This window comes from Rhinoderma darwinii, chromosome 3 (genome assembly GCF_050947455.1).
Source record: "Rhinoderma darwinii isolate aRhiDar2 chromosome 3, aRhiDar2.hap1, whole genome shotgun sequence".
NCBI classification, from domain to species: domain Eukaryota; kingdom Metazoa; phylum Chordata; class Amphibia; order Anura; family Rhinodermatidae; genus Rhinoderma; species Rhinoderma darwinii.
The window spans coordinates 55,933,570-55,995,672 of record NC_134689.1 but is presented as its reverse complement, the minus strand read 5'-3'; the positions used below and the strand labels follow the sequence as shown (position 1 = coordinate 55,995,672).

General features: G+C 43.0%; 1 protein-coding gene across 1 annotated transcript; it reads left to right on the top strand.

Moving 5' to 3' along the window:
* Window positions 1–13,491: 13,491 nt before the first annotated feature.
* LOC142748941 (nucleophosmin-like) lies at window positions 13,492–35,856 on the top strand. Its single transcript, XM_075856364.1, has 11 exons — window positions 13,492–13,642; window positions 14,505–14,587; window positions 20,043–20,162; window positions 23,797–23,890; window positions 24,496–24,596; window positions 24,673–24,731; window positions 26,404–26,446; window positions 30,126–30,215; window positions 32,389–32,496; window positions 35,135–35,209; window positions 35,318–35,856. Exons 1-11 carry the CDS (start codon window positions 13,582–13,584, stop codon window positions 35,366–35,368), a joined length of 885 nt encoding a protein of 294 aa, XP_075712479.1. The 5' UTR covers window positions 13,492–13,581; the 3' UTR covers window positions 35,369–35,856.
* The last annotated feature ends 26,247 nt before the right edge of the window (window positions 35,857–62,103 follow it).

Genomic DNA, 62,103 nt, shown 5'->3' with positions numbered 1-62,103 from the left:
GACAATAATTACTGACACCGGGATTATATTCGTTTTGTCTTTACTGAACATGCAGAAAATATGACAACAGTGAAAACTTGAGCTCTAGGCAAAATATAACTGGTGCTCGGTAAACAATACAGTCTCTGCTTTTTATCCGGCACTTCAATATAACACAGTCTCTTATAATCCGTAATGATTAAAATATGTTCTCTTTATCTTGTGCCTTAGGATAATAAAGTCTCTTAGCTTCCAGGTTTAGTGTAATGTGATCTTTGAGGTCCGGCAATGTAATACAATGCACTCTCTGATGATCCGGCACTTAATGCTCTATGTTACCTTATGCTCAAAAATGGCGTCTTCAGCTTCTTGCTCTAAACACTCTCCTCTTAACTCAGCCGGATCTCCTTAACTTGGAACTCCAGTAAATGCGTGTCTGATACTTCACATTACTTATGCTCTGCTGCTGGCCAGAATGCTCTTTATCTTTTACAGTTATCTGAGTCACAATGTCTTCCTTACTTGCTACAGCTCTCTCAGTCCAGTCTCTGTCTCTTCCTGTCCAGCGCTTCTCCGACCTCTCCCCCGACACTTCCTTACTAGACCTCTCTTGTATATCACTCCACACACTAAACACTGTCGATGTACTAACCTCACAGCGCCCTCTAGTGGCCGGCCACAACCTCCCATTTCTCAATGCCATACAATCCTTTTGCTGGGTTACATCTTTTCCCCCAGGTTTATCAGTTGCCGTCCCGGCAACTTGCTGTGGCGTCACAAATCCTTCAAACCTAGAAGGAAGTCTTCCAAAATTGGATCGTTGAGAATGACGTACCTGCGACAACTCTTCTTCCACAGGAGTAACATTCTCTTCTTGTACTTCACTGGTACTTTCTTGTCTCTCTGGTACTTGAACCGGCGGACTCCACCAACCTTCATCTATGGGAACGGGTGTTGCAACAGGAGGATCTCTAGTGTTTGCTTCTGGTTCACGACTTATAAATGTGCAGGGTCTCAGCATATTTCTGTGTACGGTTTTCAAAGGGCCACTACTACCCTCCGGCTTGATCACAAATACAGGAATATATGGATTGGGCTGACGCACCACCTCATACGCCAAGGTTTCCCACTTCCATTGCAGCTTTCCTGCTCTTCTTGCACCCTGATTTCGCACGATTACTCTATCACCCACTTGCAAAGGTAGTTCCTTCAATTTCTGATTTACTGTAAGATCATGAGGCCCCAGTCTCCGCGCCACTAAATTATACATTTCTTGTACCTTGCGTCGATGACCCCACATCCAGGTCTGCGGAATCCACTCTTCTTGTTCTTCCGGGATAGGCATCATTAAATTTAGGGGACATCGTCCATTTCTTCCGAACATTAACAGAAAAGGAGAATATCCAGTAGTGGCATGTACAGTGTTATTATAGATCCAGATTAATTCTGCAATGTAGTCAGGCCATCTCTCTTTTTTTTGTTTTTCCAGTGTTCGCAACAACTGCAATATGGTCCGATTCATCCTTTCACAGGCCCCGTTCCCTTGAGGGTGATACGGGGTCGTGCGGGTCTTTTTAATCTGGTACAATCTGCATAATTCTTCTATTACTCGCCCCTCAAAACAAGCTCCTTGATCAGAGTGAAGCTGTGAAGGACATCCATAGGGTAAGATGAAATGAGTCCACAATCCCTGTGCCGCAGATTCAGCCGTTTGATCTCTGGTAGGTACGGCCACTGTGAATTTGGTGAAGTGGTCTATCACAACCAATAAATATCTGTACCCTTGTAAAGACTCATCTACTGTCAAATAGTCCATCATGACCAACTGTAATGGATAATGCGTCTGTATATGGCCCACCGGGGCTTGTTGTTCAGCCGCTCTGGCCAGGGTGCAATTTCTACAGTTCTGACACACTTTCTGTGCCACTGCAAACAGCAGAGGATGATAGTAGAATTGTTGCAACCAACGGAAAGTCTTTTCAGGACCATAATGCCCCTTTTTCTCATGCATCCACTTAACCGTACTTTCTAACTCTCGCTCCGGCAACACAGCTTGCCAGACGGGTCCTTCCATGGTCGGTAGGAATACTCGGCGGTACAATATCCCTTGTTTTACTGCCAATCTATCTCGTTGGCGATATATTCTCTGTCCCACTCCAGACAATCGCAATCGCTCTCGTTGATTGGGTCGGTATCCCTCTAGCACCCATCTTCTTACAGTCCGAATTTGAATATCTTGCAACTGCTGTTTCTTCCATTCTTCAGCAGTCCATTGATCGATGGTTTCTCTTATGGGCTCCACAGTATGCACCGGAGCACTTTGAATATTCTCACCTGGCATCTGATCATGTACTTCATTGGCAAGGAAATTAGGAGTCTCTGTTTCCTCTAACTCCTCTTCAGTCAGTCCTTCAGGCAAATCTACTGGATTACGGGACAGGGCATCTGCATTCCCATTAGCTCGTCCTGGGCGGTACTTTACAGTAAATTTAAATTTGCTAAGTCGCGCTCGCCAACGTTGCTCCATAGCACCCAATTTAGCCGAGTCTAAATGAACCAATGGATTATTGTCAGTCCATAACACACACTCTGCGCCCAGCAAGATATCTGCAAATCGCTCGGTAACCGCCCATACGACTGCCAAAAGTTCCAACCGGAATGAGCTATAGTTGTCCGGATTCTTTTCCCCATCTCTCAGCGTCCGACTGGCATAAGCAATGACACGTTCCCGTCCATTCTGCACTTGAGAAAGAACAGCTCCTAATCCTTTTAAACTTCCATCGGTACACAAAACAAATGGTAGAGAGTAATCTGCATACGCCAAGACAGGAGCACCAGTTAGTCGTCTTTTTAACTCTTGGAAGGCTTGTTCAGCCTCTATTCCCCAAGTGATACTTCTCTTATGATCGACTCCCGGTTTGGTTCCGTTCAGTAACACATATAGGGGAGCAGCCACCTTAGCAAAATTCTGTATGAACCGTCTGTAATATCCAATCAGTCCTAGGAAACTTCTAAGCTCTGTTACTGTCTTTGGTACCGGCCATTGTTGCACGGCTCGTACTTTGGCATCCATTGGTTGTACACCATCTCTAGTAACCACGTGTCCCAGGTACTCAATTCTTTCTTTAAACAAGTGACATTTGCCCGGTTTTAGTTTTAGACCATGTTCTTCGATACGCGTAAGTATCACTTTCAATCTTTCCAAATGTTCTGTGAAAGTGGCTGAGAAGATAATGATGTCATCTAGGTAGATGAGCAAACATTCAAAGTTTAAATCTCCCAAACAAACTTCCATCAAGCGCTGAAATGTAGCTGGTGCATTGGTTAGACCGAACGGCATTCTCAAAAATTCGTATAACCCCATAGGGGTGATAAATGCAGTCTTTTCTTGATCTTCTTCTGCAACTGGTACTTGCCAGTACCCACTGGCCAAATCCAGGGTAGAGAAGTATTTGGCCTTACCCAAAGCCAGCAAAGAGTCTTCTATTCGTGGTAAAGGGTATGCATCTCTGACGGTGCAGGCATTCAATCGCCGGTAATCTACACAGAACCGCAAGCTTCCATCTTTCTTCTTTACTAATACTATGGGAGAAGCCCATGGACTCTTACTGGGTCGGATAACATGACTGTCTAGCATGCGTTTTAGCAACACTTTGGCTTCTTGATAAAAAGCGGGCGGAATGGTACGGTATCGTTCTCGTACCGGGTGAGCATTTCCCGTATGTATTTCATGTTCTAAAGTTGTTGTCAACCCAAAGTCTGCTTCATTCTTGGAAAAAGCCTTGTAGTGCTCTCCTAACACTCCCGCCACTTCATCTATTTGCCTGGTAGTCAAATCCGTTCCTTCTAAAGGTATTTGCTCCAGTAATCGCCTCCCAATGGTGTCATTAGCTTGAGTGGTGGCTCGACACACTGTAACCACAGCTACACTTTCACAAGGATAACTCACTTGCCAATCTGAACGGCTTTCCACTTGTTCCTCCCTCACCGGAAACACTTCAGCTACTAGTTCCCGGGGAAATAAGGTTACATTTTGTTTCGTGATATTAACCACTCGTAATAATACTTGTCCAGCCTGTACCTTGCATATCGACCGGGCCACGGCTACTCCTTCTTTCTGCAGAGCTGATTCAATTAACACAGTGGTGCCCTTTAACACTTTATTAGTACCCACTGGCAAGGGTAACAACATTTCATGGCCTGCTGGTACTTGTATACTTCGAGAGGCTGGTATCTTAACCAGTCCTACCCTTCCAGGCCAATTTAACAGTTCTCCATTAATGCGACAATGTTTTAAAGTGCGCTGTAAAGCCATTTGAGAAGGTCGTTGAGTGGGTATTTGTTTCCAGTATTTTGGGCCCAGCTCTTGTGACATTACTCCATCTAAGTCCCGCAATATATTCATTCCTAGAATCACGGGAATGTCAGAGTCCATAGCTTTTTCTACTATGATAACCCCCTTTTTGTTCAAATCACGATTCCATATTGAAATGTCCATTTGTATAACTCCCAGGATAGGGATAGGTAAACTATTAGCTGCCTTGAGTCTTATCCAAGTGTCACTCTTCTCACATAACAAGGAAGGGAAATAAGTTTCAAACACAACTTTATCCATAGTGGTCACTTGAGATCCAGTATCGATTAAACATGACAACTCAACGCCATTGAATTTTGCTACAACGACGGGACATTCCCCCACTATATCTGTAGCATCTAACACAGGGCATGTATCCGTGGACTCTCCTGTAGTTTGCCCCTCAACTACAGGTCGTTCTAGTTTAAATTCCTGCGATTGCTCTGATAGTGAGAACGCATGCAATTTCTAGCAATGTGTCCTGCTCGGCCACAATTATAGCAGATGGTAGGGTCTGGAGCATTCCTACCTTGATTCCTTCTATCCGCAAACGACTGTCTCTCTTGTGAGTATCGAACTGGAGTTCCAGGGTCAGGCTTATTAGTAATAGCGGCTTTCAACTCTCTCATGGCACCTTCCAATGACTCCATCCTTGCCTCCATTTCGGGGTTCTTCTTGGTTACAATTTCTGCTTGCCTGACCACCGTATCAGTGCTGGCCGATTCCTCTTTTTCCAATGCGATAGCTTCCGTCAATAATTGATGAATCGTCATATCTGGTTCTTTCTTTAACTTTTCCTTCAGAGTTCTCCTTAACGGTGGATTCTTGAGACCTATTACAAACTGATCCCGCAATACTACGTGTACATTGGTAAAGGACCCGGCTGATTGTTCTTCTTTACGTTGCAACATTGCCATTATTTCCTGTAATCCATTTGCAAACTGCGCCAGTGTCTCTTCTTCTTTCTGCTGGCGGGCAAAGAATCGCTTCCTTATCATGCCCTCAGAGGACGTATCCCCATACACATCATCTAATAGCTGCCGAATTTGTTCGAAGGTTTGTCGATGTCGTGCTGGCTGTAACAAAACGGTTTTCCTAGCTTCTCCTTCTAAGGTACTTAGCGCCAATTCTACTTTTAAATGTGGAGCGACATTACAGAGCCGTGCCGCTCCTTCCAGCCGTTCACTCCAATCTTCCAACAATAGATCAGATCCATTAAACTTTGGCAAATGATTTAAGAGGGCTCCCACCGGTATCATTGGATGGGTCACACTGGATGATAATGTTGTCTCGTCCATTGTATCTGCATCCATCCTGCCGCACTACGCCAAGTTGTAATATGACTTTAAGGACAATAATTACTGACACCGGGATTATATTCGTTTTGTCTTTACTGAACATGCAGAAAATATGACAACAGTGAAAACTTGAGCTCTAGGCAAAATATAACTGGTGCTCGGTAAACAATACAGTCTCTGCTTTTTATCCGGCACTTCAATATAACACAGTCTCTTATAATCCGTAATGATTAAAATATGTTCTCTTTATCTTGTGCCTTAGGATAATAAAGTCTCTTAGCTTCCAGGTTTAGTGTAATGTGATCTTTGAGGTCCGGCAATGTAATACAATGCACTCTCTGATGATCCGGCACTTAATGCTCTATGTTACCTTATGCTCAAAAATGGCGTCTTCAGCTTCTTGCTCTAAACACTCTCCTCTTAACTCAGCCGGATCTCCTTAACTTGGAACTCCAGTAAATGCGTGTCTGATACTTCACATTACTTATGCTCTGCTGCTGGCCAGAATGCTCTTTATCTTTTACAGTTATCTGAGTCACAATGTCTTCCTTACTTGCTACAGCTCTCTCAGTCCAGTCTCTGTCTCTTCCTGTCCAGCGCTTCTCCGACCTCTCCCCCGACACTTCCTTACTAGACCTCTCTTGTATATCACTCCACACACTAAACACTGTCGATGTACTAACCTCACAGCGCCCTCTAGTGGCCGGCCACAACCTCCCATTTCTCAATGCCATACAATCCTTTTGCTGGGTTACAGATTTAATCTGAAATCAATGGGAGCCAGTCGTGGAAAAAAGAAAAAGCAGCACGTCCTTTCTTGCCGCGGTTCTGCCTCTGACCTCCCATTGATTTTTCCCTGCGTGTTTTGTCTGTTGTCCTCAATCGCCGCGGGCAAAAAACGCAGCAAAAAACGCGGCAAGATAGTGTGGGCAGGTCAAAATCTGCCTCAAAATTCTTTAAGGAATTTTGAGGCAGATTTTTTCGGCCTGCAAAATACTCTGTGTGAACAGGGCCATACTTAAACAGCACTTTGAGACACTTTACTCACCGTGTCAGAAGAGCTGCTCCCACTCCAGTCCTCTTCAGGCGATGTCTTCGGTCCAGACGTCGTCCTATACCTCCAGGCTCGAGAAAATGGCGGGGATCGTAGAACTGCCGCCGCGCAAGAACTAGACTCCTCCCCCTCTCCTTACACAGCTACGCTCTGGAGAAGGAGGAGGAGGCGGAGTCGGACGAGGAGGCGGATGAGGAGGAGGACGAGGAGGCGGAGGCGGAGTCGGACGAGGAGGCGGAGGAGGACAAGGAGGACGAGGAGGACAAGGAGGAGGACAAGGAGGAGGCGGAGTCGGAGGCGGGCCAGCAGGTAAGTAACCGTGCGCCGCTGTCCCTGTGTGGCTGTCCTTCCCCGTCGATGTACTTGTGTTGCTCCCTCTCGGCGGCGCGCTTGGTCGTTCGCGCGTGGGCGCGCGCTTGCGATCGTGCGCGCTTGCGATCGTGCGCGCTTGCGGTCGTGCACGGTCATACGCGCGCAAGCGGTGGTGTTTCGCGGCGCGACGGCGGTGATGAGAGGGGGGCCCGCAGCTCGGGGGCCCGCAGCAGCTCACGACATTGTTTTGGTGAAAAGAACAGGCCCCATTGCAGGGGCTTGTTTCTTTCTACCAAAAGCAAGTCGCGGCAGTTGCCGGGCCCCCCTTTCAATTAAGTTTGGCCGGGCCCCCTACAGTACTACCCCTAATACCCCCCTGATGGCGGCCCTGGCTATAGGGGCATTATACTGTGTAGGGGGCAGCTATGGGGGCATTATACTGTATAGGGGGCAGCTATGGGGGCATTATACTGTGAGGAGGCAGCTATGGGGCATTATATTGTGTGGGGGCAGCTACGTGGGGCATTATACTGTGTGGGGGGCAGCTATGGGGAGCATTATACTGTGGTGGTCAGCTATGGGGGAATTATACTGTATGGGACAGCTATGGGGGCATTATACTGTGTGGAGGCAGCTATGTGGCATTATACTGTGTGGAGGTAGCCATGTGGCATTATACTGTGTGGAGGCAGCTATGTGGCATTATACTTTGTGGAGGCAGCTATGTGGCATTATACTGTGTGGAGGCAGCTATGTGGCATTATACTGTGTGGAGGCAGCTATGTGGCATTATACTGTGTGGAGGCAGCTATGTGGCATTATACTGTGTGGAAACAGCTATGTGGCATTATACTGCGTGGAGGCAGCTATGTGGCATTATACTGTGTGGAGGCAGCTATGTGGCATTATACTGTACTTTGTGGAGGCATCTATCTGGCATTATACTGTGTGGGGTGCATTATACTGTGGTGGTCAGCTATGGGGGCATTATACTGTGTGGAGGCAGCTATGTGGCATTATACTGTGTGGAGGCAGCTATGTGGCATTATATTTTGTGGAAGCAGCTATGTGGCATTATACTGTGTGGAGGCAGCTATGTGGCATTATACTGTGTGGAGGCAGCTATGTGGCATTATACTTTGTGGAGGCAGCTATATGGCATTATACTGTGTGGGGGCAGCTATGGGGGCATTATACTGTGGTGGTCAGCTATGGGGGCATTATACTGTGTGGAGGCAGCTATGTGGCATTATACTTTGTGGAGGCAACTATGTGGCATTATACTTTGTGGAGGCAGCTATGTGGCATTATATTGTGTGGGGGGCATTATACTGTGGTGGTCAGCTACTGGGGCATTATACTGTGTAGGGGGGCAGCTATGGGGGCATTATACTGTATAGGGAGGCAGCTATGGGGGCATTATACTGTGAGGAGGCAGCTATGGGCATTATATTGTGTGGAGGCAGCTATGGGGGCATTATACTGTGTGGGGGCAGCTACGTGGGGCATTATACTGTGTGGGGGGCAGCTATGGGGAGCATTATACTGTGGTGGTCAGCTATGGGGGAATTATACTGTATGGGACAGCTAAGGGGGCATTATACTGTGTGGAGGCAGCTATGTGGCATTATACTTTGTGGAGGCAGCTATGTGGCATTATACTTTGTGGAGGCAGCTATGTGGCATTATACTGTGTGGAGGCAGCTATGTGGCATTATACTGTGTGGGGGGCATTATACTGTGGTGGTCAGCTACTGGGGCATTATACTGTGTGGGGGGCAGCTATGGGGAGCATTATACTGTGGTGGTCAGCTATGGGGAGCATTATACTGTGGTGGTCAGCTATGGGGAGCATTATACTTTGTAGGGGGCAGCTATGGGAAGCATTATACTGTGGTGGTCAGCTATGGGGGGTATTATACTGTGTGGGGGCAGCTATGGGGGGGTCATTATACTGTGGGGGCATTCATGGAGTCTGTTGGGCAAGGCAGCAGGGCATAGGCGTGCTGGTGGTGTTGGGTAGGGGGGCCTAAGCTGAATTCTTGCACCAGGGACCATGAGCGTTTAGCTACGCCACTCCCAGGCAGTGTGCTAGTAGTGCTCTGCCCGGGACTATGGATCTGGGGACAACACTGTCCATATATAGACAGTGACGTCAGGAGCTGTTTGCCACTACCTGGTAGGGGGGGGGGGGCTCTGTGGCACTATCTAAAGAGGGTACTAAATTTATTGGGGTACAAACTGGTGGCCTAACTTTTATATGGGGGCATAAACAGGGCCTAACATCTACATGGTGGCACAAAGTGACGGTTTTTGCGTTTTACTGCCGCCGTGAATTTCCCTGCAAAGGGGTCCACTAAGTCTGTGTCACCCAAGGGTCCACATGAACCTGGAGGCGGCCCTGCTCACATTGTTGGAGGCCCAATACATGATCACAGAGATTTAATAGCTTGGAAAATTTGCGGTGAAAAAAACAAATCAGCTGAACTAGAAATGGTAAAAATGAAATACAACAATGGGCCTTAACCGCTTCCCGACCGCCCACTGTATATTCACGTCGGCACTTGCTGGGCTCTGTGTAGTGCCGACGTGAATTCACGGTGGGTGTTAAAAGCGCGATCCGGGTGTCTCAGAGTAGCGCTGACACCCGGATCGCGCTGTTATCACCTGCCTCTGGTCCCGGAGATATGATCGGGACCTGATTAGTTCAGGTCCCGGTCATGTGATCGCAGGGAAAGTGTGTTGTAGCAACAAACTGGAAAGTTTGTTGCTATAACAAACTGGAAAGTTTGTTGCTACAACAAACTTTCCCGGGGACCGATTGCTGGTGCTGCAGTCGGTTATAAGGCAGAACCGGGGGCCATATAACAGCCCCCGGGTCTGCCATGCACAGCAGCCTATGAGAACCAGCCGGATGCTGGTTCTCATAGGCTTCCTGTCAGTGTGACTCTCAGCGTCACACTGACAGTTTATAATACGTTACACTACCTAGGTAGTGTAATGTATTATAGCAGCGATCGGTGCTGCCAGGCTTCAAGTAAAACAAGTAAAAAGTAAAAAATAAAGTAATAAAAAAGTTTTATAAAAGTGTAAAAACAAGTTATAAAAGTTACAAAAAAAATAATGCTTTTTTTCCTATAAGTCTTTTATTATAGGAAAAAAATGAAAATGTAAAAAACAGTACACATATTTGGTATCACCGCGTTCGTAACGACCCAAACTATAAAACTATAATATTATTTTTCCCGCACGGTGAACACCGCAAAAAAAATAATTAAAAAACAATGTCAGAATCACTTTTTTTTGGTCATCAACCCTCCCAAAATATAGAATAAAAAGTGATCAAAAAGTCGCATGTACCCCAAAATAGTACCAATAAAAACTACAACCCGTCCCGCAAAAAACAAGCCCTTACACCGCTTTTTTGACGGAAAAATATAAAATTATGACTCTCAGAATACGGTGACACAAAAAATAAATAATTTTATCAAAGTGATTTTATTGCGCAATCGCCACAAAACATAAAAAACCTATATACATATGGTATCGCCGTAATCGTACCGACCCGCAGAATAAAGTAAAATGTCATTTATACCGCACGGTGAAAAGTGTAAAAAAAAAATACAAAAAACATTGTCAGAATTTATGTTTCTTTGTCACTTTGCTTCCAAAAAAATTTAATAAAAAGTGATAAAAAAAATCACATGTACCATAAAATGGTAGCAATAAAAAGTACAGATTGTTCCGCAACAAATAAGCCCTCACACGGCTCCGTTGGAGAAAAAATAAAAAAGTTCTGGCTCTCAGAATATAGCGACGCAAAATGTGCAGCGCGTTCCAAAAGCAGATGAGATCGGGCGACCATTTATCAGTGCGACACCGGCCACATATCTGCGGATTATTATTTATGTACCCCATTATTATACCCTCTTATTATGTCCTGATGTTCTCCGCACAGGTTACATATACCCCCACATCATAAACTGAAATACCAGCAAAACCCCACACAGAACGGTTACCAAGCAAAATCTGCGCTTTAAAAGCCAAATGGCGTTCCCTCCCTTCTGAGCCCCACAGCGTGCCCAAACACCAGCTTACATCCACATATATGATATTTTATATCCGGGAGAACCCGCTCAACATTGTATGAGGTATTTGTCTTCAGTGGCACAAACTGGGCACAACGTATTGTGCATTAAAATGGCATATCAGTGGAAAATTTTAATTTCCAATTTGCACCATCCGCTGCGCATTAACGCCTTGGCGCACCACGACTTAATAGCATGTCGTGGTGCGAGGGGTTATATATGGAGCGGACTCACTCGCTGCGCCCGCTCCATATTCTGCAGGTGTCTGCTGTGTATTACAGCTGACACCCGGGACTAACGGACAGGAACAGAGATCGCGCTGTTACAGGAGCCTGTAAAATGACATTATACTGCAATACATTAGTACTGCAGTGTATTGTACCAGCGACCTAATGATCGCTCGTTCCAGTGGGAGGTTTCCACTGTTTTGGTACCTCAGGGGCTTTGCAAATGCGACATGACACCCGAAAACCATTCCAGCTAAATTTGAGCTCCAAAAGCCAAATATTGTTCCTTCCCTTCTGAGTCCTGCCGTGTGTCCAAACAGCAGTTTATTACCACATATGGCGTATTGCTGTAATCAGGACAAATTGCTTTACAAATTTTGGGGTGATTTTTCTACTTTATTCATTGTAAAAATTAAACATTTCTATGTTTTTTCAGAAAAAAATAGATTTTCATTTTCATGGCCTAATTCCACTAAATTCAGCAAAAAACCTGTGGGGTCAAAATGCTAACTATAACCCTAGAAAAATTCCTTGAGGGGTGGTAGTCTTCAAAATGGGGTCAGTTTTGGGGGGATTCCACTGTTTTGCTCCCTCCAGGGCGTTGCAAACGCGACATGGCACTGAAAACCAATCCAGCAAAATCTGCACTTCAAAATCCAAATGGCGCTCCTTCCCTTCTGAGCTCTGCTGTGGGTCCAAACAGCAGTTTAGTACCACATATGGGGTATTGGCGTAATCGGGAGAAGTAGCTTTACAAGTTTTGGGGTGCTTTTTAATCTTTATTCCTTGCAAATATTATTTTTTTTTATATTTTTTCAGAAAAAAAGTATATTTTCACTTTCACAGACTTACTCCAATAAATATAGCAAAAGACCTGTGGGGTCAAGATGCTAACTATACCCCTAGATAAATTCCTTGAGGTGTGTAGTTTCCAAAACCGTCTCACTTTTGGGGGATTTCCACTGTTTTGGCACCACAAGACCTCTTCAAACCTGACATGGTGCCTAAAATATATTCTAAAAAAAGGAGGCCCCAAAATCCACTAGGTGCTGCTTTGCTTCTGAGGCCGGTGTTTCAGTAAATTAGCGCACTAGGGCCACATGTGGGATATTTCTAAAAACTGCAGAATCTGGGCAATAAATATTGAGTTGCATTTCTCGGGTAAAACCTTCTGTGTTACAGAAAAAAATGTATTACAAATGAATTTCAGCAATAAAAAGAAAATTTGTAAATTTCACCTGTACTTTTGCTTGAATTCCTGTGAAGCGCCTAAAGGGTTAAGAAACTTTCTGAATGCTGTTTTGAATACTTTGAGGGGTGCAGTTTTTAATATGGGGTGATTTATGGGGTCTATCTGGTACATAAGGCCCTCAAAGCCGCTTTAGAACTGAACTGGCCCCTGTAAAAATAGCCTTTTGAAATTTTCTTGAAAATGTGAGAAATTGCTGGTAAAGTACTAAGCCTTCTAACGTCCTAGAAAAATATAATAATGTTAAAAAAACAATGCAAATATAAAGTAGACATATGGAATATGTAAAATAGTAACTATTTTGTGTGGTATTACTATCTGTTTTACAAGCAGATACATTTAAAATGAGAAAAATCATAATTTTTGCAAATTTTCTCTAAATTTTGGTGTTTTTCACAAATAAGCAATGAATTTATTGATCAAATTTTTCCACTAACATAAAGTACAACATGTCACGAGAAAACAATCTCAGAATCGCTTGGATAGGCAAAAGCATTCCAGAGTTATTAACACATAAATTGACACGTCAGATTTGAGAAAATGGGGCTGGTCATGAAGGTCAAAATGAGCTCGGTCTTGAAAGGGTTAAAATTGCCTTTTCACGAAAGAAAAGAAAAAGGGGGGATGTAACTTCCTCTGCAACCCCTCCCCACGGCTCATTTATTGTATCAGCGGGAAGGGGACATAGCACCATATCGCACATTCTGCCCGTGATACACACGGCGTGCGTGCACTGTATTACCACCATAACGACGCTGCTTTCATTTTTTACTTTGTTTTTGATTTTTTTGATTTGATTTGATTTTGTTTCCGATAATAAAAAAAAACCTGAAGAAGTGTTGAAAATACCCGGCCAATCAAAGTCCAGCTTACTGAGCAGTCCAGAAATCCCGCCCCGCTAGCTTGGTAGTTATCGCGAGTTCTCAGAAGTCTTTATAAAGCGCTGCCTCCCCCATACCTGCCCTCATTACGCCGTCCATTATCGTACATCAGCGCGCCGTGCTTCTGCAGCAGTGAGGAATGGAAGACAGCATGGATATGGACAACATGGCTCCTCTGCGCCCACAGAACTTCCTTTTCGGTATTTAGACACTAACCGGTTTGCCTTTTGTTCAGGTCTAGGAGTATCATGGCCGCCTATTGATGTCGTGTCTGCTGAGATTTGGGGGGGGGGGTGGTTTGCTGGGCCTTCCTTTAAGTCTATAGTGTTAAACGGCTAAATCTAGTACGCGGCGGGTGTAAGTGGTATACGCAAATTGGCTCCGTTGCGGTGTTCGTCACGTGATCCCGCGTTGGGGCGCCATGCGCCTGCCACGTGTTTGTAGCCATGCGCCGGTTCAGGCGTGCGGGACACTAGTTGGCGCTGTGGTCCGCCACCGAGTGATTTAGGTTGTTTACCGTCTGTTTTTTTTTCTCACGAGTTCACTTATAGGCGGACTATGTTGGGGCTGGTGTCTGTATTTGTACTCCCATCATTCACTCTGTATGTCGGGGAAACAAAACAAAAGCATTGCTTACCGAGCAGATGTTCCAGCATAGCTGCTCCAATCCATCTAGGAAAGTTAGTTGCAAAGTTCATTTTGCTCTTTAGATGCAATGGACCAATACAAAAAAATCCAGCATAGGACACCTGTTATTTCCTTGTCACACGGTGGACAGGAAAGATGGAAGGCTCTTGCTACAGCCGGACACTGGGTTAGGGAAGTTGGAAATGGCTGATCTGTAAGTGAGCAGATTGGTTGCAAAGTAATATGATATAGGTGGTACGAGACCCATATCCTCCCCTATAAACTGATATTGCTCTTTGGTAACAGTTTGGGTAGGGAGATTGAAAATCGCCACAGACGAGACAAATTTACTATCCTTGGTATTTTACAGCTATGTTTTCAAGTTGGTTTACTTGTTGGAAGAAATGCCATTTCACTAAGGTGTTTTGTTTGTAGGGTGTGAACTCAAGACCGACAAAAAGGAGTATACGTTTAAAGTGGATGATGATGAAAGTGAGCATCAGTTGTCACTGAGAACGGTACGTACTGGACATTTGCCTTCAAACTTTTTTTTTGTCTACATTTATGTTTAAATTTCACATGTTTTACCGAATAAGTCACATGCTCATGTATCCATCAGACATGCAGCTGTATAATGTTGCTGCTTTTTTCTTTTCCCAGGTTTTATATAAATCACTGTTTGGCAATATTCACACAGGATGGATAAGTTGCATAGATGTATAGTTACATAGTTACATAGTTTGTACGGTTGAAAAGACACATGTCCATCAAGTTCAACCAACGGATGGGAAAGGGAAAGTAAAACATTTCTACACATAGGAGCGAATATTTTTTTGTTCTAGGAAAATTATCTAAGCCTTTTTTAAAGCCATCTACTGTCCCTGCTGTGACCAGCTCCTGCGGTAGGCTATTCCATAAATTCCGTCATAGAAACCCAACTGTGGTACAGTTTTTCGGGCGGAAGTTTTGTTGTGGAAAACTGGTTGGAAAAAAAAGTTAATACTTACCCTGATCTCTAATGTGATAGCAACACTTTGTTCTGTTATCGTCCAGGCCGGCCTCCTGGAGTGATGCTGCATCCTGTGATTGGCTGCAGCAGTCATAAGGGATAGTCATCCAAGGAGGCCAGTCTGGACCCAACAGCAAAAAGCGTCGCCATGACAACGAGAAGTGGTTAGTTAACTTTTCAGTTTTCTTCTGAGAAATTTAAACATTGCTATTTATTACAGGTAGTGTCTGGAAAAGGTTTGTTCAAATCTCATCCACTCTGCTGCTACTGTAATACACTGCAGATTTTCTGCAACAAATTCCTCTGCGGGAATACCAGTGTTTACGCTGTGTTAACATACCCTTAATGAAGTTATACAACCAAATACACTGTTCCATTTTTCTGATCATTTGCAATGAGAGTTCTTTAACTTCATAGGCTAAAGCTGCTCACCTGACAAATGGATGCAATTCTATCATGTCTAGGCAATGCTCTGTGCTAAGAAAAATCAGCAGCTTAACAAATCTCTGGTAGTTTGCTACAATTTTTTAACCTCGAATCCAGGCTTTCCCTCAGGGTCTTGTCTAGACTGGATGCAACTGTATCCCTTCAAAGCAGGACTAGGTATCATCCATTTTTCAGCCTTACATAGTTACAGTATACCTAAAAAACTGTTACATAGTATAGTTTAAAAAGTGGTATGTCCATCAAGTTTAGAGGCTCTGTCACCAGATTATAATTGCCCTATCTCCTACATAATTTGATCGGCGCTGTAATGTAGATAACAGTATTTTTTATTTAGAAAAACGATCAATTTTGACCAAGTAATGACCTATTTTAGATTTATGCTAATGACTTTATTAATAGACAACTGGGAGTGTTTTTACCTTTTGACCAAGTGGGCGTTGTGGAGAGAAGTGTATGACGCTGACCAATCGGTGTCATACACTTCTCTCCATTCATGTACTCAGCACATCGTGATCTTGCGAGATCAAAATGTGCTGTCACTTACCCACACATTGACTTTATTGAAGTGTCTTGAGCGTGAATAGACATCCCCTCCAGCCGCGACACGATGTCTATTCACAATCCCGACACTTCAGAAACGTTTGTGTATGACTTACTCGCACATCGAGATCACGATAACTTGTTCAAAATTTTCTAAATAAAAAAACTCTTCTCTACATTGCAGCGCCAATCACATTATGTAGGAGATGGGGCACTTATAAGTGTCAGAGCCTCTTTAACCAAGAGATGGGATACAGGGATATGGGTAAACGAAAGAATTTTGTTTTACCCATGTTGAGCTCGAAGAATGTTTAAAACAAAAACAAGGCATTCCAGAGGCTGTCACCACATTATAAGTGCCCTATATTGTACATGTGATCGTCGCTGTAATGTAGATTACAGCAGTGTTTTTTATGTACAATCATTTTTGACGAGGTTATGACCTATATTAGCTTTATCCTAATGAGGTTCTCAATGGACAACTGGGGGTGTTTTACTATATGACCAAGTGGGTTCTGTACAGAGGAGTGTATGACGCTGACCAATCAGCGTCATACACTTCTCTCCATTCATTTACACTGCAGATAGCGATATCGCTATGTGCAGCCACAAACACTATAACTAATGTGTCATAAATATACATTACCTCCAGCCAGGACGTGATGTTTTTTCGTTATCCTGACCACTTCTGTAGCGTCTGAGTTGCAGCATAGCCAGGTCACTAACTGGCTTTTTTCCGATGCAATAGACTTTTTGTCGCTGCATCGGAATAAAACAGCAGGGAGCTGGCAAATCTCCCTGCTCTCAGCTGACAGATGTAGCTGGGGGCGTCCCTGCATGACTGGGTGAGATCGATATTGGTATCTATCTCACCCGTTTAACCCTTCAGATGCGGTGCTTAATAGCGTGCCCTTCATCTGAGTGGTCTTTGAGAGAGGGAGGGAGCTCCTTCTCATCCCGCCGACACCCGGCGATAAGATCGCCGAGTGTCTGTCTCCGATAAATAAAGGCCCCCAGGTCTGCCTGTAGTGAATGCCTGCTAGATCATGCCTCTGGCATGACCTAGCAGATGCCTGTCTGTTTTACACGGACAGGCATAATACACTGCAATACAGAAGTATTGCAGTGTATTATAAATGTGATGACCATCGCATAGTGAAGTCCCATAGTGGGACTAGTGAAAAAGAAAAACCCACTTTTCCCCCTTACAAACTGCTTTATTAACAAACCAATTGTAAACAAGTTACACCTATTTCATATCGCAGCGTCCGTAATGACCCAGACTATAAACTTATTACATCATTTAACCCGCATGGTGAACGTTGTAAAAAACCATGAAAAATTGCTGTTTTCTTTGAATCCAGCCTTAAAAAAAAAAAAAAGTTGCATCTACTCCAAAATGGCACCGATAACTAACTACAAGTCGTCCCGCAAAAAAAAGCCCTCCTACAACTGCATCGGCGAAAAAATTAACATGTTATGGCTATTCAAATATGGAGACACAAAAATAAATAATTTTGAAAAGTGTTTTCACTGTGTAAGGCCTCATGCACACGACCGCGCTCGTAATTACGAGCACGGCCGGCCACGGGCAGCGGGCCGCTTTTGCGAGCCGTGCTCCCATTATAAAGTATAGGAGCACGGCCCGTAAAATGAAAAAATAGAACATGTTCAATTTTTTTAACGGCATGGGCACCTTCCCGTGAGAAAACGGGAAGGTACCCGTGACTAACAGAAGTCTATGGGCCCGTTATTGCGGGTCGTAATTACGACCCGCAATAACGGGTGTTTTTACGGTCGTGTGCATGAGGCCTTAAAGTAGTAAAACATACCAAAACTATACATGTTTGGTATCGCTGCAATTGCAACAACCCGCTGAATAAAGTTATTGTTTATACCACACAGTAAACGGTGTGAATTTAGGACGCAAAAAAGTGGCGATATTGCTTTTTTTTTTCTATTCTCCCCCAAAAAAAGTTAATAAAAGTTAATCAATTCTATGTACCCCAAAATGGTGCTATTAAAAATTACAACTTGTCCCGCAAAGAACAAGACCTTATACAGCTATGTCAACGCAAAAATATAAAGGTTATAGCTCTTAGAATGAGACTATGAAAAAACTTAAAAAATGGCTTGGTCATTAAAGGAACAGTGTCATCGCAAATAATTTTTTTATATGTTAAAGATGTTAGTGCTTTAATAAAAACGTTTATATTCATTTGTGTGTTTGTGTTTTACTGTTTCTTATTTTTACACTTTTTCTTCCCTATGGGGGCTGCCATTTTTTGTTCCATTTCTGTGTGTGTCGATTAACGACACACACAGACATGGAGTACGGCAGCCACAGTCCCATAGGGACTGTGAACGGCTCCCGTCCCATTCACGTCCGTGTACGGCGTCTGTGTGGGAACTGCGCATGCGCCGCTCCCACACAGTCCTATTCGAAATTGGCGCCGTCCGGCGCCATTTTCCTGTGGACCGGAAGTCGCGGCCGGACAGTAATATTACTACTTCCGGTCGCGGCTTCCGGACTTGTGCACATGGAACAGCGGCAGCAAAGGGAGCGGACGGGCCGGAGGGAGCCGCGGCGGCAGGAGCAGGTAAGAGATTTCAATGTATGTTAGTGTTTGTGTGTGTTTACTACTGTATGTAAACCTACTACACTGTGGGTTACCTCAAAAAATGGCGACACACAGTGTAGGAGGTTAAACCTTTCAAACCCCTCGTTTATCCCGGCACTAGCCAGGATAAAGGAGGGGGGGATGCTGAGAGCTCACTAGAGCGAGAGCTTTTAACCCAATGTTGCAATGCTGCAATTTTGGGAACTAGCTCCATCTAGTGACCAAAAATGGGTAGTATTATAAATTAGAAAAAATTTATAATATTTCCTGACTCGCGAAAAAAAATTTGAACAATGTTTAATCACCCACACACTAAATGTTTAAATTTAAAAAAAAAAACATGTTTTTCGGGCAACACCATGCCTTTAAGGGGTTAGGGCTTTTTCAGGCCCGTCATCAAGGGGTTTTGTGATGAATTGAGTGTATTTAAAATTTATTTATGCAGTGATTAACTCTTACATAACCCCTGATACCCTTTTAAAGGGGTATTCCCATTACCGACATTTATGGCATATCCACAGGATATGCCATAAAGGTCTGATGGGTGCAGATTTCAGTTATTGGACCTACATCTTTAGAACGGTGCCCCGTGACCCCTGTCTTACCCTTTGTTACTGCACTCGCTTACAAGATGGCCGTTTTTTCCAGAAACGGCCATCTGCATTTTGCTATGTGGAATCCAGTACTCCTAGAAGTGAACTGGATTTCCAGGAACAGGGTAGCAAAAATGTGCTTTTTGCCATGAATATCTAATAGGTATTTGTTTTACCTCTGGGACGCTCCCCTATTGGGAGAATGGAGATTTGCTGACCCCCTCCGTTCACCAAAACATGGTTGCTGCATTCCATAAACTACAATGGAGTGTTGGCCGTGATTGTCTAACTCTAATCTACGGGAGTCTGATAGAACGGAGCGCTGGTTTGACTTTTGTATATGCCTCTTGGTATGGACTGGCGTTCGTGGTGGTCACCCTTGCTGCTAAGCTTCTGTGGTGCTTCCTACTGTATAGGGGACACTTATTCCTGCACATTATGGACTCCGTGAACACTGATCACCAGTTTTTTCTTCTACTGATCTGCTATAAAACACTTGGCATCTGTTTGGATACTATTGTTTTTTAGGGGCATACAAAAAAAGTTTCCTTTTTTTTTTCCTTTAGATTAGGTGATTAGGTTGGAGTGTTAAAGATAAACTTCAACATGTCTAAACATTCTAACAGATGTGTTTATTAAAAAATGTATAGTTGAAAAATTCTAGTCTTCATCTCTGTTAAATGTGGATGCTTTTGAGTTACATCTATTTTCACCTGATATGTTCTTCACTGCCTAATACTTTCTACCTTGGTTGACTTTTCAGGTTAGTTTAGGTGCTGGTGCTCAAGATGAGCTACACATTGTTGAAGCTGAAGGAATGAACTATGAAGGAAAACCGTTAAAGATTGTTCTTGCATCCCTGAGGCCATCTGTCCAGCCAACAGTAAGTACTGGACTTTTAAGAGCATCTGTTAATTGGGGCTTATAGACGATTCACTTATGGATATTCAATTAAACGTCTCGCTTTTTTATTTTTTAGAAAGCCTCATTTACATAAATATAAAAACGGTCATAACTTGGCCAAAAATGCTCGTTTTAAAAAAAAAAAAAATACGTTACTCTTATCTCCGTTGCAGCGCCGATCTGCTGCAATAGGAGATAGGGGTTGCAAAATCTGGTAACAGAGCCTCTTTAAGCATCCATTCAAGTTGGGCTCTGTTTACACTTAGGCATATATCCTGGGATAATCTCTAGACATACACAAATTATAAAAGCCCTGAAGTATACAACTGAAGACTAAAGGACATATGTACCCCCTAGATTTACTCCCATTTTGAAAAAAAATACTGTGCAGGATCCCCTATATTGAAAACCGTAGTCTACAATGTTCAATACAGCGAGAAGGTAACATGCTGAGGCCAACCACATGAACGGATGCAAAAACACACTTTTATGCTGGAATTCCACTTGACATTTTCTCATCAGCTTTTTACTGCAGTTTTGTAGGGATTTTCATGTGCTTAAAGAGGCTGTCACCAGATTATAAGTGCCCTATCTTCTACATAATGTGATTGGCGCTATAATGTAGGTGACAGCAGTGGTTTTTATTTTGAAAAACAATAATTTTTGAGCGATTTTAGATTTATGCTAATTAGTTACTAAATGACCAACTGGGCTTGTTTTTACTTTTGACCAAGAGGGTGTTTGATTGGTCAGCGTCATACACTCCTCTGTACAACACCCACTTGGTCAAAAGTAAAAACACGCCAAGTTGCTCATTAAGAAACTAATTGGCATAAATCTAAAATTGCTCATAACGTGCTAAAAAATTAATGGTTTTCAAAATAAAAACCACTGCGGTTATCTACATTACAGCGTCGATCAGAATATGTAGGACATGGGGCACTTATAATGTGGGGGACAGAGCCTCTTTAATTGTGAAAAAGCATGGAATCTGCATGCTACAGAGCAGCTTTGCCATGCAATTTTCAGGGTTATGTGGGGACCTGAAAAGTATTAGCAGTGTACTCACTGCAGTACACGTACCAATATATATTCTTGTCCCCTATAATGTGAACAGCCCTGCTGTACTCTATGTAATCGATGTACTACTGCTACAGTGTTAATAGGCTACAGCTTGGCCGGTCACATGACTAGTCGTGTCATGAAGAAAGACTGCCACGACTTCCGGTTCCCTGCCAACGCTGTAAAAATCTATTAATCTCATAATTAGCGGTACAGAGGGCCAGTATGTACATTAGCAGTTTACTCATACTGCAGTGAGTACACGAATACTTCTCAGTTCCCACATAACCCCTTTAGAGGTAATGAAGCTGGGGTTTAGTGTTCCAAGCCTGCACATGTCACATACAAACATTTTGGTAATAGTAAGGAAAGTAAATTTTAATTTAGAGTGGGGTCTGGGAACGTCTGGTGCTTTGCTTGCTTGAAATTGAGGTCGGTATATCCTGCTTCATGTGACGGCACATATAGGCCTCTGCTTCATGTGACGGCACATATAGGCCTCTGCTTCATGTGACGGCACGTATAGGCCTCTGCTTCATGTGACGGCACGTATAGGCCTCTGCTTCATGTGACGGCACGTATAGGCCTCTCTGCTTCATGTGACGGCACGTATAGGCCTCTGCTTCATGTGACGGCACGTATAGGCCTCTGCTTCATGTGACGGCACGTATAGGCCTCTGCTTCATGTGACGGCACGTATAGGCCTCTGCTTCATGTGACGGCACGTATAGGCCTCTGCTTCATGTGACGGCACGTATAGGCCTCTGCTTCATGTGACGGCACGTATAGGCCTCTGCTTCATGTGACGGCACGTATAGGCCTCTGCTTCATGTGACGGCACGTATAGGCCTCTGCTTCATGTGACGGCACGTATAGGCCTCTGCTTCATGTGACGGCACGTATAGGCCTCTGCTTCATGTGACGGCACGTATAGGCCTCTGCTTCATGTGACGGCACGTATAGGCCTCTGCTTCATGTGACGGCACGTATAGGCCTCTGCTTCATGTGACGGCACGTATAGGCCTCTGCTTCATGTGACGGCACGTATAGGCCTCTGCTTCATGTGACGGCACGTATAGGCCTCTGCTTCATGTGACGGCACGTATAGGCCTCTGCTTCATGTGACGGCACGTATAGGCCTCTGCTTCATGTCACGGCACGTATAGGCCTCTGCTTCATGTCACGGCACGTATAGGCCTCTGCTTCATGTCACGGCACGTATAGGCCTCTGCTTCATGTCACGGCACGTATAGGCCTCTGCTTCATGTCACGGCACGTATAGGCCTCTGCTTCATGTCACGGCACGTATAGGCCTCTGCTTCATGTCACGGCACGTATAGGCCTCTGCTTCATGTCACGGCACGTATAGGCCTCTGCTTCATGTCACGGCACGTATAGGCCTCTGCTTCATGTCACGGCACGTATAGGCCTCTGCTTCATGTCACGGCACGTATAGGCCTCTGCTTCATGTCACGGCACGTATAGGCCTCTGCTTCATGTCACGGCACGTATAGGCCTCTGCTTCATGTCACGGCACGTATAGGCCTCTGCTTCATGTCACGGCACGTATAGGCCTCTGCTTCATGTCACGGCACGTATAGGCCTCTGCTTCATGTCACGGCACGTATAGGCCTCTGCTTCATGTCACGGCACGTATAGGCCTCTGCTTCATGTCACGGCACGTATAGGCCTCTGCTTCATGTCACGGCACGTATAGGCCTCTGCTTCATGTCACGGCACGTATAGGCCTCTGCTTCATGTCACGGCACGTATAGGCCTCTGCTTCATGTCACGGCACGTATAGGCCTCTGCTTCATGTCACGGCACGTATAGGCCTCTGCTTCATGTCAGCATAGTGCTTTTGTTCCCAGATGCAGCTTCCTGCTCATCTGTCCATTGTTGGTGAAGTAACTCTTCCTGAAATAACCATGTTTGATGTTGGCATTCTTAGAACACTAAGCCCCAGCTACATAATTGTATGCTGGTGGTTTAGTTGCTCTAAAACTATTGACAGGTTACCTTTTTAAAGGAACACTAAACTTTAAAGAAACATCATGTCAGTAACTTTGTCATCTTTGAGGAAATTCAGTCCGTAAACCCTCTAAGGCTATGTTCACACGGAGTATTTTGGGGGAGGAATATCTGCCTCAAAATTCCGTTTGGAACTTTGAGGCAGATATTCCTCTCCCTGCACGGCGATTATCGCGCCGTTTTTCGCCCACGGCCATTGAGCGCAGCGGGCATAAAACAGCGAGAAATACCCTTTCTCCTGCCTCCCATTGAAGTCAATGGGAGGTCAGAGGCGGAAGCGCCCGAAGATAGGGCATGTCGCTTCTTTTGAAATCAATGGGAGGCGTTCTCGGGCCGTTTCTGCCGAGTTTTGCGACGCGGTTTCCGCGTCAAAAAACTCGGCAAAATACCCCGTGTGAACATAGCCTTACACTACCTGGCCAATGCAATATTCTGTTGCAAAAAATGGAGGTTGAACTTGCAGCTGTTTCATGTAAATGTTTGGTAAAATTCCTTTTTAAATTGTTACATTTACGTTTTAGGTGTCACTTGGTGGATTTGAAATTACACCACCTGTTACTTTGCGGCTAAAGTCTGGATCTGGTCCTGTACATATTAGTGGGCAGCATCTTGTTGGTAAGTAGCTTGCAATTAGAATATAATCATACAGACCTTTAGTTTTGTTTCTCTCTTCACCCCCTCAAAGGAAAAAAAAGCATCATACACTTCTCATTGTTCCAGCTTCTTTCACTGCACAATCACACTGGAATAATTAGAAGTGTATGACGCTGATTGGTCAGCGTCATTCCCTTCTCTGTACAACGCCCAGTTGTTCATTAAGAAACTAGCATAAATCTAAAATTGCTCATAACTTGCTTAAATATAGTTTTTCAAAATAAAACACATCTACATTACAGCGCTGATCACATTATGTAGGAGATAGGCCACTTATAATATTTAAAGATCTGTCACTGGTTTAGTAATGCCCAATCTTCAAGCTAATCTAATAGGTGCTGTCACATGGATAATGCTAGTTAAAATTGTGTCCCAAAGTTTATTTTAAGTTATGAGCTTTTGACTGCAGCATTTAACGAGTTAAACTCAATGAGTTCCATACTTCCCTCTGCCTGACTTTGGCGTATGGATACGTCAAATGTCGTGAAGGGGTCGAGATACAAATTTCTGCTGGAAACGCTTAATTGTTTTGAGCGGTCTTAAAATTCTAATCCTTCTGTTTGTAGCTTTAGAAGACTTGGGCTCATCGGACGAGGAGGAAGATGAAGAGGAAGAAACCACAAAGAATGCCAAAAGACCTGCTACATCCTCTTCTAAGGTTCCACAGGTATAGTAACATGACATTTTTATTCACGCTGGCACTGTTTGTGCAAAGCCTAATTTCCCTTTGCTGATTCCTATAGAAAAAGCCAAAATTAGAAGAGGATGACGACGATGATGATGACGACGACTTAGATGATGAGTAAGTTTCATAATGGCAGCCAGTATCTTGGCGAGTTAAGTGGTGGTACACCATGTTCAAAGGTGGTCTGAATTCGGATGCAGTTAACAAGCAATGTGCTGGCGCAATCTCTCATTCTCTACAGCTCTCAGCAGACAAGGACGACAAGACTGTATGATCTCGCAAGAGATCACACAGCACAAGCTGCTCTGATGTCCATAGCCAATTGGACAGGGTCACGCCCCCTTGCCATTTACCAAAAATTTAGCGCCCCATTAACCGTTCAGGGGCTTATTTACCTATCGGGCGCCAAATATAATCGCACCGATATCTAACAGAAGAATAGAAACCTAGTTAAGTGACACCAAGTTTGTGCAGCTATTACATGGTGCACTCAGCAGCACATGTATGGGCTGGTGAAGGGTTCTCTTTAAAGGGAATGTGTCGCTAGAAATTTTTTATATTTTTTTAGTTAAGCAATTAGTATATACATGATTACACATTGTTCTAATTTATTTTTTATTTCTTCACAAGACCGGAAATATTATAAATTAGATTCTAATTTATAACATTTCCATGTGCTGGTCACTAGAGGGATCAATTTGCAAAATTGCAGCATTGGCATGTGGTAAAGCAACCTCATTGCTTTATGCTGCAAAATTGGAGAAGACACACTCGCTCTAGTGTGCTCAAACAATGCCTCCTTTGTCCTGGCTAGTGCCAGGAGAAAGGAGTGGGTCGAATGTTCAAACCTCCTACACTGTGCTGCCATTTTTTGAGCGAATGCACAGTGTAGGAGGATTAGATACAGTAGTAATCACACAGTATAACACGAACATACACAAACATAACTCACCTGCTCCCTTCGCTCCTTGTCCTTGCTTCTGAACATATGGTCGGAAGTCGTCATCTGTCCGGCCGCGGCTTCCAGTCCACATGAAAATGGCGCCGGAAGTTGCTCTGCCGAAGACCTTCCTTTTGGACTGGGAGCGGCGCATGCGCTGTTCCCACACAGACGGCGTAAACCATAGTGAATGGAACAGCTCCAGTTCGCATTCTCTATGGGGATGTATGTGCAGTATTCCATCTCTGTCGTTATTCGGCACATAGAGATGGAAAAAAAAAATGGCAGCCCCCATAAAGAAGTAAAAGAGAGAAAAAAGAAACTCAAATAAAATGTATTTACTAAAAGCAATAAAATATAAAAAAAAAAAATTGTGACACCTTCCCTTTTTAAATGGCGAACAGGTGAAGTATGGATTCACACAGGATGGAAACTCATGCCCTCCACAGTGTAGTGACTTGATTAGTGGTCTGCTAGGATAAAGCAATTCAAATAAAACTTTCTTAAATTTCAATATTAGTAGTCTTCGATGCGTGTACTATATGAAAGCAGCTTGATTTGATAAATTACTTTGCCTGGGATGATATTGTCTGAGATTGATTGTGAAGAAAAGGATTGGCACTAGATGTATCTGCAATATACATGTTCACACATTGTTTGCCTTTGATTCTGTTTAATGCCGCTTGGCTTTTGGCACTGATTTGCTGTGCAGCACAATTCGCCCCGATGTCATTGAATGGGGCTGATTGTCATTGTATTTGATGCAGATTTTGGCACCTAATACTTAAGCATACAGCTTCACTCGTATATATCTATTTTCATTATGCTCTAAGAATGGGTTTGTTTTAGGGATGACGATGAGGAGGAAGATGAAGAAACACCAGTTAAAAAGGTAATTTGTTCATTTAAAACTGAGGTTAAGCTAGATGAGAATCATAAATTGTTCCAAGTAACATCTTTTGTTTATCTGCTTTTGAACACTAATTTCAGTCTGCATGCGTAATGTACGTAAAAAGTTTAGTACATTAGTTATACATCCTTAGTTGTCTGTATAGCTGGCGTATATTTTGCTTTAAAGGGCCACTAAACCTAGAGTACAAAGCTCACAATGTAGGAAAATCTTGACTCCAACGACATTGCGCCCAGTTAAAGAGGCTGTCACCAGATTCTCAAATCCCTATCTCCTATTGCATGTGATCGGCGCTGCAATGTAGATAACAGGAACGTTTTAAAAATTAAAAAAACGTTCATTTTTTTTACCAAGTTATGAGTTATTTTATATATATATATATATATATTATTTATTTATTTATGCAAATGAGGTTTGAAATGGGCAACCGGGTGTTTTTTTCCATTATGTCCAACTGGGCGTGTATTGTTTTTAACTGGGCGTTTTTAAGTGTATGACGCTGACCAGTCAGCATCATACACATCTCCATTGATTTACACAGCACCGATGTGCAGTCACATACACAGAGATTAACGTTAATCAAGGGTCCTGATAATGAATACACATGATCATCCAGCCTGGACGTCATGTGTATTCAGAATCCTGACACTTCTGAATCTTTTCTGTGAGATTTCCAGCAATGGAAACTAAATCTCGTGTACCTCTGTAATCTCGCGAGATTTCGTTTCCCTTTCTAGAAATCTCAAAGAAAAGAGTTAGAAGTGTCAGGATTCTGAATACACATGACGTCCAGGCTGGATGATCATGTGTATTCATCATCAGGACTCTTGATTAACGTTAATCTCTGTTTATGCAGCAGAGTCTTTACAAAAACGCTGGTAAAGTAGTGCATTGTCTTTGTTTTTTCTGTTCAGGTTTCTGGTTGACACATGAGTAGTGTTATAGTAGGTTTATCTGACTGCAATTAGCGATATAGCTATATCGCTATCTGCAGTGTAAATGATTGGTCAGCGTCATACACTCCTCTGTACTTGGTCATATAGTAAAACACCCAGTTGTCCATCGAGAAACTCATTAGCATAAAGCTAATATAGGTCATAACTCCGTCAAAAATGATAGTTTTTCTAAATAAATAAACACTGCTGTAATCTACATGTACCGATCACATGTACAATATAGGGCATTTATAATATGGTGACAGCCTCTTTAAACATTGGTTATAGCAAAGTATATGTGCACATGCAGAATTCCAGCGGTTTTTACTGCATTTCTGCTGCATAAACACAGTAAAAACAGCAACATAAATCTGTTACGGATTTTCTGCTACCCATTGACGTCTATGCACCAAACATGCAGCATCTCTGCACAGGGCAGGCAGCATAAATTGACATGCTGCTGAATAGAAAAAATCACAGCAGAACGCTTTCCGCATGACTTTTGTGCGTTTTTTTTTCTGCAGTGCGGGAATGAGATTTTCTAAATCTTTCACTTTGCTGCTACTGTAAATGCTGCAGAATTCCATTGCGGAAATTCGGCAGCGTTTACACTACGTCAGAACCCAGCCGAAGGCCAGTGAGATTGTGGAACTCTGCCACAGGATGTTGTGGTGGTTGCTTCTTTGAACAAGTTCAAGAAGGACCTGAATGCATTCCTTAAAAAAAATCTAACATTACAAGTTGAGTACTAGATTCTGGAAAAGGATTTATTCTGTTTGCTGTATTTGGAGTTAAAGAGACTGTCACCACATGTGCCCTATCTCCTAGATAAGGAGATCGGCATGTAGGTGACAGTAATGCTTTTTATTTAAAAAAAACAATCTATTTTTACCACTTTATTAGCGTTTTTAAATTTATGCTAATGAGTTGCTTAATGCCCAAGTGGGCGTATTTTTACTTTAGACCAAGTGGGCGTTGTACAGGGGAGTGTATGACACTGATTAATCAGCCTCATGCACTCCTCCATTCATTTACACAGTGCATAGGGATCCTGCTAGATCCTTATGTGCTGTCTTATTCTAACACTAACAAAACTGAAGTGTTTAGACAGTGAATAGACATTCCACGGGATGTCTATTCACAATCTCTGCACTTCGTTACTCTATCTGTGGTAGTTACAGCAGAGGATGCGTAATCTCGCGATATTTCGCGGTAATTGACAGGTTATAACGAGATCACGCTTCCTCTGCTTTAAAGGGAACCTGTCACCAGAATTTCACCTATTGAACTTTACTTATCCCTCACTGGCCGCTGCTATCAAAAGTTCATTGTCATTATCCCCTCTCCTAAACTTTTCCCCTGACTGTAAATAACGGTCTGCAAACATTTTGCGCTTTTTATCGTAATAATCCGGCGTCCCTTTGTGCGCACACACCAGAAGAGGACATCAATGCACAAGCGCAGGATTTTGTGTGCTGGGGGAAGGTGACGAGCTGTCAATCAAAAGTAAGGAGGCCGGGGAAGCGCGGAAAGACTTGAGGAATGAAAATATGACTTTTTTCAAACGAAGATCTGACTCTTTTCTGCTCATTAGCATACGGTGTGGGAACACTAAAACACTGAATACTAAAGCTACAGAGCCGACTAAGAAGACAACTATAGGTTATATAGAAATGATTTTTCACCCACTACCACCAGGTATTGCTGGTTTAATAGGTGAAATGCTGGTGACAGGTTCCCTTTAACTACCATAGAAACAGTAACGAAGCGCAGAGTTTGTGAATAGACCTCCCGTGGAATGTCTATTCACTGTCTAAACACTTCAGTATTGTTAATGTGTTAGTATAAGACAGCACATAAGTATCTAACAGGAGAGAAGTGCATGATGCTGATTGGTCAGCATCATACACTCCCCTGTAGAACGCCCACTTGGTCTAAAGTAAAAATACGCCCACTTGGGCATTAAGAAAGCTCATTAGCATAAACCAAAATCGCTCCTAACGTTGTGAAAATAGATTGTTTTTTTTAAATAAAAAGCATTACTGTCACCTACATTATAGCACCCATCTCCTTATGTAGGAGCTAGGGCACATGTAATGTGGTGACAGTCTCGAAGTAGCAATTTTTCTCCTATTGAGGCAATTGGTGTCTAGTCTACCTCATGGGAGTTTTGCCTTAGGCCTCATGAACACGACCGTAGTGTGCACAGCCGTTATTTTCGGCTCGGACGGCAATGAAGTGTCAACCGCGGGCCGCCCGCAAATCGCGGGCTGTGCTCATGGCCACGTGCAGTCATTTCTATGCGCCTGGACAGCAAATCACGGCTGTAATAAGCCATGTTCTATCTTTTTGTGGTACAGGCTCCTGGGCAATGCACAGACCGTGGAAACCACGATAGTGTGCATGGGCCCATAGAAATGTATTGGACCGCAATTCACCTGCAGATTTGCGGCTGCAAAAATACATTAGTGTGATGGGGCCTAAGTGCATCAAAATGGTGATTATGGGTTGGACTTGACAGTTTTTTATTGCTTACTAATATAGGTATGAATGAAGGGCTGTGAATGATCTCACTGTACAATAAAAGGCAGACTGACCGTATGTGCCCTACGATTGTAAGCAGAAATGTACTGCGCTAAAAATTATATAATATAATTTAGTGTATAAATATTATATGTAGAAGTTATATGATGACGCTAGTTTTTTTTTGTTTTTTTCCCCCTCAGCCGGCTCTAGTAGCAAAAGTAAAATCTGCTCAAAAGTCAAGCCACAATGGAAAGGCTTCTAAACCGTCCACTCCTGCTAAATCTCCAAAAGTGAGTACTTTTATTCATATTAAATTAACTGGTTTGCTTTTCTATTTTGCCGTTTGTTACATTGGGGATAAATCATGTTGCCAGTAGGGTGCTTGACACGAAGAAATAGCATCTGGGCGCTGTTTTTTTCACTGGCCACAACCATCATTCTTTGCCAATCGCGCTCCAGCACGCTTCTTTCACTATCCCTTCCTGGGGACCCGGTCTCCTCTGATAGGCTGGTCTCCTCATATGACTGCAAGCAACCAATCGCGGTGCTCTGGGGCCTGTTTCTTCTTCCATTTGGACTCACTGCTTGGGGACACATTAGCTCCTGACCAGTGCTGCTGCATCTTTGCCTCAGGAGGGACAGCACACCCTGATACCGGGTAGGAATACCGCTTGTTTTTGTTTTCTACCTCCCCTACAGATGCTTTAGCCTCCGTCAATGAGCTTACTACCTGCAGGAGTGTTTATTCTAGCAGATCTAGGTGAAAGCGGCCACTACACTGGATTTTCCTTGGCGGGTCCCGCAGCGGAATTATTCCTTCGGCAGGAAGATTCCTCCTCCCATTCACTTCAATAAATGATAACATTTATTATGTTGGCTGCAGATAACATTGGATTACACCTTTCACGTTTGGTGATAGACAGATCAGCTCCAAGTCCTTATACAGGTACTTCCTGTAAAGAAGGTCGAGCTGCTTTAAACAATGCAAGCAAAGATGGCTGTCCCCATAATCCTTTAACCCCCTTCCCGTCATTTTTCGTAAAGTATAGGTCATGGCAGGCCAGTGCTTCCTGCAACTTGTCGTATACTTAGGACAAATGGAGTTGGAGCCATCCCCAGATGTCGTCTGTATCTTCCAGCTGACACCCTTCTGTAACGGTGGGGACTGATGTTAGCTCTGATCCCTGCCATTAACCCCTTAAATGCAGCAGTCAAAGGCGATCGCTGCATTTAAGGTGTTTGCAGCTCTCCAGCACCCCAGCAGTGAAATTGCCGGGGTGCTGGTGGCTGCAATTGCAACCGGAGGCCTAATGCTGACCTCCCTGGTCTGCCTAGTACGAAAGCCTTTCAGGCCTTGCTTGGAGGTGGGGCTTATAAGGTTTCAATACCTGATGGCTCTGGAGCCGAGCCAGGTGTCAGCGGTGGATATCGACGGTATGTTACAGCTGACCTCCACCTATAATAGCAGGAACCGGAGCTAGCTCAGATTCCGGCCATTAACCTCTTAGATGCAGCAATGCTCACTACACCCCTAGGTGAATACCGTCACGGGTGTAGTTTCCAAAATGGGGTTATTTTTTTCGGAATTTCCTCCGTTTTGGCCCCACAACACCTCTTCAGACCTGACCTGGTCCCTAAAATATATTCTAATGAAATAGAGGCCCCAAAATCCTGTAGGTGCTCCTTTGCTACTGAGGTCGGTGTTTCAGTCCATTAGGGCCACATGTGGGGTATTTCTAAAAACTGCAGAATCGGGGTATTGAGTTGAGTTCTCTGGTAAAACCCTGTTACAGAAAAAAAATAAATTAAATATGAATCCAGTCTGCAAGAAAAATTTAATTTGTAAGCTTCACCTCTACTTTAACCCTTTCACAAGAAGCAAACTTTCTAAATGTGGTTTTGAATACTGAGGGGTGCAGTTTTTAAAATGGGGGTGAATTATGGGGGGTTTGTATTATATAGGCTCCTCAAAGCCACTTCACAACTGAACTGCCCCCTGTAAAAATATCCTTTTGAAATTTTCTTGAATGTGGGAAATTGCTGCTAAAGTTCTAAGCCTTGTAAAATCCTAGAAAAATAAAAGGCTGCGCAAAAAAAATTATGCCAATCTAAACTAGCCATATGTGAAATAGTAACTATTTTGTGTTGTGATCTGTTTTACAAGCAGATGCATTTAAATTTAGAAATTTTTTTTTCACTGAATTTTGTTCTTTTATTACAATTACATACTGAATGTATCGACTAAGTTAGTGGTAAAATTTGAAGTACAATGTCTTACGAGAAAACAATCCCCGACTCACTTGGATAGGTATTGCATTCCAAAGTTATTACCACATAGTGACACGTCAGATTTGAAATTGAGGCTTTGTCAGGAAGGTCAGAACAGGCAGCAGCTGGAAGGGGTTAAAGGACATTTAGTTATTTGATTGAATGTAATTGTTTGTTCTTTTTTTTGCTTTCTAGACACCAAACCAAAAAGGGAAAAAAGGCAAGCAACAATCTCCAAACACACCCAAAACACCCCTTAATCCTGTAGAGCTAAAGGCAAAAATACAGACTTTATTTGACAAGGTAGGTTATACGTTTGTCTTAAGGTTGCATTTGCAGGTGGTAAAATTGGGACCGTTGGCCACTATTAAGAGTATATACCTAAAATGAAGACCTGTATGGTGTGAAAACAAAAATGATTCCAAGAATCTTAGCTTTTTTTTTTTTATATTTCGTCGCCATAACCGTATAAGGGCTTTTTTTTTATTTGCGGAACAAGTTATATTATGCGCATCCAAAAATGGTGTAATTTAGAAATACATAGTTTAATAACTTTTTTTTATTAACTTTATTTTAGTAGAGAATTGCAAATAAACAGCTATTCCAGCATTGTTTTTCACGTTATAAACTTATGCTGTTTACTATGCTGGATAAATAACATGTTCCCTTTATTCTATGAGTCGAGACGATTACGTGGATACAAAATATGTATAGGTTTTCCTACGTTTGCACAAGAAAAAAAGAACTTGTTTTTGCAACGCAGTGTTCCAAAAGCCGTAACTTTTATTTTTCCATCAATGTGGCTGTATTTGGGCTTGATTTTTGTGGGCCAAGGTGTAGTCTTCATTAGTACTATATAGTCATAGGACTTGGATTAAGGCCTCATGCACACGACCGTATTTTTTCCCTCCCGTAAATACTGGCGTAAATACGGTTCTTGTCACCAGTATTCCACCCGTATTTACGGGCACGTTTTCAATGCAAAATTGCACTGCACTAATCGGCAGCCTCTTCTCTCTATCAGTGCAGGATAGAGAAGGGGCAGCCCTTTCCGAGGTAAAAAATTCATACTTACCCGGCCGTTGCCTTGGTGACGCGTCCCTCTCCATCCAGCCCGACATCCCTGGATGACGCCGCAGTCCATGTGACCGCTGCAGCATGTGATTGGCTGCAGCGGTCACATGGGCTGAAACGTCATCCAGGGATGTCGGGCCGGATGTCGAGAGGGACTCGTCACCAAGGCAACGGCCGGACTGGAGGAAGAAGCAGGAAGTTCTCGGTAAGTATGAACTTTTTTTTTTTTTTACAGGTTGCTCTATATTGTGATCGGATTTCACTGTCCAGGGTGCTGAAAGTTACTGCCGATAAGTTAACTCTTTCAGCACCCTGGACAGTGACTATTTACTGACGTCGCCTAGCAACGCTGCCGTAATGACTGGTGCACACACGTAGCCACCCGTCATTACGGGAGCTCCATAGACTTCTATGGGCTGCCCGTGCTGTTGTTACGGCCTGAAATAGGACATGTTCTATCTTTTTCAACGGCACGAGCACCTTCCCGTAAGAAAACGGGAAGGTACCCGTGGCCAATAGAAGTCTGAGCCCGTTATTACCGGTCATAATTACGACCCGTATTAATGGGAGTTTTTACAGTTGTGTGCATGAGGCCTAACTCATTAGTCGTTACGATCGCTCGGATACCGTATGTGTATGTTTTGACGCTTTTACTAAATAAAACCACTTTATGGGGAAAGTATTTTATTTTGTTAATTTTGACATTTTTATTTTCATAGACTTTATTTAACTGCTAAACTTTATTTTTTCCATCCCACCAGTGGACACTTCTAGAATGCTTTGGTACACTTAGTTTTACACGGACAGGCAATAATGCTTTGGTATACGGACAGGCAATATATTAGGCCAAATCTGTCATGGCCTAATAGGCAGTTGCTAGGGGTTTTTGTTAGGCCCATGGAAACCCAACAGCGCCCCGCAACTTCTTTGCAAGGGTGCTGATGTGGTGACCGAGAGAGCACCCTCCCTCTGTCAAATACATTAGATGCCGCTGTCGCCATTGACAGCGGCATCTAATGGGTTAAACTGCCAGAATCGGAGGGCGATTCTATTCTCAAAACTGCTAATAGCCTTATAGGGAAAGGGGGATGGTATTATAAACACCTTTTTGTCGCGGTCATGCAACTTGCCAGGGGAATTTAATGTTTTGTTTCCCCGATGCTGCAATTGCCACTAAGGCAGGGACTTGATATGCAAGTGCTCCTGCACTGCGCGCTGCCAGCTCCATCCCTCTGCGTGACTGCTCCAGCTGTCTCCTGATTGGCTGCGAAAGCAGTGTGGTTTTTGCGACGGAGTCGGCATTTGATGCCCCCGATGCGACAATCCTATAATTAGCATAACTGAGGAGACAAAAGATATGCTTAGTGACCTCCCCTATAATCGCTCTGTCAGCAGTTTTGTGGCCTCAAAATTGCTGACAGATTCGCTAACTAAATCGGTAAAAATGAATAATTGAATGTTCTTGTAATTAACGTAGTAAATGGGTAGGTGAGAAGTGTGTGTACAATAAATGGTCCTGGGCTTTCAAACTGCCATTATAATTGTGTAGCATGGTTTTCAAGTTTCTGCCCCTGCAATCAAGCAAGGTTCCTAGCTGATGAGGAGGATCACTTTTACTGCTCCACCTCTTTATACATGGTACTCATCAATGCTGCTGCCTTTGTTGACCTGGCTATCACATTTCATAATGTGATCACTGGGTGCTGTGCACAGCAGACCCTCATCAGTTTGTGGCTGAGAAGAGCTAAGTGGGAGGGTTCTCTTGACTATTTGTCATTGCAAAGTGAAACTTGACTCCATGCATGGTTAGCCTGAGGTTAAGGATGAATATCTTGTCACTTATTAAGATGTATACACTGTCTTTTAGGGTTCGACCCTTCCAAAAGTTGAGTCAAGGTTTGCAAACTACTTGAAAAATGGTTTCAAAATGGAAGACCAGAAGGTAAGAAACAACTTAATAAGCATGAACCCTATTATGTATGGTTGCTTTTCACCTTACTTTTCATATGTATGCTCAATTTTCATTCACTCAGTTTTTTTTATGTTGCAGGTGATTGATGATCTGTGGAATTGGAGAAAGACCCTGAAAGATATAAAATAACTTGGTCCGCATTTTCGTTTCCCCTCCTAATTTTATATTTTTACTTTATGAAATGAATTTTTTGTTTTAAATATTTTCCACCTGTTTTGTACAACTTGGTGTTCTATTAAAGGCAATGCACACCTTTGACAATTTTTTTTTTTTTATAAAATTGTGCAACTTCCTCAATACATTTTATTACAAATTATTTTTACTTTGAGATATAGCTGCTTTGTATTCTGTATATACAGCGACAGCGGGTCAGGATCTGCCTGTAATCTAGCATCTAAATGATGAACTTTGATGTGATCGTTAATAGCTTGTTCCTTTGGGTCAGACGCAGGACAATGGGCCAACTTCCTAAATACAATCGCACTGCACAATTTTATTTAATAAAAAAAGATAAACTGACAAAGGGGTATATAGCCTTTAAGGAAAAGTCATAAAGCTGGGCCATGTTATCCTAATGTGTAATTGTTTTAAATAAAACTATTTTACTTGGATTCTCACTTATAGTAAATGTTCATTGTGGCATGAAATTTCATTTTTAGAGTACAGTTTTTTGTTTTTTTTTAAAGCTTGCCAGTTAGAGGAATTCTGTCATCCTGTTTTCTTACCCGTTTGAGGGTAGCATAAACAAGTAAGATGCTAATTTCAGTAGTTTGATAGTTCTATTTTATAACTTACAAATTTAAACATGTGAGGAAGCAGTTTGGTGTATTTATGAACTGCTGCTGCAACATTTATATTGTGAATTATCCAATATCACATTAACTGACACAAGTGGCAAAGTACTGAGATCCGTGTGTCACTGAAGGAGGCCTAAAGCAACCTGGCAGCATAAGCAAAGATTTTTTTTTGGGCAACTTAGAATGCATAAAGAGAACTTTCAAATGCTCCAGCCTTATTAAAATGCAACGTGGTGTTTGTTTTTGTCTTTTAATGATTTTTAAGTCAAGGAGCTTATGGGGATAATTCCATACCCAGAGCATGCTGCGCTTGGGGGGGGGGGGGGGGTATAACACCACTGACCACAATTCCCTCAAAAATGCCACAAACCAAAACGCAGTTGTATGTAGTAAATCTCCTATTTTACTTCAGACTTTAATGTAACATTTGACCGCACTATAAACAGAAATGCTGTGTGAATTCAACCCTAACATGCTAAACAAAAATGGCCCCTGAAATGAAATAACACGTATTTCAAAGCTGAGCTCAGACCATGACACTGATTGTTATATTATGTGCTTCTGTAGTAACTTAAGTTCCTCCCCAAAAATTTTGTATATGCTATGAACTTCTTGACACTGCAATTTTGTGCATAATCTCACTCCGTGAACTGCAGCAATTCTATACTAAGCAAAATGTTTTAACATTCCTTTGCTAACTGTACTAAAGTGTTTATGGCATGCAATAAATTAATGAAATGTGTTTTTTGTTTTTGTGCTGCAAATCCAGTATCTCACACTAGCCATGAGTTTGCATTCAGATGAGGCAAGTGTCTAAGATGCTTAGCGCGTTTTGATAAACTTGATGCATTTACGTACTGACTTGCATATCCTACTAAACTATTGCTACATCTCCCCAAATAGGTTATGCCAGCTATAGCATGCAGTAGTTTACACACTGTTGCTGTAAAGTTTGTTTTTTAGAGTGATTCAGGCTTAACCCCTTCCCGCCCCATCCCTTCAGATTTTCATTTTTGTTTTTTCTTCCCCCACCTTCCAAAAGCCATAACTTTTCTTTATTTTTCCATCAATATTCTGAGGGCTTGAGTTTTGCGGGACGAGTTGTAGTTTTTCGTAGTACCATTTATTGTGCCATAATGTACTAGGAGATGGGAAAAATTATTTGTGGGGTAGAGAATGAAAAACCGATTCCTCCATTGTTTTGTGCGTCATTTTTACAGAATTCACTGCAATTAAAACATGTTAACTTTATTCTGTGGGTCAATACGATTATGGTGATACCAAATTATATATAATTTTTTTCTACTTTTTACAAGTAAAAACTGCAGTGGGAAAAATGTTTGCCAAATGCCAGAACTGTTTAATTTTTCCATCTGAGCGGAATGAGGGCTTATTTTTTTGCGGGATAAGCTGTAGTTTTTCATTCACAGCGTTCACCGTGCAGGTAAAATGATATATTGTAATAGTGCAGACTTTTACGGACACAGTGATACCAATTGTTTTTTTTTTTTACTATGCTCAAGGGGGAAATGTATTTTTTTTTAATTAGTCCCACTAGGTAGACTTCAACCAGCGGTCGCTAGATCGCTTGCATGATATAATGCAATACTAATGTGTTGTAGTATATCGTGATTCTGACAGGCTTCTATTAATCCCTGATGAGCGATGAGCTGTTAGAGGTGGTCGCCCCCTCATTCTAATTTTAAATTCGGCAGTTGCTATTGAACGCAGCAGTTAATGAGTTAAACAAGCGGGATCGCGTGTGATTCTGCTCGTTATTCTACATGGTAACATACAGCTGACACCCGCATCGTATGGAGCGGGTTCACTCCGTTCCATAATGCCCCCTACCTGACGTTGGCGTATGGATACGTCAAATGTTGGGAATGGGTTCAGTTTGAACAAAGATTTTCCGTATTTTATATTTGTCATTCATCAAACCTTCTACTTGTTCTGACTTAATACTATTTGACTTGGTTATAGAGTTCCTAACTTTACAGATGTGCAACCAATATGGCCTATACAGCCCAATCTACATATGCTGTAAGTGATCGAAACTCACTAATTGGAACTAAAAACCTCGAAGAATGGTGTATGATCCACCAGTATCCATATAAAACGTATAAGTTTTATTGGATACAAAATATAAAAACACGTTTAAAACAGACTATTTCCACCAGATAAAAAATAAATAAAAATGATTGCCAGGCAGCAGATAAACTAGACAGACTTAGTCCTCATGCACACGAATGTATTTTTTTTTTCCTCCACTAAATATGGGTCCTTTAAGTTTTCTACCTGTATTTACGGATGCGGTTTCTCTGCACTAATCGGCAGCACCCTCTCTGTGCTGGAAAGCGAGAACGAGCAGCCCTTTCGGGCAGAGTTTCCGCAGCGATTGAAAGTAAAGTTCATACGTATTGTTGTCTTGGTGACGTGTTCCTCTTTTGACATCCAGTCCCTGGATGATGCTTCAGTCCATGATCTGGTCATATGGGATGAAACATCCTGGGAGGCCGGAATGGAAGAAGGTAAGTTAACGTTTAATGCTATAACTCCAGCGGTAGTCACTGTCCTGGATGCTGAGTTACTGCCGATCAGTTAAATTTCCGCACCCTGGACAGTGACTATCCCCTGATGTTGCTTAACAACGCTCCTGTAATTACGGTTATGCACGTATGTAGCCACCCGTAATTACGGGAGCCTCAGACCTCTATGGGCCTGCCTGTGATGTTATTACAGCCTGAAATAGGACATGGTCCATATTTTTCAACGGCACGGGCATCTACCCATAAGCATTACAGGTAGGTACCTGTGGCCAATAGAAGTCTATGGGCCTGTAATTACGGGTGTGTTTACATTCCTGTGCATGAGGCCTTAGGCACTGAGTAAATTGTATCGGTACAGCTGAAACTTTCCATAAACACCATTGAATGTGAGAGGTGAAGTACCAATATATAGTATAAAACCCATATGTCAATATCACAGTATGAATATAATCCAGAATGGGCCAATTTCCCTTTAACTGTAGGTAATGGATAAGTCACACACAAACGTTATAAAAAGGGTCGGGATTAGACATTGTGTCCTGGCTGGAGGTGATGTCTATTCACGTTCACGACACTTCAGTAAATTCAATGTGTGAGTAAGTGACAGCACATCGTGATCTCGCAAAATCACTATGCTGCGTACATGAATGGAGAGAAGCGTATGACGCTGATTGCTCAGCGGCATACACTTTTCTCTTTACAATGCCCACTTGGTCAAAAAGGGAAAAACGCCCCGTTGTCTTAAGAAAGTTGTTAGCATAAATCTAAAATAGGTCATAACGTGGTGAAAGTTGATTGTTTAGCTAAATAAAAACCATTGCTGTTACCTACATTACAGTGCTGATCACATTATGTAAGAGATGGGCACCACATTATAAGTGCCTTCTTTAAACTTCAATGGTCCCAGATGGGGCTTTTCCAGCTCATTCTGCTCTTGAAGGTATAGTTTTCAAGGCATGGAAACGCCCACACAAGGAGTCCTGTCAATTGAGTTGGCTGAACATCATTTATCCTTTTTCCGGATGGGGCCTTTTCCAAGTGGGATAAGTCTCCGGCTGTAGTCCCTGTTTCCAGTTTGGTCAAAGCTACTACTTTGCCTATAGCGGATCCCACTTCCTTCAAGTATTCCCTGGATCGCCGTGTGGAATCATTTTGCCAAGTCCACCTTTGAGACCTCTTACTACGCCTTATGCCCTACTTTTGCCTCCATCTGGGTCAGCAGAGCAGTCAGCTGGAGCGCCTCATGAGGAATTGGTGCATTTGTCCCGTCTTATCTCTAAGGCTGGGTTCACACGAGCACATTAACGTCCGTAATGGACAGACGTATTTTGGCCGGAAGTCCCGGACCGAACTCAGTGCAGGGAGCCGGGCTCCTAGCATCGTAGTTATGTACGATGCTAGGAGTCCCTGCCTCTCTGCGGGACAACTGTCCTGTACTGTCATGTTTTCAGTACGGGAGAGTAGTTCCACGGAGAGGCAGGGACTCCTAGCGTCGTACATAACTACGATGCTAGGAGCCCGGCTCCCTGCACTGAGTTCGGTCCGGGACTTCCGGCCGAAATACGTCCGTCCGTTACGGACGTTAATGTGCTCGTGTGAACCCAGCCTAATGCATCCAAGCACCTATACGCCTCGAGGCTTCACTTGATACTGCCTGACTGGAAGCTTGGGCCTCTTCCGTTGTTATCTGCCAGACAACCTGGCTAAAAGCTTGGTCTCAAGATTCAGCTTCCACTGGGTCTCTGGCTGCACTTTTTCAGGTTTATATGTCTTTAGCTCCAGATTGGACAGATTTTTTTTTTTTTTTAAATCTCCGAGGCTAAGGTTGGGTTCACACTACAGGGTCCCGCCCGAGTGTCGGGCGGTAAAATCGGCCATTTTGCCGGTTTGCATAAAGTTTTGCTTCCGGGCCGGGCAGATCTGGACAGTGACATCAGCGGCAACTCCTGAAGGGGAATCCCCATGTGTTCGGGGATTCCGCTTCAGAAGTTTCCCCTGATGTCACTGCCCAGATATGGACAGAGACATCAAGCGCTCTGTCCAGGAGCGGAATCCCCGAAAACACGGGGATTCCGCTCCTTCAAGGAGCTAACGTGGGGCTAGCACATAGCAGAGCGGGGAGATACCTCCCTGCTCTGCTATAGTGGCGTCGCTACAGTAGTAGCAGCAGCTGCTAGCGGCGCCATGGAAGGTGTCGCCGGGCCAGGGCGCTTTTAAAACAAGCAGGGGAAGGGAGCCAGCGCAGCGCTCCCTCCACCTGCTGTACACCCCGGCCCTGCCACACAGTGTACAGCGTACAGCCATTCGTCCGAATGGCATAAACTCCTCCTCCTCACATGCACTCTGCGCTGTGAGGAGGAGGAGATAGAGCGCAAGCGACGGAAAACCCGGCCATCACTCGGGACACATTCCGGTGATGGCTGTGTATTACCCGGCCCCATAGACTTCTATGGGAGCCAGGTACCCGGTCGAAAATAGAGCATGTTCCATTTTTTGACGGCCGGTTTTCCCGGCCGTAAAAAAAAATCGGTCGTGTGAATAGGCCCATTAGGGGTCTATTATTCCTAAAGCACCCGGCCGGGAAACCCTGTCGTGTGAATGAGGCCTAATGGTGGCAAAAGCACCCACTCCCCCCCCCCCCCCACACATATTGCAGGGTCAAGCAGACGGCTGAAATTGGTGGGGTTTTTGTTTCTTCCTTTGTGGGTACTCCAACACTGTCTTCTGAACCGCTGTCTCACCAGGACTAGAAGGCCAAACCTTTTAAGGCTTGTCCCTCCCTCCTGGCTGGATCTGGTAAGTTCAATTCCCCTATATTCCCTCTCTTGCTAAATACTATCAAACGGCGACACACTTGTAGCGGCAGTTAGCAGGGTGCGTTCTTTCCCTTTTCTTGCTCTTTGCCAGATAAATTTGGTTCTTCTAGTGTTCCTGTATTCCTAGAATTTCCATCTCCTTTATTAATTTCTTGTGCTTTGACCGCCTCCTGTGCCTTTGCCCATCTGTGCCTGCCACCTGTCCTGACCTTTTGATAAGTGACCTGTGACAAACTTCTGCTACGTGATCAGTTACAAGCCTTGTCACCTGCCCTGACCTTTTGCTATACCAAACCACACTTACTGCCAATGTACCTGTTACGTTGGCCATCACCAAGGGAGACTACTTGCATTTATCCTAAAATGGTACCATTAAAAACTGCAGCTCATCCCACAAAAAACATGCCCTCATACCACTCTATCGACAGAAAAATAAAAAAGTTATGGCGCTCAGGATTTGGCGACACAAAAAAAGTAGTTACCAAATTGATATAGTTTTTAAAAATTGTATCGCCGTAATCATATTGAGCCGCAGTATGAAGTTAACGTCACCTTTTAACCCCTTCAGGACTGAGCCTGTTTTGGCCTTCAGGACGAAGCCGATTTTTCAAATCTGACATGTGTCCCTTTATGTGGTAATACGGAATGCTTTTGCCTATCCAAGTGATTCTGAGATTGTTTTCTCGTGACATATTGTACTTTATGTTAGGGAAAAAATTTGGTCGATAAATTCAATATTTATTTGTAAAAAACACCAAGATTTGAAGAAAATTTGCAAAAATTAGCATTTTTCTAAATTTAAATGTATCTGCTTGTAAAACAGATAGTAATACCACACAAAATAGTCACTAGTTTAAATTTCCCATATGTCTACTTTAGTTTGGCATCGTTTTTTGAACATTCTTTTATTTTTCTAGGACGTTACAAGACTTAGAACTTTAGCAGCGATTTCTCATATTTTCAAGAAAATTTCAAAAGGCGATTTTTACAAGGACCAGTTCAGTTCTGAAGTGGCTTTGAGGGCCTTATATATTAGAAAGTCCCCATAAATCACCCCATTTTTAAAACTGCACCCCTCAAAGTATTCAGAAAGTGTTTTGACCCTTTTGGCGTTTCACAGGAATTAAAGCAAAGCAAAGTTAAAGCACAGTAATAAATTTTTTTCTATACCACAGAAGGTTTTACCCAAGAAATGTAGCTTATTATTTATTGCCCAGATTCTGCAGTTTTTAGAAATATCCCACATGTGGCCCTAGTGCGCTAATTTACTGAAATACAGGCCTCAGAAGCAAAGGAGCACCTAGTGGATTTTGGGGCCTCCTTTTTTTTAGCATATATTTTAGGTACCATGTCAGGTTTGAAGAGGTCTTGTGGGGACAAAACAATAAAGACCCCCCAAAAGTGACCTCATTTTGGAAACTACACCCCTCAGGGAATTTATCTAGGGGTATAGTTAGCATTTTGAACCCACAGTTTTTTTGCTAAATTTATTTGAATTAGTATGTGAAGATGAAAATCTCCTTTTTTTCTGAAAAAAACTTAGAAATGTTTAATTTTTTCAAGGAATAAAAGAGAAAAAACACCCCAACATATGTAAAGCAATTTCTCCCGCTTATAGCATGTGGTAAAAAAACTGCTCTTTGAACCCACAGCAGGACTCAGAAGGCAAGGAGCACCATTTGGATTTTGAAATTCTGATTTTGCTGGAATAGTTTTCAGTGCCGTGTCGCGTTTGAAATGCACTGGAGGGAACAAAATAGTGGAAACCTCCGGAAAGTGACCCCATTTTGGAAACTACACTCATCAAGGAATTTTTCTAGGGGTAAAGTTAGCATTTTGACCCCACAGTTGTTTTGCTGAATTCATTGGAATTATTCTGTAAAGGTAAAAATCTACCTTTTTTTCTGAAAAAAGGTAGCCATTTTTTTTTTTAAATCAGACAAGTTTTTATTGAAAATACAACATGAATTATACATCCTTTTCATTTCTGATACAGTACAAAGAAGTCAGTCGACAGGAGAAAAAGCAAAGTAACAGCATAACATCTTGTGCTTAGAACAGAATTCCTGTAATTTACGTTACACTTTGCCTTTCATCATCATTAGTTGTACCAGTATATATATCCCTTTCCCTAACCCTAACACCCGAACTCCCCCCCCCTCTCGCAGTACCTCCTCTGTTCCTTAATTCGCCAAGTCCCTCCACCTCTTCCCACCTTCCTGCATGCCAGCTCGTGATCTCACCATACCTTAAACATATATATGCGTCAGTCCACCTTCAAATCTCATCTAATGTGCCGCATTACTATAGGTGTTCACCCATTTACTCCATTGCTTCTCATATTTATGTATTGCCCCTCTTTTTAGATATATTCGGTGTTCCAGTGATACCGTGTGATTAACATATCCAACTAGCTCAGCCACCTCCGGGGGATCCGCCTGCAGCCAATATTTTGCAATTAATTTCCTAGCATGATACAGAACCTTTTTTATAGCCAGTAATTCTACCCCATCTCCTCCTTCCTCCCCCATACAACCCAATAAAAAGATCTTAGGTTCCAGTGGGAAATCTCTACCATATACTCTAGATACCATTCCCTTAACTGCATTCCAATATACATTCAGCCTCGGGCAACTCCAAAACATATGTTTTATATCTGCTCCATCAAACATACATCTGGGACACTCTTTTGTTGTTCTAATTCGCATTTGCCACAACACCTTAGGTGTCCTATACACCCTATGCAGCAGAAAGAGTTGCGACCTCCTGTGTGCTACACTAATAGAGATTATTTTGGGCGATCCGATTAATTCCTCCCATTCTTCATCTGTTATCATCCCTACATCCTCTTCCCATTTACGTCTAGTCTCCTCCAACGGATCTCCTAGGAATTTAGTAAGTAACATACTATATAGTACCGAAATAAGCCCCTTAGTGTCCTGGGCCTCCAGCACCCGTTCCATCCCTCCCATAGTGGAGCAACTCAAATCCACCATCCTCTCTTGTGTCTGCATCGCATGCCTGAGCTGAAGATATTGGTAGAACCGCCTATGTGAGAGTCCAAACTCTTCCTGTAGCTGCGCAAAAAGCTTAAGAGTACCTCCTTCATATATCTGGTGCACATATCTGATCCCTGCTTGTTCCCAATCCTGAAATCCTTCCAAAATATTAACCTCCCATAGATATGGATTATCCCATAAAGGCATATAATTGGAGCATCCTGCAATCCCCAATATCTTCTTACTTTCCCACCAAACTTTATGTAATAGTCGGTTTCCCTCTCGCCTCCCTCCGTAATTTATGCGATTCCGTGGCCTCTAATACATTCGTTCTTTGACCCAGATAGCATACCAGTTTCCCACTAGAGTTCCAGTCCTCCCTATTCTTCCATCCTTTAAAGTGTTGTATTTGGGCTGCTAGATAGTATATCCACGCATTTGGAATAGCTAACCCCCCCTGTTCTGCTGGCAGTAGCTTTTCCATTTTTATCCTGGGGACCCCCCTTTTCCACACTAAGTCCCTAAACAAATTATGTATTCTCCTGAACCAGTATTTAGGCAACCACACTGGGGCATTGTGCATAATATAGAGAACCTGGGGCATCAGAATCATTTTGATGAGATTTGCTCGCCCCACTGCTGACAGCGGCAACCCAAGCCAGACTTTGGTCCTATCTGTTAATTTATTCATTAATGGTATCACGTTCAACTCGACAAAGTCCTGCACCCTTGCTGATACCGTAATCCCCAGATATTTAAATTTCTGTACACATGGCACTTCAGTTCCTCCAATCATCAATGGTGTATTCACTGGCTGGAGTGGTAACAACGCCGACTTACTCCAATTAATTTTTAACCCTGAAAACCTGCCAAACCTCTCCAATATCGTCATTATCACTGGCAGTGAATGATCTATCTCCCCAGGAACAGCAGTATATCATCCGCGTATAGTGCTATACGCTCCTCCAACTCTCCACAACGAAACCCTTCTATCCCCGGATGTTGTCTTACCATATTTGCTAGTGGCTCAATCGCTAGCGCAAACAGTAACGGAGAAAGTGGGCACCCCTGTCTCGTCCCCCTCTCCAACCTAAAAGAGTCCGACATCCTTCCATTTGCTCTGATCCGAGCCACCGGTTCCTTATACAATAATTGTACCCATTTAATAAAATTCCTTCCAAAGCCAATCCGCTCCAATACAGCCCATAAGTAGCTCCATTCCACACTATCAAACGCCTTGGCGGCATCTAACGACAACACTGCTCTACACCGCCTATCCGGAGCATCTGTCTGCAAATTTAAGAAAAGTCTACGTAAGTTAACTGCTGTAGAACGTGCTGGCATAAATCCCGACTGATCCATCCCTACTATTGTAGTCACTACTCGCAACAACCTATTAGCTAGCACTTTAGCTAAGATTTTTATGTCTGTAGTCAACAGAGATATCGGTCTGTAAGAGTCAGGTTGTGTCCGATCTTTCCCATCTTTAGGAATCACAACTATAGCAGCTTCATACATTGTCTGCGGTAAACGCCCTCTGGCGAAACTATCCTGGAACACCTCCAGTAACTCTGGCAGAACCGTCTCTCCATATGTTTTATACAGTTCAGTGGGTATACCATCTATCCCTGGGGCCTTTTCATTTGCCATAGAACTCACCGCTTCCTGTATTTCCTCTAAAGTAATTGATTCCTCCAACCCCTCCTTCTCTTCCTCTCCCAAAGTAACCCATGTCATTTCTGCCATATATTCTGACAGAAGATCCTCCGGATAGTCCACCTTAGTGCGATATAGTTCCTTATAAAATGATGTCAACACACCTAGTATATCTCCTGTTTCCTCCACCAGAGCCCCACTTGCTGTCCTTAACTGATGTATGAACGCACTCTCCCGCGCCGGCCGTGCGATATTTGCTAACAATCTACCCGTCATCTCGCCCTCCTCATAGTATTTTTGCTGCAAAAACAATCTTTTATTAGCTGCCTGCTCTATCTGATGTTCCTTAAGCAATTTTTGAGCCGCCTTCCATTGGGCTAAAGTTTCCGCATTGTTATTGGTAACGTGGCTCACCTCTGTTATTGTCACCCGATCCGTGAAATGTTGACCCATTTGCCTTGTCTTAGTTTTTATGTGGGTAATCTCCCTTATATACACCCCTCTTATATTCGCCTTCATAGCATCCCACAGAATATCTGTAGGAACCGTACCCTTATTAAATTCGAAGTACTCTCTCAATCTCATGGTTATGGTCTCCTCCCCCACCAAGCGTATCCAAAATGGGTTGAGCCTCCAGTGCATTCTCAGCCCCCCCGTCTGTACACCTATTCGGAGCTTTAGCAACATTGGAGAATGATCAGACAGCGATCGTGACAAATATTCCACCCCCTCCACACATTCCATCCCTATTCCATTATTAAACATTAAATCTATTCGGGACAGCGATCCATATGTAGATGATACACATGAGTATTGCGTAGTATACGGCCACTTTGCCCGCCAGATATCTGTGAGCCCAACTTCCGTCATGTATTTACCAAACCTTGTCAGACAAACATCTCTTTCCCCCCCCCCCCCCCCCCCGTTTGGAAATTTATCCCACCCTTTATCCATTATATTATTAAAATCTCCCATCAATATGGTCGGTACCATAGGCCAGCCAGCCAGTTTCTCCAACACCTCTCTCATTGGTACCACAGAGTACGGGGGTGGCACATACATCACCATAAGTATACATTCCCAATTAAACAATTTACAATGCACCCCAACATATCTCCCATCCCTATCTTTAAAGGAATCTAAACAGCTAAACGGTACATCTCTATGCACTAGGAGGCTAACCCCCCTCGAGTATGTAGAATGAAAAGAATGAAAGCTGTGTCGTATCCATACCCTATGTATCTGTTGCACCGTATCAGCAGTAAGATGAGTTTCCTGTAAGCCTATCACTCCAGCGGCCTTCCCTTTCAAATAATCAAATATAGCCCGCCTTTTAACTACCTCCCCCATACCTCTCACATTCCAGGACAACAGATTTACCCTACCCCCCATCTGGACATTTCTTGCTTTTGACAGTGGCTATTCCTATTACCTCCAGTGGCTATCTGAGTGTACTGCGTTGCAAACTCCCTTTCCCTCCAAAACCTCTACCCTCCCCCCACCCTAACCCCCCCAACTATCCATAAACATACCCTCCTAAGAGGGCCCGGGCTGGTGAAGAAAACTTCACCTCTATGACCATACAGCTTCCCACTCACTTTGTAAAAACACATTCTTTTTCCCCCTACAGTGTTAACCTCAAAAACCAAGAGCTTCCCGCTACCTCCTCCTCAATAAACAATTAGTATTTTTAATGACTCCAACATCTCAGTCTGCCCTTGAACTGACAGCACTTTCCTCCCCTCCAACTATCAATGACACATGAACTGCAGCCTAACCTTAGACCAACATAAAACTGCATAAAAACAAGGCCTTATGCCATCATGTAACTCATCTTCCTCTTTTCATAGCAGAGTCCCTTCTTTAACCAACCGCCTGTTGATCACGCCGCCGCTTCTTCTCGATCGTGTCTCAGTTGATTATCATGACTGTCCAGCCATCTGAGTGCATCTTTCGGACTTTCAAAGAATTGCACGGATCCCAATGCCGCCACCCGTAGCTTTGCAGGATACAGCATAGAATATGGAACTCGATGATTCCTCAGCCGCCTTTTTATGTCCAGAAATTGCATCCTCCTCTTCTGGACTTCTGCAGAGAAATCCGGATAAAAAGACACCTTCACACCGTTCACCCGAATATCTTGCCTTTCCCGAGCCTTTCGAAGAATTATGTCTCTATCTTTATAATGGAGCAGCTTTACCAGAACAGGTCTCGGTGGCCGCCCAGGTGGACCAGGACGTGTGGGTACTCTATGGGCTCTTTCCACTGCAAATAATGGGGTCAGTGACTCTTTTGCAAAGACCTCCAATAGCCATTTTTCAAAAAAGGAATCCGGATTAGACCCTTCCACTTTTTCAGGGATTCCCACCATCCTCACATTATTTCGTCTTAAACGATTCTCCAAGTCATCAGTTTTAGATAAGAGATACTTTACATCCTCCGCCACCGCATTTACATCCCGTCTCATGGGCAGCATGCCATCTTCTAAGTTGCTGACTCGGCCCTCCACCGCTGTTGTGCGCTCTGCCACCTTCTGCAAGTCATGGCGTATGATAGACAAATCCTCCTTGATTCCCCCCACCTGGCAAGTAAGCTTAGCCAGCGTAGTATTACTCAGGCTTACCGCCGAAAAAACATCTGCCAGCGTGGGGCCCGGCTTGTCCAAGTTCTGCGTGCCTCCATTCAATCCTCCTCCTGAACCTCCTGGAGCGTCTCCTCCATTTTCCTACTCCTCCTCTGACTCCATCTGTGCTCGCAGCGGCTCATATCTCGAGCCTGAGCTGCCAGCCTGCTCCTTCCCTCCATCCGACATTCCTCCAGCTGCCTCAGGTTTCATAGGGGCCTTCCTCACAAAGCGTTCCAGCCTGGATGCTGCCGCCCCTCTCACATCCCTGCTCTCTGTATACGAGCACATGTCGGCGCCATCTTGCAGCCCCAGCTCACCGTCCTCTGCCGCCTTAGATTTCCTGGACCGGGTCATAACAGCCTCAATCAGCTCCAGAATTGTACCTGGAGGATCACCGTCTTCTCCCCTGTCACTACAGGTATGTCCGCGTTAGTATAGTGGAGTCTCAGGATGATTTCCAGGGTATCGGCAGCGGGAGCTCCGGTTCCTGCTTCCTCTCACATACGCCGCTAAGCCACGCCCTAAAGGTAGCCATTTTTAATTTTTACAAGGATGAAAGGAGAAAAAGCACCCCAACATGTGTAAAACAATTTCTCCCGATTTTGGAAATATGCTATATGTGGTAATAAACTGCTGTTTGGATCCACAGCAGGGCTTAGAAGGGAAGGAGCGCTATTTGTCTTTTGGAGCTCAAATTTAGCTGAAATGGTTTTTGGGTGCCATGACGCATTTGCAAAGCCCCTGAGAGGCCAAAACAGTGGAAACCCCCCAAAAGTGGAAATTACACCACTTAAAGAATCTATCTAGGGATACAGTGGGCATTTAGACCCCACAAGTCTTTTGCAGGATTTATTAGAATTAGCCCGTGAAAATGAATATCGACATTTCTTCCACTAAAATGTTGCATTTTTTCAATTTCACAAAGGATAAAGGGGGTAAAAGCTGCCCAACATTTGTAAAGCAATTTCTTTCGAGTACGGCAATACCCCACGTGTGGTCATAAATGGTTTTTCATTAGAAAGTAATTAACCCTTTCTGGACTGATCCATTTTTTTCTTTTCCTTTTTAGTTTCCTCCACGCGTTCCAAGAGCCACAACTTTTTTTATTCTTCAGTCAATAGAGCGGTATGAGGGCTTATTTATTGATGAGCGGTCGTTTTTATTGGTACCATTTTTTGGTACATACAACTTTTTGAGCACTTTTTATTACATTTTTAGGTAGAGCCAAGGTGACCAAAAAACAGTGATTTTGCCGTTTTACATGCTTTATTTTTCACGTGAGACGCTCCATACATCACCCCCCCCACACTACGACATGCTATGTCGTCGTGCGCGCAGGGGTTAATGTGCAGCGGATGAGAGTGAAAATTACAATTTAACACTCATATGCCATTTTAGTGCACTACATGTTATACCCAGTTTGTGCCACTGAAGACAAATACCTCATAAAATATCAACCGGGTTCTCCCGGGTATGGCGATGCCATATCTATGGACGTAAACTGGTGTTTAGGCACACTGCAGGGCTCAGAAGGGAGGGAGCGGCATTTGGCTTTTGGGGCGCAGATGTAGCTTGGTAGTAGTTCTGTTTGGGGTTTTACTGGTGTTTCAGTTTATAATGTGGGGTCATATGTTATCTGTGCGGGGTACATCAGGGTATAATAAGAGGGTATAATAATGCAGTAAATAAATAATAATCCGCAGATATGTGGCCGGTGTCGCACTGATAAATGGCGCCCAATCTTATCCGCTTTTGGAGAACTCTGCACATTTTGCATTGCCATATTCTGAGAGCCAGAACTGTTTTATTTTTTCTCCACCAGAGCTGTGTGAGGGTTTATTCTTTGCGGGACAATCTGTCGTTTTCATTGGTACCATTTTGGGGTACCAGAAATTTTTTTGATCACGTTTTTATTCAATTTTTTGGCAAGCAAGGTGACCAAAAACCATCAATTCTGACAATGTTTTTTATTCTTTTTTTTTATGGCGTTCACCCTGGGCTATAAATTACCATTATATTTTATACTGCGGGTCGGTACGATTATGGCGATACCATATGTATATCATTTTTTTATGTTTTGCAGCGTTTGTGCAATAAAATCACTTATTTATAAAATAAATTATTTTTTGTCACCATATTCTGAGAGCGATAACTTTTTTATTTTTCAGTCAAAAACGCGGTGTAAGGGCTTGTTTCTTGCGGGACGGGTTGTAGTTTGTATTGGTACCATTTTGGCGTACATGCGACTTTTTGATCACTTTTTATTGTATATTTTGGGAGGGTTGGTAACCAAAAAATTGTGATTCGGGCACTGTTTTTCGTTTATTTTTTTTGCGGTGTTCACCGTACGGGAAAAATAATATTACAGTTTTATAGTTGGGGTCGTTACGAACGCGGTGATACCAAATATGTGTACTTTTTTTAACCTGTTAATTTTTTTCCTATAATAAAAGACTTATTATAGGAAAAAAAGCATTCTTTGTTTATGTCGCTTCTAACTTTTATTTTTACACTTTTTAAAAACATTTTTATTATCTTTTTTTTTTCTTTTTTTACTTGTCCCACTAGGGGACACTTAGACTTGCAGCTCTGATCGCTGCTGGAACACATTACACTACACACGTAGTGTAATGTGTTCTAACTGTCATTGTGACGTGACAGTCACACTGACAGGAAGCGTCGGAGGACCGGCCGGAGGCTTCTGTACATGGCAACCCGGAGGTCATTGTCTGGCCTCTGGTTGCCATGAGAAGGATCGCCAGCCCCCGTAAATACATGTGGGGGGCTGCCGATCCGCTGTAAACCTCTTCAATGTTGTGATCGCAATCGACCACCGTATCGAAGGGGTTAATTGCCGATTTCAGCGGCGACAGGCCGGGGAGAGCAGGGCTGACACCCTGCACAGTTAACCGCCGCTACGGTGTAGCGCCGCGCGGCAGTTAACTGTTAAACTGTTAAATACGCACAAAGAACGGACATGTCGTGAGTTCTTCGCAGCGGACTCACGCTGCGTAAAAATCACGCAACTGTCTGCACGGCCCCATAGACTAATATAGGTCCGTGCGACGCACGTGAAAATTACGCGCGTTGCACGGACGTATATCCCGTTCGTCTGAATAAGCCCTATGACGCAGTTTTTAGCAAGAATAAATTTTGCTAAAAAGTCTCTGCGTCTTATAGTCCGCAGTCAAAGGACTCTGCATCCACAGGATAGGGGATACATGTGTGATCGATAAGGAGAACGGGGACCGAAAGTCACCAAGAGCGCTGCATGAGAAGCTTTGACTTCCGCGTTCGGTGTCCAGCAGCTTCATAGAGATCAATGGGATTCTTCTGCGCATGCACGAGCGGCTCTCTATTGATCTCTATGGAGCTGCGGAACAAATAAGCCGGACACAGAACCCGGAAGTCCAGGCTTCTCATGTAGCGCTTTGGGTGACTTTGAGTCCCCTGTTCTCCTGATCGCTGGGGTTCCCAGTTGGTGAACCCCCAGCGATCCCACATGTAGCCCCTATCCTGTGGATAGGGGATACATTTGTTTTATGGCAAACCCCTTTAACTAGTTAAATGCTGCGGTCAATAGCGACTGTGGCATTTGTAGGGGTTTTTCTATGAAGGACATTTATGACAGATCCACAGGATATGTCATAAATGTCAGATAGATGCAGGTCCCACCCGCACCCATCTATAGAACGGGGCCCCCTAAACATGGCTGGCCTTAGCTACGTGCGACACGTGCGGTCGCACAGGGCGCCGGCTGGTGAATTTCTCCTGCTCTGCGGCTACTGCTCGGGGCGCCAGCGGGTCAGGTGTCACTCACTGACTACACTACTGGATTCCCCGCGCCACGACTACAGCTCCCCCTCCTCGTCTTACGTCCTGAGTGATGATCAGGCGTGATGACATCACTCAGGACACAAGACAGGGAGGAGATTATCTTACCATGTGTTCCTGGACTGGCTGTTTCCCCAGGTCTCCGCTCCATCAGCATCATCGGACACAGTGCACTGTAAGAAGCCCAGCAGGTCAGTCAGACTGTGGGCTTTGGTTGTATGGGGGCACTGATGGGGGACTAAAAATGGCAAATGGGCAGAGGATTCAGTGCCACCTTGGTACCCATTTGCCACTTATTGCCCCTACATTCATCCTTTTGAGTTTTGACAGCTGTTGCGCGAATCACGCAGTTCGCACGGAAGTGCTTCCGTGCGGCATGCATGGTTTTCACGCACCCATTGACTTCAATGGGTGCGGGATTCGCGCAAAACGGCGAAAGAACGGACATGTCGTGACTTTTTTTCAGCGGACTCACGCTGAGTAAAAATCACGCACATGTCCGCACGGCCCCATAGACTAATATAGGTCCGTGCGACACGCGTGAAAAGCACGCGCGTTGCACGGACATGATTCCCGTTCGTCTGAATAAAGCCTAAAGGGGTTAAAAAGAAGTTCTGTTGAAGCAGTAGAAGAGAAGTTAAAATAAAAAAGAACTTATACTTATCTCTCTGTTCCCAGACGTTCCTGCGCTGGGGGCTCCCGTCACCTCTGTTCACTGTTTGTATACAGAGCAGCTGCAGCGGTGATGTACTGTCGACATGATGTCACCACTGCAGCCGCTCTGCATACAAACCCAGAACAGAGGTGACGGGAGCCACAACGCAGGAACGTCTGGGAAGAGAGGTAAGTTTGGGCTGCTTGCTTATTTTAACCCTTTCAGGACTGGGACTTTTTTGCTTTTTCATTTACGTTTTTCACTACCCGCCTTCCTATAGCCATAACTTTTTTTTATTTTTCCGTCAATAGGGTGGTGGCTATTATTTGCGGCATGAGTTGTAGTTACTATTGGCACCATTTAAAGTACCATATAATATACTGGGAAACTGAAAAAAAAGATTCCTCCATCGTTTTTTGGGTTTCGATTTTACGGCTTTCATCGTGCAGTAAAAACGACAACTTAACTTTATTCTGCAGCTCAATACAATTACGGTGGTACCAAATTTATATAGGTTATTTATATATTTTACTACTTTTACAAAGAAAACTATTTGTTAAAAAAAAATAAAAAAAATTTTGTTTTACCACATTCTGAGAGACATAACTTTTTTTTTATATTTTCGTCTAAGCGGTGTGAGGGCTTATTTTTTGCGGGACGCGCTGTAGCTTTTATTGGTACAATATTTTGTTACATGCAACTTTTTGATAATTTTTTATTACATTTTTTTAGAGCTAATGTAACAAAAAACAGCGATTTTGGTCGCGTGAGTTAAATAAGAAGTAATAAAAAGTGTCAACATTGCCCACGTGGACAGCAGTTTTAACCCCTTAATGACCGGGCCATTTTGCACGTTAATGACCAAGGATTATTTTTTGTTTTTTCACGGTCGCATTCCAAGAGTCGTAACTCTTTTTTTATTCCGTCGACATAGCCGTATAAGGGCTTGTTTTTTGCGGGACGAGTTGTATTTTGTAATAAACCATTTTTAGATGCTTATAACATATTGATTAACTTTTATTAACTTTATTTTAGGAGAGAATTGAAAATGAGCAGCTATTCCAGCATTGATTTTCACGTTATAAATTTACGCCGTTTACTATGCAGCAGAAATAACATGTTAACTTTATTCTATGGGTCGGCACGATTACGGGTATACCAAATATGTAAAGGTTTTATATGTTTTTTCTACGTTTGCACAATAAAAACCCTTTTAGAAAAAAATTACTTGTTTTTGCATCGCCGCATTCCAAGAGCCGTCATTTTTTTATTTTTCCGTCGATGTGGCCGTACGTGGGCTTGATTTTTGCGGGACAATGTGTAGTTTTCAGTAGTACAATTTTGGGGTACATGGGACTTATAGATTAACTTTTATTTTATTTTTTATGGGGGGAATGGGAGAAAAGAGAGAATTTTGACGTTGTTTTTTGCGTTTTCTTTGGACGCCGTTCATCCGGCGGTTTAATTAATATGTTAATTTTATTGGTCAAGTTGTTACGATCACTGGGATACCACATATGTGTATGTGTGATTTGTTTTGACCGTTTTACTAAATAAAACCACTTTTTGGGCCAAAAAAGTAGTTTTATTTTACTTTGACTGTAATTTTTTTAATTTTTTTTTCACAAACTTTATTTAACTGTTTTACATTTTTTTTTTAGTCCCACCAGGGGACTTCACTATGCGATGTGCCGATCGCATATATAATGCTTTGGTATACTTCGTATACCAAAGCATTATTGCCTGTCAGTGTAAAACTGACAGGCAACCTGTTAGGTCATGCCTCCGGCATCGCCTAACAGGCAGTTGCTGAAGACAGACCTGGGGGTCTTTGTTAGACCCCCGGCTGTCATGGAAACCCAACGGCGACCCTCGATTTGTTTGCGGGGGCGCCGATCGGGTGACAGAGGGAGCTCCCTCCCTCTGTCAAACACACTAGATGCCGCTGTCACTATTGACAGCGGCATTTAATGGGTTAAACTGCCGGAATCGGAGCGCGCTTCGATTCCGGCAGTTGCAGCAGGAGCCAGGCTGTGTATAACAGCCGTGCTCCTGCCGCTGATCGCGTGGGTACAGTCTCAGTACCCGCGCCATCACAGGACGGATATATCCGTCCTCCTGCGCGAACTAGCAGCTGCTGAGGACGGATATATCCGTCCTTCGGCGTTAAGGAGTTAATATATTTTTCTGTTATAAAAAAGATAGCCTTTGAGTAAACGGCATAAGAGCCAGTTCACACGTTGCGTAAATACAACGGAATTCGTTGAAGAAAATCCGCAGCAAATACAGTAGCAGCAAAGTGGATGAGATAAAACAATTTTCTCCACATGCTGCGTAAACACTGAGCGGAAAAAACGGAACTGCGGTGCAGAGTTTTATTCTGCAGCATGTCAATTGTATTTACGTAAATGCGCCTTTTTTTTTTGCGTGTTTTCCCCATTGTATTCAATGGGAGGTAAATTCCGCAACAAATAGCAGTTGTTGCGTTTTTTGCGGCGGGTTCGCAGCGATTCTGCCGCAAAAAACGCCACTCAGAAAACAAACAATTTATTATACTTACCTAGGAATCTGTGTTTTATCCTCCTGGGATGACGCTTCATCTCATGTGACTGCCGCTGCAGTCAATCACAGGCCAATCACAGGCTGTAGCGGCGGTCACATGGATGAAACGTCATCCCAGGAGGTCGGCGCACAGGGCGGATATGCTGCGTTCTTTTACGCAGCATATCTGCCCCGTGTGAACTCAGCCTAAAGGTGATTTCACATTACATCCTGCCCATCCGTGTAATATATGCATCGGGAAAGCTCCCAGAAAGTATGGTAAACAGTCCCATACACCTAATGGAGGTTAAAAAAAGCCTCAGTTCGGGGGGGACCGCGCTATTTTATGTAGTTGCGTCCAGTAAAAAAAAAAATGATACTGCTTGTTTTTTCTGTCGATTTAATGTATGCGCCAGGATCTTTTCCACTGCATATGATAAATGGACAGGCAGGATGTAATGTGAAAACAGCCTTACCAAAACATAGGCATTGTTCACACTGTGCTAAAAACAGCAGAAAAATCGGAAGCAGACGGGGCGTTTTTTAAAATGGCCGCGGAAAAATACATGCCAGGAAAAAGAAGTGCATGTCACTTCTTCAGCCGGTTTTGGGGCTGTTTTTCATAGACTTTATAGAAAAACAGCTCCAAAAACGGCTGTTAAAACTGCAGCGAAAAACACGACTTTGAATAAAAACCGCTGAAAATCAGGAGCTGGATTCCCTTGAAAACAGTTCCGAATTTTGAGACTTTTTTTATTTTTTGTGCGTACACATACCCTTAAAAACATTAGTGTTTTTGTAAAGTTCTTTTTAAACTACAGGCGCTTTTGACGCGTATTCATCGCTTTGTTTGCCGCTCAATCAAATCTCCCATTGACTATAGAAATTAGGTGCTATATTGGCGCATTTTCGGCGCTTTTTACGTGCAAAAGAATTGACCTGACACTTCTTTTTTTACGCGACACATTTTTATACAAAACGCGTCGTATGCACAAAATTGGTGTCAATGGGACTCTTAACCCCTTCCCGCCGCAGCGCTTTTTCAGATTTTCATTTTAGTTTTTTCCTCCCCACTTTTCAAAAGCCATAACGTCTTTATGTTTCCGTCTATATAGTACTATGAGGGCTTGATTTTTGCGGGACGAGTTGTAGTTTTTCGGAGCACCTTTTATTTTGCCATATGATGTACTAGGAAACGTGAAAAAATTATTTGTTGGTAGAAAATGAAAAAAACAGTGATTCCTCCATGGTTTGTTGCGCGCCGTTTTTACGGAATTCACTGTGCAATTGAAACAACATGTTCACTTTATTCTCTGGGTGAATACGATTATGGCGATGCCAAATATATATAATTTTTTCTATATTTTACTACTTTTACAAGTAAAAACCTTAGTGTAAAAAAGAAAATTTATTTTGTGTTGCCAAATTCCGAGAGCCACAACTTTTTTATTTTTCCGTCGATTAAGTGGTGTGAGGGCTTATTTTTTGCGGGATAAGCTGTAGTTTTTAATAATACCATTTTGGTGTAAATGCGACGGTTTGATCACTTTTTATTTCATTTTTTGTGGGAGACTAGGTGACCAAAAAATAGAGATTCTGGCGTTTACAATTTATTTTATTTTTTTACGGCGTTCACTGTGCGGGTTAAATAATGATCTATTGTAATAGTTCAGATTTTTACGGACGCGGTAATACCAATTATGTTTATTTATTTATATTTTTACTATGCTCTAGGGGGAAAATGGGAAAAGGGGGGTTTTTTGAACTTTGAATATATATATATTTTTTTTTTACACAAAAAAATACTTTATTTAACTCATTTTTACTTTTTTTTTTTTCATTATTAGTCCCCCTAGGGGACTTCAACCAGAGATGGTTAGATCGCTTGCACGATATACTGCAATACTAATGTATTGCAGTATATCGTGATTCTGACAGGCAACTATTAAGCCCTGCCGGAGGTGTACAAAGATGGCGGACCTGGGGGCCTTCATTAGGCCCCCAGGCAGCCGTTGCAGCCATCGCCCCCTCTTTCTAACGATTTAAATGCTGCGGTCTCTGTTGACCGCGGCATTTAATGAGTTAAACTAGCGGGATCGTGCTCGAGTGCGATGCCGCTAGTTACTCTGAGGTGTCGGCTGTAGCAAACAGCCGACACCGGCATTGTATGAAGCGGGTTCACTCCGTGAGCCCGCTCCATACTTCCCCTACCCGACTTTGGCGTATGGATACGTCAAATGTTGTGAAAGGGTTAAACCAAGGATTTTTGACGCGTTTTTCGGCGTAACAAATGCACAAACAAAAGCACCAAATGCCGACAATACTTAACAATGATAAATGGAGTGGGGGGCACCAAAGTTCAAGTTTGCACAGGGCACCATGTAGCCTAAGCGTAAGCCTAAGGCTGGCCCTGCCCCTAAACTCTGTCCCAGCTTTCTGTGCTCTCCCGGCCCCTTGATTACATGTGGAGATACTGAAACAGCGTAACTCGCTGAGCTACGCTGTTTCCGTAACTCCCATAGAACTGAACAGTAGTTACGGAAACAGCGTAGCTCGCATGCTACGCTGCTTCTGTAACTGCCATTCACTACTATGGGAGTTAGGGAAACACCGTAGCTCAACGAGTTACGATGTTTCAGCAACTCCACATGCAACTCCACATGCAACCAAGTGCCCGTTGGTTCAAGTTCCCCTAGGGGAACTAATAAAATGTGTAAATAAAAAAAACTTATATCAATTTTCAGGATTGTAAAAAAAAAAAAATATATATATCAAAAGTAAAAAAAAAAAAAAACATTTTTCCCCAAGCACTATGTAAAAATAGAATAATTTGGTATCGCTGCGTCCGTAAAAGTCCGATCAATTACAATATACCATTATTTAACTCACACGGTGAGTCTAAAAATTTAAAACATCAAAATAGTTTTTTAGTCTTTTAGCGCTTAAAAAATTTAATAAAAAAACTGATTAAAAAAACTACAGCTCGTCCTGCAAAAAATAAGCCCTCACACGGCTCAAACGATGAAAAAATATATAAAAAAATGTATGGCTCTATGAATGTGGTGAAACAGAATAAATTAATTTTTAACAAATAATTTTTCCCCTATTTTCTGTTGTCTAAAACCTGGGTGCGACTTATGGTCAGGTGTGTCTTATAGTCCGAAAAATCCGGTACTCTTTTTTTGGGGACTTTTTTTTATTTGTAAATCCCATTAAGGGTTAACTTTATATACAACTCTATTTTTTTACTTATAATGCATTAGCATACTCCTGTATGCTAATACGTTACACTCAGTGGCGGATTAAGAAGACCATGGGCCCTGGGCTGTTACCCAAACTTGGGCCCCCCTTCTCCACCACCCTGCCGCGCCGTAACTATTGCTAACACTACCTAAACACTAGTACACAAAGTAGGCACATTATGCACAAAGTACACACAGTACACAAAGTACGCACATTATGCACAAAGTACGTACAAAGTACGCACATTATGCACAAAGTACACACAGTACACAAAGTACGCACATTATGCACAAAGTACGCACATTATGCACAAAGTACGCACATTATGCACAAAGTACACAAAGTAGGCACATTATGCACAAAGTACGCACATTATGCACAAAGTACACAAAGTAGGCACATTATGCACAAAGTACGCACATTATGCACAAAGTAGGCACATTATGCACAAAGTACGCACAGTACACAAAGTACCACATTATGCACAAAGTCCGCACATTATGCACAAAGTACGCACATTATGCACAAAGTACACAAAGTAGGCACATTATGCACAAAGTACGCACAGTGCACAAAGTGCCACATTATGCACAAAGTACGCACATTATGCACAAAGTACGCACATTATGCACAAAGTAGGCACATTATGCACAAAGTACACAAAGTAGGCACATTATGCACAAAGTACGCACATTATGCACAAAGTACACAAAGTAGGCACATTATGCACAAAGTACGCACAGTACACAAAGTACGCACATTATGCACAAAGTACGCACATTATGCACAAAGTACGCACATTATGCACAAAGTACACAAAGTAGGCACATTATGCACAAAGTACGCACATTATGCACAAAGTACACAAAGTAGGCACATTATGCACAAAGTACGCACAGTACACAAATTACCACATTATGCACAAAGTACGCACATTATGCACAAAGTACGCACAAAGTACGCACAGTACACACATTATGCACAAAGTACGCACAGTACAAAGTACACACATTATGCACAAAGTACACAAAGTACACAAAGTAGGCACATTATACACAAAGTACGCACATTATACACAAAGTATGCATAGTACACAAGGTACACACGAGTATGCAAATTATACAAAAAGTACACCTTGTAAACACATGAATATGGACATTAAACATACATGAATATGGACATTAAACATACATGAATATGGACATTAAACATACATGAATATGGACATTAAACATACATGAATATGGACATTAAACACACATGAATATGGACATTAAACATACATGAATATGGACATTAAACATACATGAATATGGACATTAAACACACATGAATATGGACATTAACCCCTTCCCGACATTTGCCGTACATGAACGTCATGGAAAGCATTGACTTCCCGCAAAATGCCGTACATTTACGTCAAATGTTTGGCACCGGCTCAGAAGCTGAGTCGGTGCCATCATCGTCGGATCTCAGCTGTATCTTACAGCTGACATCTGACTGTAACGGCGGGGACCGAAATTAGCTTCGATCCCCGCCATTAACCCCTTAAGTACAGCGCTCAAACGCGATCGCTGCACTTAAGGTGTTTGCAGCTCATCGGAGCCCCAGCAATGAAATTGCCGGGGTTCCGGTGGCTGCAATGGCAACTGGAGGCCTAATACTGGCCTCCCGGTCTGCCTAGCACCGAAGCCGGTCAAGATCCGCCCGGCGGCGGAGCCTGATCGGCTTCCGTAGCTGCCGGCAAGATGGCGCCGGGTCAGGAGCTGATCCGGCGTCATCAGCGGTGGAAGTCAGCTGTACTGTACAGCTGACATCCACCTGTAACGGCAGGAACCGGAGCTAGCTCCGATCCCTGCCATTAACCCCTTCGATGCAGCAATCAAAAGCGATTGCTGCAATCGTAGCGGTTACTAGCAGATCGCCAGCCCTGAGAGGCAATCGGGACAGGCGACTGCTGTTATGGCAACAGGAGACACAATGGTCTCCTGCTCTGCCATTACGGAAGCCGATTTAGGCCCCGCATGGAGGCGAAGCCTAATCGGCTTGCTGTCAGTGAATGACTGACAGATCTAATACATTGCACTACATAGGTAGTGCAATGTATTAGAAAAAAAAAAAATCTGACCGTTGGACCTTCAAGTCCCCTAGTGGGACTTGAAGAAAAGTGTAAAAAAAGTGGAAAAAAAAGTGCAAAAAATAAAAGTTTGAAAACAATAAAAGTTTCAAGTAATCAAATAAAACACAATCCCCCTTTTACTCTTATCAAGTCCTTTATTATTGAAAAATAATAATAAACCATATGTATTTGGTATCGCCACGACCGTAACGACCTGAGGTATCAAAATATTATATTATTTATTGCACGCGGTGAACAGCGTAAAAAAAAAACGTAAAAAACTTTACCAGAGTTTCTGTCTTTTGGTCACTTTGCCCTACAAATATTAGAATAAAAAGTGATCAAAAAGTCGCACGTATCCAAAAATGGTACCTATAAAAACTATAGCTCGTCCCGCAAAAAACAAGCCCTCATACACCTCCGTCGACAAAAAAATTAAAACGTTATGGTTCTCACAACTTGGCGACAGAAAAAATACATTCTTTTTACAAAAGTAATTTTATTGTGCAAAAAGTGGTAAAACATAAAAAAGTGCTATAAATTAGGTATCGCCAGAATCGTACTGACCCGCAGAATAAAGTTAACATGTAGTTTATAATGTGTGGTGAACGCAGTATAAAAAAAAACCGAAAAAAGCTGTGCCAGATTTGCGTTTTTTTGTTTACCTGGCATCCCAAAAAATAGGATAAAATGTAATCAAAAAGTCACATGTACCCCAAAATGGTACCAATAATAACTACAGCTCGTCCCGCAACAAACCAGCCCTCATACCGCTACGTCTATGAAAAATAAAATTAGTTATGGCTCCAATAAGTCAGGAAATAAAAAAATATGCAGTTATGTCCGAGGGGAACATTTCTTCTGTTTCAAGAGGCGATTTATCAAGGACCTAAAATTAGGGAACCAGGAAGGGGTGGGCCCAAACATATCCGCTGGAAGCGACGGTGCCCGTATTATACCAGGACAACACTTTCCAGCAAAATTCCCCAAACTACAAAAGGTGCGGAGTGTGGACCAAAAGGGGGATAA

Excerpts from the sequence above, each read along its gene's own strand:
- LOC142748941 (XM_075856364.1), top strand. The coding sequence starts at position 13,582 with ATGGAAGACAGCATGGATATGGACAACATGGCTCCTCTGCGCCCACAG. Across the intron at positions 23,891-24,495 it reads TAGTGGGCAGCATCTTGTTG|CTTTAGAAGACTTGGGCTCA; the intron begins GTAAGTAGCTTG and ends TTCTGTTTGTAG. Across the intron at positions 24,732-26,403 it reads GACGACGACTTAGATGATGA|GGATGACGATGAGGAGGAAG; the intron begins GTAAGTTTCATA and ends GGTTTGTTTTAG.